The sequence below is a fragment of the Diadema antillarum genome, unplaced genomic scaffold (assembly GCF_040938485.1).
Source record: "Diadema antillarum isolate AM-2024a unplaced genomic scaffold, OU_Dant_1.0 seq00001384_RagTag, whole genome shotgun sequence".
Classification (NCBI taxonomy): Eukaryota; Metazoa; Echinodermata; class Echinoidea; order Diadematoida; family Diadematidae; genus Diadema; species Diadema antillarum.
Window position 1 is genome coordinate 730,082 of NW_027272140.1, and position 72,089 is coordinate 802,170.

At 39.0% G+C, this 72,089-nt stretch overlaps 2 protein-coding genes across 3 annotated transcripts; one reads left to right on the forward strand and one right to left on the reverse strand.

Annotated features, from left to right (window-relative positions):
* Window positions 1–1,235: 1,235 nt before the first annotated feature.
* Window positions 1,236–40,269, forward strand: LOC139708890 (protein O-GlcNAcase-like). Of its 2 annotated transcripts, XM_071620852.1 has the most exons (16): window positions 1,236–1,654; window positions 6,980–7,129; window positions 7,799–7,929; window positions 11,474–11,642; window positions 13,942–14,040; window positions 14,801–14,929; window positions 16,195–16,353; window positions 16,872–17,827; window positions 24,211–24,385; window positions 26,446–26,499; window positions 35,487–35,572; window positions 36,088–36,192; window positions 37,111–37,202; window positions 37,524–37,719; window positions 38,750–38,909; window positions 39,428–40,269. In XM_071620852.1, the coding sequence occupies exons 1-16, from the start codon at window positions 1,618–1,620 to the stop codon at window positions 39,562–39,564; spliced, it is 2,835 nt and encodes a 944-aa protein (XP_071476953.1). In that variant the 5' UTR covers window positions 1,236–1,617; the 3' UTR covers window positions 39,565–40,269. The 2 variants fall into 2 exon arrangements, with proteins under 2 accessions (XP_071476953.1, XP_071476954.1); XM_071620853.1 differs by lacking the exon at window positions 26,446–26,499.
* Window positions 40,270–56,409: 16,140 nt separating this feature from the next.
* Window positions 56,410–65,216, reverse strand: LOC139708895 (uncharacterized). Its single transcript, XM_071620859.1, has 4 exons — window positions 65,163–65,216; window positions 63,678–63,894; window positions 59,073–59,545; window positions 56,410–57,120 (listed from the first exon to the last, which is right to left on the reverse strand). The coding sequence occupies exons 1-4, from the start codon at window positions 65,214–65,216 to the stop codon at window positions 57,028–57,030; spliced, it is 837 nt and encodes a 278-aa protein (XP_071476960.1). The 3' UTR covers window positions 56,410–57,027.
* Between the last annotated feature and the right edge of the window lie 6,873 nt (window positions 65,217–72,089).

Below are 72,089 nucleotides of genomic sequence, written 5' to 3' on the forward strand. Positions count from 1 at the left end.
ATTAGAATACATAATTATATTACAAATCATGTGTTCAAATCACCATCGCTGCCTGATGATCCGTCTCAATACTGTCAGCGTCAGTATCTGGGCTACTCAAGTCGACGTTTCATATTCGCAACAAAGAATATGTTCACTGCTGAGCTTTTCTGTAAATTTTTAATGCTTCCTACGAGATATGACTTTGGGTTCCTTTTTTTCCCTCCTTTATAAGGTGGATGATTAACCATCCCCGGACTCGCACACAGGAATGTATAGGCGTTATACACCACATGGGGTCCGTTTCATGAAGGAGTCATCACAAAAACAAAACAAAAAATAAATAAATAAATAAAATAAATCTCAGAAGATCGCCATCCAACTTTTGAGACATTTCTGGTTTTTGTAAAAATCAAACAAAATAATGAAAAGAGAAAAACAGAAAAGAAAGACAAGTTACCGAACCATTTGAATAAATGGACAATCCAACTCCATATATGCTCCGTTTGTTAGATGATATACTGTAACATTTGATAAGTTTATAAATAACACCCAATTCCTACAAGATATTGACAGTTGAACCTTCTGTATAATTAATGCTTTGTTTATTTACCATGTGATATGTTGACCTTGCTGATACTGACATTATGTGTGCACCTTCTGTATTATTGTAAATAATTGTTTGTTTACCTGTTGGCTTATATCCAATAAAAAGTTTTAAAAAATAAATCTCAGAATGACCAAAGTCGCTCGTAACTAGCTACAATGTATATATATATGAGACCTTCAACTTTCAAATCCATTTCTCATAAGTGTGTCTTATGAGAGAAAAGTATCTCCAAAAACGGACCCAACTACAATGTACCCTGCTCCTGGGAGGTGTTACCACGACCTCCCCTATGGTTCATCCATTCTAGCGGAGTACAGGTACTGTACATCGCATTGTAATCTTCAGTATGCTAGTTCCATCCAGTTCTGTGATGTTCGGCAGTGCGCAAAATTTGCCGAGCCTTCCTGCACACAACACAAATGCCTAACGAAGATTGCACACAACGCACGATCGAGCCGTTCTTCGAATGCAACGCTAATGGTGTCTCTCTACGTGGCTGCGTATCACTGAACTTACACACAAAACGGGTTGTGATCTGCATGCGCAGTAAAATTCGTACTACGTATCTATACGTACAACCTGTGTGTACGGCATGTATTGTAGCGACATATCATAGCCAGTGTAGTGTAAACAGCGAATTTGACTGCATGCTCATGGAATCTCGGACGGTGATGATACTGCCAGTGAAATCGGAAAACATGTCCTGAACGATTTCAAGCTACACAAATTCTAGCTGGTCAGATGTTAACATCAAATTTTCTGAGCTTACCAAAGTAACCCATGATTTGTAGGTGTACCTAAATGCTTCAGAGTAACTAGCACAAGAATACAACACCATACAGATTCTAGTGAATTTCGCAAGCCAATAAGAATGGACTCCTTGATTTGACAGCGATACTAGTAGGCTGTTGTGGAGGTGTAGAAACGAGACTGAACGTTTGAGTGCTGTTTTGCAAAACATTTCGTTCAACATCCAGACGAGCACGAGACAAGAGTGACGAGGTCAGATTTGTCCACGTCCTCGGACAATGTTCTCAGCAGACTTTTTATGCGGCGTAGTGGAGGGTAAGTGGAATGAGTGTGAGAGGATCAAAGGAGCAGCGGCATGCTAACAATGAAACAATTCATTGTCAATTGAATTTATACCACCATGTTTAGATTAGGACTATCCGGGTGGAGTGTTAGGACATGGACAGTGACTAATATGTCAGTGGCCACCTGTCCTGTCGTAATGTCTAATGACAGTGGTAATGATAATGTGACCAGACCAAATATGCCTTTGTGGAATAAAGTGGGGTTTTATACTGTAAAAGGTTTATTGGATCTAACAACAGTTAGCTCTAGAAATATGGCTATTTATTAAACGTTAGCTAGTTTAGAGGGCTCATATTTACACACACAGGTCAGTCCGGGAAATCCGCTCATGAGGGGGGCTCCTTATTCTGCTCATCTTTTTTTCATGACATACAGTAGGCCCTATTGGCAGTGTCTTCAACTCTATGAGGTAAAGAGGAATTTGCCTCAAGACTTGACAACATAAGGATGTAGCCCAACCAAACTCACTTGGGAACTTGTAAACTGTACAGTCTGTAATTCGAGGTTGGTTTTATCGCAAAAATCACTGCAATGAACAACAAAAGTTGAACTATCATTGTGTCTTCAGCACTAGCCTACTACATGTAGAAATTCTACATTATTTAGACTTGTGCCCCCCCCCCCCCATATGTAAACCTTAGTTGTAGCTCATTCTACTCGCAAAACAAAAATGTATCAACAAAATACCCTGTATTCGTTGTATCTAAATACAAACATTTTGAGTCTTGTAAATGCTAAGAATCTTGATTCAGATGCTTCAGTTTTTGTGTTGAGTGGTCCGTCATGATGTAAGTATCCGATTCTATTATGCTTGTATTTATGCATTAGTATCACATTGTGCAAAATGTGTGAAAACACTCACACCACAAAAATTGTCCACTTGTTTAATAAAGAAATAGCTCTGAAGATTGACGGGCAAACAGAAGGACATGTACATGTAGAACAGAATCATTTGAATGATGGCAATGTCTTCATGGTGTGAATATCTCACAACAGCTGCAAAGGTCACATGTTTGTGAGGTTCTTTATGTAGTAATACATAATAGATACTAGGTGTTTTATAAGGTTGTGATGCATGTTGGCTAAACTCACCAGTACTGCCAGGAATGTTGTTTCTGTACACTCAAAATATGTACATGTTCAAACAGTTGTAATGTTAAACAATTTTCAGCAGTCTTATTTTGGCTCATATACAAAAATCAATGAGAAGCGCAGTACTAGAGATACAATTAGTCACAATTTTCAAGGAGCTTCTTCGAATGCTGTCATGCATGTGTCTTCATAATGTACCACATTGTGTGCATATGAATTACTGCATAGTAACGGACAAAAAACATCAACTACTGATACTGTACCTGTCAGGATTATGTGCAGGTGGCTGGAGTTATTTTTGTACAAAAACTACAAGATTCGAAGTACATGTACCTTTTGAGAATGTAGTCTCTGTTATTAAAGGGGTTAAGAAAATCCTATTTGCACCCCAAACAAACACATTCCAGTCATGCTATGCAAGGTGTGCATGCAATAAACACCCTGGCACAAAACAGAAAATAAGAGGACTTCCTGGTATTACAGCTCAATCATGTAAGGAAATAAACCATTGATGCAATCAAACATAGCTGTAAGTCAGAAAATCACAAGTCAGGTATCAGCCAAGAGAATTGAGTATTCAGATACTTATGTTTGATTTTCTCTTTTGTAATATGTTTGATCTCAACTTTTATTTAACAGGGCCCAAATTGCAGAGCAATTTGTGCCGCTTCAGTTATTTCAAACAGATGTTGTGCTGTATGAAGAGTTGATTTCGTTGTGATGACAGCAAGTACACAAATGTAGAAATGTTGTTTGTTCACAAACGAAGTGCTTGTTCGTGCAAAAAGACAAGCTATGAGAAGTTAATGAATTGTGCAATGCACAGTCTCAGGGTTCGAGAAAAATAGCAGAGGAATCCACAGAAAATTGAGGCTGTATGATATCAGCAAACAGAGGAATCTGAACCTCTGCAGTATTACACGCAAGCTGTATCATCATGCAAGGCAATAGGGAAGTGAATATGGCAACTCTGAATAGTAGCCAATGCTTTTGCTATCATGATTAAATTTTCCTCCTAATTATTTCATAGACCTGCCTCAGAAATAGCCTTTGCATCCAGTTACGGGGAAAACATACATGTACTTGCACTATCTATGCAATAGCAAGGGAGGTGTACACACTGTGCTTAATGTTTACTGATGTTGTGTGTGGGAATATTGAATGATCAAAGGGCATTCCAAGACCACACTTGACAAGTTAAAAAATAACATTATGTTTTGGCACAGGTGAACAGTCCCATATCATATGAAAACACTGCATACTATAAAGGCATTTTCATCTCTTGAAAGTAGCTGTTATGGTGCTTGCAAAATACCTGGGGTATGCAGAAATTATGCTTATGAATGCTTGTACTTCCCTGTCTATGTACATATACTTTACTAGAAAAACTTTAAAAAGAAAAAAAAATAATGTTGATGCACTGAAAGGAGACTACATGTACATGTATCTGGCTTGGATGCATACGCTCATGACTAGTCAGATGTAGTACACACATACTGTGACAATAATCTGTGCACAGTATGCAAAGTGTAACGAGTGTGCTAACAGTGCATTTCAAGTTGTGGTGTAGACTGCCTGGTACTTGGTAAGGAGGGTCAGTAGTGTCACACTTTGATTCTCCAATTTCCCCCTAGCTGCTGTTACCCCAGACACTAGGCTGCGTGTAGTGGAATCTGCAAATGATCAGCAGTCAACTCTGCTCTGAGTCATGCCTAAGACAAGAATATCACGTGTCGAGTGATAGCATATCGACAAGCTTCCGATTTCAGAATGAACCTGAATATGTTTGTGAATTTTGCAAGTACATCTGTGTGTATGTGTGTGTACCAGTGTGTATTTGTGTCTGTGATGTGTGTGTGCTATACATGTATCAATGTACATTGTATGTGTATATGTATACATACGTGTATGTACATACTTGTAGTATGTACATACCTACATAAACCTTGTAAACTATATGTGTTCACTGTGCCCATATGGCAGTTTTCAAAGAAACCAGTATGCAGATTGTCTTTCATATAGATGTGTTAGGTTTGATAGACATTTGAGTGGAATGTGCAATTTTGTAAGTGTATCTGCAAAATTTGTATAATATTTTTGCCTGGGGTTAAGCTCACACAGTAACAATCTATTTTGTGTGAGTGTATTATATCCTGATTGTGCTTCAGGTTCCCTAAATTAATATTGAACATTATGGTCATAAACAACAACAGAATTAGTTTGTAGAAATTGTAGGCATACTGTAGTCAGTAATGTAGTAATTTAGGTGGTGACATCAATGATAATGACGATGATAGTGATATGAGATGATGATAGGTGATTGCTATAATATGTTTGTTTTTATTATAGCTAACTATATCATGATCAATATCATAATAGTAATTATCATCATTACTATTATTACTCTTATCATCATTTGAATAATAATGATAATGATAATGATGATGATGATAATAATACTGATACTACTACTACTAATAATAATCATCATCATCATCATCATTATTATTATTATCAACACCATCATTTCAAGCTCACCTTGCTCATCCAGTGTTTCCCTTTTTCCCTGGACACATACACTCAGTGTCATTGTCTACTGTAGGCTTCTCTTACCTTGGTACAATGTACATTTCCCGTGGTGCAGTTGGCCACTTCAACTTGATTGCATTCAGGGCACTTTCTGCAGAATATTGTAATACATTGTGTAGGTGTGATCTCTGTACTAGTGCAGTTGCATGAGAATAACAACAAATTGCTCAATATTTCCATGAAATCTCACTTTAATTATCCTCTTGATCCCTTTAGCAAGATACCTTGCCCAAGGATAATGATTTGGTCTTCTTTTTCCAGGGTAGCCTCTTCAGTGTTGACACTGTTCTATCAAGAGGGCCCTGCCATTTTCATTACCCTAGCATTGCCAGGTACCCATTTTTATACCTGGGTTGAGAGGGACATATAATGTGGGTAAAAACCTCTTGTCCAAGGATGGAAGCTCTGGACTGAATTCGAACCCGGGTTGTCTGATTGAAAGTCAGGAGTTTTATCCATTGTGCCACAGTGCTCCCAGGATGATCAGCACTCTAGGCACAAATGCTGTGACAGTACTGATAGTGGGAATTTATAGTGCCATTCTTGAAAACCAGTTGGAGAGAAAACACTGGCTAAAAATATTTTTTCTGATAAAGCCTCTCATGATGTACAAACCAAATTATCTGTCTCAGTTTTAAAGAAATCTTCAGATAGAAAATAGTGAAGAAGATACATGTATGACCATCATGATGTGCTTCAGTGCATTGTACATGTTCATTGTACTGTAAAATGCCATACTGGTTGTGCGCTTCAATAGGAATATGATTATCAAAGGAAAATTATATCTAGTATTTTGCTTTGTAAGTGTGTTTTGTTTTGTTTTGGAGGATACATAATGAATGTATTGATGGTGATGGCATTGTATAAAGTTATTTGTATGAGCAGATTCATGCATGGATTTATAAACATGTAAGATATTCTTGCAATATTAGTACTGTGTTATAATGGGTACTATGCAAGTGTTATCACAATCATGTGACCAAAATCAGCTACCTTGTAGATTGTTCTGTAGGGGCTACATTAAATTAACTCTATACAAAATGTAGATGACGTATTGACATTCAAATGCCATGTTGTGTGATGTGTGATGGACTTTTCTTCACTCACTTTTTATTGATCTTTTAGTTAATACTAGATATTGCTAATATTTAGTTCATCTCTTTGGGTGAGTGGTACAGTTGTAAGTTTTATTAAAAGGTACTGTAATCAGAAATACTTGACATACCAAAGTTGATATGTGTTGCATACAAGTAGATATCTTTTTTGAGAATTTTTGTATTTATGACTTACAAATGTATTTGAAGAACATTTTGAAGAACAGTTCTATAATGATGCATCGTAAAATCCAGGGCTTTCTTGAACAATTGTGATGCAGATTCACTTGTAACATAAGGATTATATATTGTACATTTGCTCAGAAGAATGGAAAAACCACATTGTATTCAAACTGTGGGTGCCACATACATGTACATTGAAGGTACAACTGTAGAAGGTGTACAGTGCCTTGACCTCTGTATAAAGGCTGTGGATGCACATGTAAATATTGCCACTTCCATTGACTTAATTTATTTTTATTTTTTTTTATTCGGTGTGTGTCTGTGTTTGGTCACACAGGCTTCTATGGGAGACCATGGACTCCAGAGCAGAGGAAGGACCTTTTTTGCCTTATGAACCGTCTAGGTCTCAACATGTACATGTACGCCCCCAAGGATGACTGCAAGCACAGGGCCTACTGGAGGGACCTCTATTCCGTTGAAGAAGCAGGTGATTGAAAATGCGATCTGTTCACAATTTCGTTGTTCTTTTGGTGTTATGTAGTAGCCTACTTTATGTATGCAGAACAGCCACTGTTTTTTTTTTTTTTTTAATAGGCCAGGTCAAAGTTATATTTTGTGACATAATGACACACCGAGTTGTAACAAACAGTGTCATGGACAGTGCCTGAATGTGTTCTCTATGTTGCAGTGAAAGAATATTCTAAACTTTTAAGGGAGCCTATAACAAAAATGCATGTTGGATTATGTAAGTAGGTGGTATCAAGATTTACAACTGTTTTCTTTTTTGGATTGTTTAAAATTTGAGGTCATTTGAAACATTGCTGACCGCAAACTGGTCTATTGATGAGAAGGCCTTTGTGCATCTAGGGATCTGCTTAAACCCCAAACATGCAAGAGATAAATATACGCCATGGAGAATTTGTGCCTCGATGGATTCCCTGTAATGAAATAAGACCACTATATAATGGAATGTAAGGGGGAATTATAAATTAATAGATGATTTGACAATTATGGTCACTTTGAATATATTCCCTGGCATGGCATGTAGACATTTTGATGTGTTAGAATAGAAGCTCAACATTGCAATACTGTATCTCCCTCCCCTTCACTCAATGATTAGTCTCCATTTCAGCATTGTGTTTTTGACTCTCCACAGAACAACTCACCAGCCTAATCACAGCAGCTAAGGAGCAGGGTGTTCTCTTCGTCTACGCCCTTTCACCGGGCCTCGACATCACTTTCTCCAATCCCAAAGAGGTCACAAGTCTCAAGAGGAAGTTGGAGCAGGTACAAAGTGCATGCATGAAAGTTTAGATACCATACTTCTGAAACTCTGTTGGGTAAATGTCTAGACAGTCATTACACCTTTTCTTATTGTTTCTGATCAGTCTTGAAAGTGATTTTGTTCTTTTTTTAAAGTGAAGTGCAATTAGGCATGACTCACTCTGTCATGCCAACAGGATATGCACTTTCTTCTCTTTTTTTTAATGGTTGTGGATTGTGATGATACAATTATATGTCAAGAGGCTACTAGCCATTTAGAGTTTCTGTGAAAGGACAAACATGATTGTAGAAAGCTTGTAGATTTTTTCTGGAAGCAAGAGAGTTCAGATCATATTACCTATAGCAAATTAGCTATTGAAAGTAAAAGACTGAGCATGAGTTGCATATGAATTTCTGATGTGAAGTTTTAATCAATTCTGACATGAATTCAATGGTAACACTCAAGCATTTGATGTGTGTCAAACAGGACATGTATTGATTTCTCTCTTTTTTTTTAATTAACAGAAAGAAAATTTACTTTTTTTTAAACCTTATATGAAAAACTTTTATTCTTAAGCTTGTTTATTCCTCCTGTTGGACAAATGATTAAAAAAGAATAATTATTTTTCCAGAAACATTAAGTATTGAATGAAAAATTGGATATTAATTTGCAAATCAAACATCTGTGCTATGCAGATGGACATGTCATTGCAGAATGTCCTTACACCTTACAGTATCTTGTGTGTGAGGTACAATATATGCACTGCCAAATACAGTATGCTTGATTGATCCAAGTTTGTTTATTTGACCTGGATAGATAGAATTGCCAAGGAGCTGTCTAGTGTTGAATTGTTCAAATTGTTCATGTAGCTACTTCAAATATTTGCAAGATGCTCTATCCAGCTGCAGCAAACAAAAGGGGAAAAAAACAGAGAGAGAGAGAGAGAGAGACAGACAGACAGACAGACAGATAAACAGACAGACAGAAAGAGAGGAAAAACTCCCTTCCAAAACTGCACAGACAGCCACATATGTGTGATAGCTGTGTGTGCTGTATCAGTCTAATTATTACTGATATTCCGTCCACATATTTTCTTATCTGTTGTCCAGAAATACATACTTATATGTATTTAATTAACCATATTGTTAACGTAACTCACCTTGAAATCATCACTTTAAGTGTGCAATTACTCTGTACTGGTAATTGCTGTAAAATTGTGACCTCAGGGAGATTGTATGGCTTCTTAACCAAAGCATGATTGTCTGCCCAAGTCCTTTCTTTCTTTCTTTCTTTCTTTTTTTGTATGGCTTTGTGATATCTTTACTATCCTTTATTTCCCCCCCCCCCCTCTCTTTCTGTATGATGAGCATTTAGAGGTTAAAATCATTCAATCTTTTGGTTCTGTCTGGTACTGTGTGGGAAGCATAATTGCTCTAATTGCATGTTTTTGTTTCTCCATGTAAGCCTGTACATTTCTATCTGAATTAAATATTCCATAAAGGGTCAGAGATAATACATATTTCACACAATTTATGTGTATGGCCGTGAAAACAGTCATGATTAGTAACATAACTATGTCATATGATTCTTGAATGATACCTGTCTACCATATTGTTAAACAAATAGTGTTTTACAACATACAACACTTGCAGTTTGTCACATGGCATATCTTTTGAATTCTATAGGATTTTGCCTGTCACACGCATGTTAAAGGCAAATCATAGTTCTCATACCTGCAGAAACTGTCAAATTTTACTCTGGAATGGAGACGTGATGTGTAAAAAATGTGTTAAATAACACTGATATCACAGTTCCAGTTAGGTATCGACTGAAATGCAAATTACCATCTAAATTGGTTCGCCAAAAGTACTGCAATCTCAGAGTGTACTCAATCTTGATAGCTACATGAAGTTTTATATTCAGTTTCATCAATTACAATTTGTCGGGCCAGCTAGCTGTATCCATCACTCGAGAGTGAATTGTATGCGGCAGCCTATAATAGCTGCATGCGATTCAATACTACTGCTAGGGCATGATTCGATCATCGCATACAAGTCGTGTTCTACATACCCACTACTGAATCTGGAGGATGTGTCAGGAATAAAAATGTGGTACACCGACTTCATTTCACGCGTTTAATCTCATAATACAAAAACAACTCATTACTTAGCAGAGTATGTCAGCCAGACAAGTTTCATGGTAGAGCCTTTCAATATATTGCAAGCAAATTTGAAATGTTGGAAGATGAATTTTGAGCCCTTCTGAGAACGATGTTTTAGCTTGAAGGTCACAAGATAAATGATAGGATGCTAGAGGGAATGGTATGGCACCATCTCGGAGGAGGTGTTCTGTTCATGCCACACCAAATAGATTCCATGCTGTAGGCCATGATGCATTTGTTTGAGAAGTTATACTTCAAGTATACATGAACGAAAAGTGAGATTTTAGTTATGCAACCCCTACATGTTTGATATCATCAGGTTCAGATATATGCAGTATACTTGTCAGGGACCATATTGATAAGAAATTCCATCTGATATTTGTCAGATTGAAAGAAAAGTTGTCATCAATTACCAGGAAAATGCCAGTAACCGTACACCGTTTGTACAAGAGATATTTCTGTGTTAACATTGGGCACAGTCAGACTTGCAAAAGATCGAGAAGTTGCAGTTCGCAAAGTCTTTGCGATCTTTTGTCATCCTGTCACACTGGCAGCCAAACTTCTCAATCTTTTGACTGAGAAGTTTTGGTCATTAGTGTGCATGCGCAAGGATGAAGAAAGAGTGTACCATCTGTTTATGATCTAATGGCTGGTGATTGTGATGTAACTATGAACACCTGTACAACACAATAGCCGTGTGCTTCGGAGGTACTGTCCGCAAACAGGTGATGGATTGGTCACATGGCAAAGATCACGAAGTTTCGCTTTATAGCGGTCACACTAATTTGGCGGGAGAGAGGAAATATCCCTAGGTTTAGTGGGAAGTTTTGCAAGAAAGTTCGCAGGAGGTTTCGCGGGAAGTTTGCGGTCACACTGCAAAATTTCAAGAATGTAAACACACCATCTTAAACTTCTCAATCTTTTGCCAGTCTGACCGCGCCTATTGCGACTTAGTCTTTTAGCAGTCAACAAGAAATAGGAAAGGGCACAACAAGTCAAAAACTGTTTATAGCTGATAATGGACACATTAACACAAGTAACCAGTTCATCATTCATTCAGTTTCAGTTTATCATTTATAAATTCATTTGACAGCTTTCTATGAAATAGTGCACTGAGCCGCCAGAGCCATTTCCTGATATACTCCATTCATACCCAGGTTATGTGGAAATGCTTTGTAACAAGCTTATTAATTTCCCGCTTCTGTTTGACCATAACAAATATTATCTTATTGAATCTTTATTGCATGATTTAGATGTTGCTTGGTTGGACAGACCATGGGCAAAGCTCACTGTGCAACGTGTGTGCAACATTTCTCTTGAATTGTTCTCCTTTTTTTTGAACACATAATTAAGATATCTGCAATCTTCTTTTTCCCCTCATTCTCAACTGCCTTCCGTCTCTGCAGGTCAGCCAGTTTGGCTGCGAGGCCTTTGCTCTCCTCTTCGATGACATTGACACGGAGATGAGCGTTGCCGACACAGAAGTCTTTCAATCCTTTGCCCACGCTCAGGTTTCTGTCACAAACGAGGCATTCCAGTACCTAGGCCAGCCAAGATTCCTCTTCTGTCCAACAGGTGAATGTCTATGATCCAGGTGGGCCGGAAGCCTGCTGGCCCTGAAGTCTGCTGGCCCTTCGGCCCAGTGGTTTTTTATAGCGTGCTGACATGGTTTGAGCATTGCTAACATTTGTATTAGCCTTTATAGTACTGATGCCATTTAGGCCAGCATTCTAATTTTTATTTTGTTCATGATGTATGAGTGAGTGCCTGAGTGTTTGTGCTTGTGCGAGTCATTTCAGCAAGAATACCAGAAGTAGTACTTCCAGCTAATAATGTGTATTCATCTCTTCTAGGGTGTGTTCAAGTGCTCTCCTAAAGCAAACTGAACCGTAGCGTACCCATGCCAGAGGAGCGCTTGAGCTCTCCTAATGTGTACCGTACCCAAATGTACCGAGCCAAAAATGGACCACTTCCCGATGTGCTCTAAAAGGGTACCAAAAGCGTACTGAAAGTTCGCATGTGAAGGATGCACGTATCATGCGCATACGTCACAATGCAAAGAATTCATTCTCTTTGTGTGGGACATCTGTAAGTGGTTTAAGCGCGCAAGGTGAATGACCCTCTTGCTACAAAATGGGTGACCCCCTCTAAAAATAACTTGTGAGGTACACTTTCTCAACAGAGTGCTGGAATGCTCCAAATCTGGCACACTTCAGTAAGGTGCGCTTTGGTTCAGTTTGCTTTGGTTTGCTTAAGAGCACTTGAACGCACCCATAGGCAGCTATACATGATGGATTCAAGGTATTGAGAACAACCTGACCCCAACAATTGGTTTGCATGTCTTTGTTTCATTTCGGGGACAGTTCAGTTTTCATTAAAGTGATATGTTTTATCAATAGAGTAAGAAGTGGGTGTTGTATAAAAATCTTCTTTATCATTGTTCTGCTTTTGGAGCATTTTTGTGTTTCCTCTGTCTCATCTTTCTCTTTCTCTACCAAGGCTTTGGAATGTGCATTGTCCACATTGACATACACACAGAATTGTTCAAATTGACTCCAAAGAAACCTTACTGTCACCCTTTAAGTAATATTGACTAAACTTTCAGATTTACTTCTACAGACCCAGAAGCATCGGGGAACATAGATGTTCAGCTAGAATCAGTCTTCATTTACTGCCCACTGGTGTACATTTGATATCACAAATAGCATCCGCAAGGCATGTGTCAGCGAATATGAACATCAAAGCGTACGCTCATTGATAATGGTCGACTCTAGGGGTGCGTTAGAGTGCTCTAAAGCGAACCAAAGCGAACTGAACCAAAGCGCACCGTACCGAACTGTGCCAGATTTGAAGCGTTCAAGCGCTCTGTCAAGAAAGCGTACCTCACGAGTTATTTTAGGAAAGGTCATGCATTTTTGTAGCAAGAATGTCATTCACCTGGCGCTTGAACTACTTACAGCTGTCCCGAACAATGAGAATGATGTCTTTGCATTGTGACGTATGCGCATAATACGTGCATGCTTTACAGCAAACTTTTGGTACGCTTTTGGTACGCTTTGGAGCACATCGGGAAGTGGTCCACTTTTAGTTTAGTACAGTACGGTACAGTACACTTTAGGAGCGTTCGAGCGCTCCTCTGGCGCGGGTACGGTACGGTACAGTTCGCTTTAGGAGAGCGCTCGAAAGCACCCTTAGTGAGATTCTTGGCTGTGTGTGTACTTACATAGAGATCAGCAATACAGCTGCACACAATGTGTTAAGGGGATTCTCTAATATATCAGAGCTAGGCCTGCCTTCCCACTCTATGAATCCTCATGCTACTGGGTCTACAAGATCTGTTTGTTTGTGGTGTGAACAAATGAATAAGGTTCTGGACTTACACATACATTTCTTTCTCATACCTACCTCAATTCCTTTTTATTCGTTTTTTCCCCCCAGGGTGCCTCATGTGTGTTAGTTCTCATACATTTCTTTTAATAAACATGAGTGCCAAGCACTGTCAGTGAAGCCCACAAGATGTCTCCATACCTATCTGGTCACAAACCCAATCTAGGTCTACTTGACGAACGCTACTTGTGCAGCTGACACCTTTGATACACTTGACAAGATGGAAGGGAAGAGTGTTGGTGTGTGGCAACAGCACAAGAAGTATTGTTCTACCAAATTTGACTCTGAAAATGAGATATTCTCCAAAAGATATCAAACTTCTTGTATACTTCATATGATATGTCATGCAGGATATAATTGGTGGTTTCATGTTTAATGCTGGTGCTGGTGTTAGTGCTCTTTCAACACTTTTACGAGCAACAATCTCAAACTGGTCATATGTCACATGGTGCTGAACTATTACTGTGTACACCTTTTCCGTTTACAGAATACTGTGCTACCCGGGCGCACCCCTCCGTCAAAAACTCAGAGTACCTGCAGACTCTGGGTGCAAAGCTCCTTCCAGATATCCACATTATGTGGACAGGTGAGACTGACCATTTTTGACCTCTATCCGTGACCTTTCAGTGGGCAGTGTCCTCCTTTATCCTGCTAGATTGTGATCTTTCTACACTGACTGAGGATCACGTAATTAGTCACTGGTCGTTTGTTCCCTTTTCATAGACTTGTATTGGCACAAAGATTTTGCATACAGTATACACTCTTTTGAAATTGTTCACCTCGTTTCACTTAGAACCCACTGCGCTGATTAAATTCACTTACAATGTACATGAGCTCAAAAGCCACCGATATGTTACCTTACAGTGTAATTCCACCAGCCTATTTGTGCCATGGATACTGTTGTAATTCTACATATCTTAGTTTTGCATGATTTGTGATCTGATGTTCATATTAGCAATGCTGTCTTTGCTTTTATGTGCATGTGAAGGTTTTTATGCAGACACATGTGGAAGTCATTCGAAGTAATGCAGGAAGAGAGTACTGTAAAACGAATGGTCACATGCATATTAATTTCATGAATTTCGCAAGAGCCAAGATTCAAGAACTTAAAATGCATGTGAAAGTTCTTGTCTACACTGTATGCATTGATTGTTAGACGCAACTCGCAAAAATTTCATGGCACAAAAATGGTTGTCTGCTCCTACTTTGCGAAAATTTCATGCCGGGAAAGTATCATGTTTACAGTATTAATGGAACAAGAAAAGGTGTAGGAAGTCACCAAGAAGATTAATGAGGAGAGAAAAGTGTGTGACTTTGGTTTGATCTTTTCTTGACCGCGAAAACAGGTGGCAAAGTCGTGTCAAAGTTCATCACCATCGAGTCCGTCAAAGAACTGACCTCTGTGATCAAACGCAAGCCACTCATCTGGGACAACATTCATGCAAACGACTACGACCAGCAGCGCATGTATCTGGGTGAGTTTACGTCAGTCATGTCGGAAGACAAGGCTGTTATGAGTCCCGTTGCAAGACGATTTCAATCAGCAGTTCAGCGATCAGTTGGGCAGTATTTTATTGTCAGTCACAACAGTTTGGATATCATGAAATCCCTTGTGACATATGATAGTGAGTGTTCTCAGTGGGTAGCATGTATGCCTAATGAGCACGAGAATGCTGGGAACACCAGTTGTAACAGGTGAGCCAGAGTTGTGCGTCAACGAACTATCTCCTCAGGTAAAGCTATAAAAAACTTTCCCTTTTTAAATGCCATCAAGTGGAGGTCCTGTATATTCGAGAATCCACTACCTTTGTACATCTAAGAGATCCCACTCCACTCCATGCGACGATCAGAGAATCTCACACACTCTTTGAAATCGGGGAACAATACCCATCCTATGATGTTCATCAAAGGCGACTGAAAATAGTGAATGATATCAAGCATACACATAGGGTTGTAGATTAGAAGTAGAATTATGTGGGTTTTTTTTAAAGCATGGTGAGAGAATTATGTCAACACTTTTGATTGAGCCATTTTAGTCTCATGAAAACTGTCACTTTCTAAGAAGTTTTCTTCTTTGTATTAGTGAATAACCACAAATGATGTGGAAATGTATTCTATATGTGTGTTTGCATGTCTGTGTGTAAACATGTATTTCAGTTTAGTGATATGGAAGAGCGGAATATGGATATATCCTACTTTGAAACAGGAAGGATCCTTTAGATGAATGAAACACTTGATGATATTGGGAGGGGGCTGTTTCTTTCTAAATGACAGCAATTCAGTATTATTGAGTATTTGGTGAATTCCCTTTCATTCTTACCACGTTGGTCATGTGTTATTACAATCTGAATTGTGTGATCCCAATATTCTCTGAAGTTCATCAGTATTGCCGTCTGGTCAGATGAAATTATGATTCATGATCGTGGGAGTGGTTAAAGCTGGTGTAAGAACAGAATGAGGAAACTAGACCATAACCCACTTGAAAGAGTTTGTGAGCTTGAAATAATGATAATAATAGCTGTTTTTTATATAGCGCATTTCAGAGTTGGAAAGAATTTCAATGCACTTTCCAGACTTCAAAGATAGAATATGATTATGATGGCGGAAATGATTGCATTTGTGTGTAATGTTTCTCTCTTTTCTGTTCTTTTTTTAGCAATGGTGATTTAAAAAAAAAATGTGTTGTGAAAATTCTAAAGATGTCTCCTCCTAACCATCCCCCCCCCCCTTGTTCACACAGGCCCATACAAAGGCCGATCAACGGATCTGAAATCTTATATCAGTGGTGTCTTAACGAATCCCAACTGCGAGTACTTCCTGAACCACATAGCTCTCCACACGCTGGCAACGTGGAACAAAGCTGGTGGAAGTGCTGATACCAAGAAAGACGAACCACCAGGTCTGTAATGCTTGATTTCCTGGAGTGACCTGTTTTCCAGATGAAAATTCACATTTGGTTATTAGTTGCGTGTATATAAGTAATGGAAGTCCTACTAATATAGGAGAGGCGACATGATATTACAGGAAACCTCTGACAAAAACAGGAAAAAAAATATTGATAAATAATATATAGTAGCATAGGTTTTAGGTCTTACAACCATGCTACAGAAGACATGATACAACATGTGCAGATAGTATGGAGGGAAAACAAGCATGTAGGTGCCAAGTCATTGATATTAATTACTTTGTTTTGGATATCTCACCCAATTTCTAACAGATTTTCATCAAATAAACTTTGATTTCCTCATAGAATTGTATGCTCTTTAACATTTCATAAAGAGGTTTCTAAGTATCTCGCAAAACCTTATAAGCTGAATCCTCTCCTCGACCAGTACTATACCATCCCTTTAATGTAGGTAAGGCAATACTAGAATTGTGTGTGAAATGAGTATATTATGGTTCTTTTGTGTGCTGTAGGAGACATGACAGAAGAAGCAGCAATAAGTGCAGATGAGCAACTCGAGACTGAAGGCAATAATGAACCAGGCCAGAGAAAACTCAGAATAAACCATGGCGACTACGACCCGGACCACGCCCTCAAACTTGCCATCGCCGACTGGCTCAACGTGTTCAGTCAGACTAAGCTGAGCAGCAAGAAGAAGGTGGTGGTGATTCCGCCCGTGGTGACACCCCCACTGCCCCTCACAGCCCCACCCGTCCAGAGCGTCAACACCTGTATGAGTGTCACGCCCACCACCAACACCTCCTTTGCTGCCACCCTGGAGGAGACCACTGGAGTCGTCGCCTCGGAGATCCTGAAGAAGACAGAGGTGTTCAGCCCGCTGGGCGTTGAGAACTTTACGCCGTCTTCCATTCCCGTCAACTCCCTGGTCAGCCAGCCGCCCAGCATGGAGGACACACTAGAGCCCATGGAGTGTAATGGCGATAATGCCCCAGCTGATTCGAATGCCTTATTTAGGACTAGTGATGCGGACTCCACTGTGGTGCCGACCAAGGGCAGTACTAGTATATCTACGAGTACGGCAACGAGTAGTAAGGTGACGGACATCGACATGCACGAGGCGGATGTCGCCGAAAAGTCGCCGGCGAAAGAGCCGCAGGAGGTCGAGGGTGAGGAAGACATCACCCCGCTGACAGACTCTAACACGGAGAGTGCAACGGACTGTGAGATGCAGGTGGACGGCTCAGCTGAGCAGCCCGTTGGTGATAGCGAAAGCAGCAACGGACAGGAGAGGAAATCGGTGGTGCGAGAGCGGGTCACGGAGGACGACCTCGCCCTCATGTGCGAACTGTTCTACCTGCCCTACGAGCATGGGCAGAGGGCAACCCAGAAACTGGAGGACATTTATTGGCTCAGGACTAATGCGTTTGTGTTGTGTTCTGCCAAGAAGACAGGCAAGACCTCAGAAAAGGTAAGTAGAGATGAAGTGTAGCCATTGATATGCTACCACAGAGCCTGTGTTGGAGCAAGTTGTTACATTGCCTGGTGGCAACATGTTATCTGTGGGATCATTAACCAAGCATTAAGAAAAAGTATTGCATGTAGCCATGATTTAAGGTTTGTCAAAGTTATGTTTTTTTTTAAGCATTTTGACTTATCCCTTACAAAGTTATACCTACTGTAGAATATATTCTGCATGAATGCAATGAAACAAATGTAAGATCAGTCCAGATTTAAGTGAATATGATTGTAGATAGTAATTACCATTTGTATGTTGGTGTGGTTTTTTGTAAAGTCTTTATTTGGCACCCAATAACAGTATATAGATCATTTATGTGTACTTCAACATTGTATTTGTTGTGTATGTGGTATATCAGTAATTACACATTTCAATAAATAATGTACAATAATTTTCAATGTATAAGCCTCACCCCTTTTTTAGGTCCCCAGTGGAAGAAAAAAAGTTGAAGTCAGAGGTTGTAACCTTTATGAAAGTCCATGCGAGTGTCTGAATCCTTCAGCTTTTTTTTTTTTCATGAAAGACTTTACACTTTTTGTAGCTGAGTCATTGATAGTATGACTTGTGGTATTCACTTTCTTTCTTGCTTCTTTTCTACCAGCACATGTCCCTAATTGAAAAGGACTTCAGTGATCACTAGTGCACATTTGCTTGAAATGCTTAGTGTTAATAGAGCGAGTGATACTGAAATGAGAATTTTCTAATAGTTTATTTTCATCAGTTTTAATGGAAAGAATTCTACATGAAGGCACTTGAATATTGGAAAATTACATGGAATGCTGAGGTGATAAGACTATTTTTTTTTCTGTATACCCTTGTATAAGCAGCACCCCCCCCCCCCCTTTTCTGTTTGTAGTCCATTGAAAAAGGTGCAGCTTATACTCCAACAAATACAGTATTTCTTACATAAAGTTAATTCACCTAGGGTTCATGTTGTGGATCTTTCAAGATGCTGAAACTACAAACTGTCTTGCACAAATAATGGTCATGTCAATATCTTAATGGTGACGTCTGTAATAATATTGCTGAATCTGCTGCTTACTTGTTGCATTGGTTTCATTCAAAAGAATCTTTTCCTGCAGTATGAAGTTGTATCATCTTATGTAAAAAAGCCAAGCAGCAACTATTATCCTGAGCACTGATGATAGAAAAGGAGGTAGCAAGGCTTACTGTACAACACTCGCGGTTTTGTAGGAAAAAACAAAATGTGCAGTGTGGATAAGAATATCCTATGCACTGATTTTGTACTTAATAAGATTACTTTTGATCATTGCATTCTAGAGGTTACTTGTTATCCAGTCTTTCATGTTGCCCATATCAAATTTTCCACATTTACTAAAAGATATGAGGCACCTGAAATGTTTGGAGGGTGCACTCCCATTGTAGTTGTGCATCACCAGCATAATCTCATGCTATGTTCATGCAATGCTCCCCCCTCCCCCCATGGTAGTTCTTTTTTTTTTTTTTTTTTTTTTGACAACGGTGTCTTTACAGAAAGGGACAATACACAAATCAAGAAGGGAACAGAAAATGTGATTAACTCACAAGGAATATGATGTAACGTAATGGGGTTATGAAACAGCAGATTCCTACAACACCTCAGTTGTGATAAGATTCAGAATAGTCTTTATGTTGTGTATTTGCTGATTCTCATGAAAAGAGAAGAGGTTTGGTTGAAATTTCAGTTGTGAAAATATGTTTCTCCTTTTTATCATTACCATGTAGTTGCAGAATCTAGCATATAATACAGAGAGAAAGAGCTAATTTCCACAAAATATGGTGATCATGCTTTTTCTACAATTGCCCCTTCTCTCTGGAATTCTCTACCTGCCTATATTACATCTAGCCACTTCTGTTAATCACTTTAAGACTCGGCTGAAAACTTATCTTTTTGGTAGAAAGTCTTTTGGAATGGTCCAGTTGCGGGTCGGTCGATGGAGATGCACACTGACTTTGATTTTCAGTACTTATTTATCACATTTATACACTGTATCTTGGTTTTTATTTTGTATTTGTATTTTTGTATTATTTTGGACTAAATATTAATTTTCCAGTAAACCGTGCGCTTAGAAACATCCGTTTCAAGCGCCTTATAAATGTATTGTATTATTATTATTATCATTATAAAATCTTTTATTTCATCTACCTTTACTGAGGATTTTCAATATATTGAAAGTTTTGCACACATGGACGAGGGGAATTTCTTGTGGTTGATAGAGTAGAAATTGCTATGCTTTATTACCTTTTAATTTCAAAATAATGTAGAAGTGTGAGGTACAAAATGTATTCTTATGAAGTGAGTGTTTATTATCTTATGGGACCATGAAGCAGAATAATTGTAATCTGATACAAGATAAACGAGACATGAAAACTCGTCACATTGAGGACGAGTTAGGTGATACGCTTGTGGTCATCAGATGACAGTCATCTGTGATCGACAAAGAAAAATATGTGATATAGGCACCTTGAAGTTATATTGAGCGTGCATGCGAAACCGTTTCTGTAACCACTCGGCCACGGGTCATCCACGGAAATGGTAAGACAAAAAAAAACAAAACAATGTATAGATATAACAGGGGGAAAGTCAATGCCCACTCAACCAACGTGGCCGTGTGAACATCTATTGCATTGCTAGACGGAAAAGCGGCCTTGTAACGACTGAGGTCGCTATGCCATTTCTGGCAACTTGGGAAAAATATGTCCCGCAGACATAAAACCTATAATCGGCTGGTTTTCATACCTTGCCTTTAATCACAATTTTCAGTGTAATGACGTCATCAAATTAGAAAACAATGACATGGTCTTGAAAGACAATTGTTCAAAGTACAACACCTCAGTCGTCGTCATTACATACTATGATCGATTGACAAAGTCAACCTGCAAAATTTTGCTGCAGTCGAAGCAATGTGGTCTCCAACACACAAAAAAGAGGGATATGGCGTGTGTGTGTGTCTGTGTGTGTGTATAGGTGCGTTTATATACGAACGTGATTTCTACATGGACGAATATGTAATACAAAATTGAAGAAAAAAAGTAAAATAGCTAAGTATTTTGTTTCGTGATCTTGTGGGGTTCGAACCCGCAACCTTACGTCTCTGAGACGTTGCCTTTAACCACTCGGCCATACGTCTCGACGAGAAAATATGGGGAACGTAAACTTATGTATGTGAAAGATACATGAGGAATCGTTTTGTGCACATTCCATTTTCATTTTCAGTTTTAAACTGCAAAATTGTCAATCTGATGAGAAGATTTCAAAGAATAAAATGCATGATTACTGCAGCTTATTGTCTCAGCTACAACATACTAAAGTTTCAGAGGAAATGAAGCAAAATCAGCTGAGATAAAGGTGCTTAAACGTTGTTAAGTCAATGCATGGTTTAAAAAAAAATCACCTCCCATAGACAATACACGTAAACTTGTCCGATTTTGCGTCTTTACCTTTAATCACAATTTAAGGTATGATGACGTCATCAAATATCAAAAGCATGACATGGACTTAAAAGGCAAATGTTCAAAGTACAACATATCTGAATTTGGGATAATATTGAGCTTAAACAACAGAGATACGAGTAAATGAATGTCAGAAACAGTACCTCAAAAAAATTAATTCCACTTTTTTGATTTCAGATGATGATATAATGACGTCATGAGTTTTCCTGGCAATATTGGTACTTGAAACGTTATTTCCAATTCATATGCTTTTGTAATATGCAATAGAAATATATTGTCACCAGACGTTTTAAAGAGCTATGGCGACATAAACAAAAACATGTTTTTTCACTATATTTGCAGAAAGACGCGCGCGCAGAATTTCAACTTTGACGCCAGTGCATTCCTTTGTTATAGGTCAAAATCGATCGGAAATCAATGGATATTGTTACTCAAAGTATCAGAAATCCAAATCAGTCAAAAAAATTGCATTTTCATGTTGGTTACGCCCTCTGCGCGTGAAATTGCGTGGACGGACGCGCACGCGAGAAAATGTTTGAAACGCTTAAAATTGTCTGAAACTTCGAGATTTCCCATTGGGAAGTCGTTTTGAGCCTTTTAAAATTTTGACGCGCGCAAACGCGCGCGTAATGATGACCTTGGTAACTAGCGTCAAAAAGTAAGATAGAGCCTGACCTGAACTTTATGTCCACCGAAAATGATGCAAAAATGATATCTAGTTATGAAGTTATGATCGATCATGTGACAAGGTCCGAAAATCACAAAATGGCGCCTAGATGACGTCATAGATATGTTACTGTCATGAAAACCTTATTGTGCCCAGATATTGTTATGAGACATGTTGACTGAAAATGTCATGTCATTCCGTAATGTCATTGTTGAGATATTGACGACACAAAATGTGGCAGAAAGAAAGAAGAATAAAAAAAGGAGAAATTTTGACAATCACAATAGGTGATACGCTGATAGCGTATCACCTAAAAAAGAGAAATTTTGACAATCACAATAGGTGATACGCTGATAGCGTATCACCTAATTACCATCCTTCCGTCCGTCCTGTTCATTGGTAATCAATATTGTACAGTGTAGATAACGTAATTCAGAAACTGTTTGAGGTGCAATGTGTATCATACTGAAACTTGGCATACATGTACATGTATGGGTGAACACAGTTGTGCGGATCAACTTTCAGGTGCACACCCCTGAGGTCAAAGGTCAAGGTCAAATTCTCAAAATTTCACTGTTTCCCCCATATCTACAAATCATGCAAATGCCTGAAGGTATTTTCTTGAAACTTAGTAGACATGTATACATGTATCATCAGATATAATAGATTCTTTAGGGAAAGTTTTGGACGACCATGGGGTCAAAGGTCAAGTAAATATGCTAAAATTTATTAATTTTTTTGGGGGGGGATATATATCTTGGAAATGGCTCACGGTATCTTTATGAAACTTAGTACACATGCATAAATTGCCTGACAATGATTCTCTTGGGAATTTTGGTGTGAAAGGTCAGGGTCAAGAGTCAGGGGTCAAAGGCAGGTTAAAATGCACAAATTCTGCTATGTAATGCTGAAATTACACTTTTTGTCCATACCTTGGAGATTACACAGTGCATAAACTTAATACATGCATTTCTGCACAATGATTCTGCCGGGTAATGATTGTCCCCGCCGAACGAGTTCGAGCAGGGGACTATGAAACGGGCTCCGTACGTGTGTGTGTCCGTGTGTCCGTCCGTCCGTCCGTCCGTCCGTCCGTGTGTCCATGTGTCCGTGTGTGCGTCCGTGTGTGATCAAAATCTTCAATTTGCTACTTCTCTGTCATTTATGAGCCAATTTTGATTCTGTTTGCTTTATATGATAGCACTACATGGGAGCTTTGAAACTTCTACACAGAATTTCAGTCGTGACCTTTGACCTTGACCTTTGACCTATATTGTACATTTTGCTACAAAATGCTACTCCTTCGCCATTTCTAACCCGATTTTCGATTCCGTTTGCTTTATGTGATGGCATTACATGCTGTAGGTGAGGGCTTCAAAACTTCTACACAGAATTTTGACCTTTGACTTCTTTGACCTTTGACCTTGATTTTTTACCTATATTGTACATTTTGCTACAAAATGCTACTCCTTCGCCATTTCTTACCCAATTTCGATTCCTTGATTTTTGACCTGTATTGTACATTTTGCTACGAAATGCTACTCCTTCGCCATTTCTAACCCGATTTCGATTCCGTTTGCTTTATGTGATGGCACTAGGTTGAGGGCTTCAAAACTTCTACACAGAATTTTGACCTTTGACTTCTTTGACTTTTGACCTTGATTTTTGACCTGTATTGTTCATTTTGCTACAAAATGCTACTCCTTCGCCATTTCTAACCCGATTTCACTTCCGTTTGCTTTATGTGATGGCACTAGGTGAGGGCTTCATAACTTCTACACAGAATTTTGACCTTTGACTTCTTTGACCTTTGACCTTGATTTTTGACCTATATTGTACATTTGGCTACAAAATGCTACTTCCGGCGGGGACATATAGTATGCACCGCATAATTTCTACTTTTCCTTGTTATCTGAAGAATTAATGGCCATGAGGTCAAAGGGCAAGGGTCGTAAGTCAAGTTAAAATTTTCATCTTCCTAAATACATGTTCTCTAAACAATTTAGCCATCCATTCAAATGAATGTGCTGTTAATGCAGTACTGTTATGGTGTCATGTTACAGAATGCCACACTTTGTGCTGTGAAAAGTTATTTTCCTATGCTGATACGCAGAAATACAGTATTTTGAATTTATGAAATGTTTGAAGTTGTTTAAGGTGCTACAGCAAAACTTAATCCCACCACATGTAGTCTTTTTTTTCTGTCTTTTTTTAGGCGGCTGAATGGACTGACCGTGCTGCCGAATTCTTCAAATTCTGCAAGGATGTTAAGCAGCTGATGTCCCGGCTCCTGAACACGCCCAATCGCAGTCTCCTGTACGACATCTACCCGTACATGTGGGATATGGAGATCGCTGTTTCTATGATCGGCTCTTTCGTCAAGTGGCTAGGTATGAATTGATATTTGAGAGTAGAAGATGCCACAAATTGTCTTCTTTTTTTTTCATTTCTGTGTTTGTATGCTGCATTTTGACACATCTAGATAGTGTTTGAAGTGTCTTTGTGTGGCTGTCTTTGTCATTTTTTTTTTTATATTGTTATGTAGAAGCTATAAATTGCCTCTTTAGATTTTTTTTTTCTTTCACATGTTGATTTCGTCCTTGTTCTACCTCTGTGTATGCCGTCATATATATATATTGTCTTGGTGTCAACCCTCCGTAGTTAAAGTAGGTACATTTTGCTATGATTCCATCATGCACTTGCCATCTTAGCAGTTTTGTTATAGTTTACTGTCTCTTCTCTGGGATTTTTTTCAGGGATATTTTTTTAATCTTTAAAAAAAAAAATAGAAATGATACTTGTTTCAGAAGTAAACAGTTAAGTTTGCTTATTGTACGCTAAAATAGTTAGGAAGTGCCCCCCCCCCCAGTTTGTTGCGTTTCAATTCGTGTGAAAGTGTTCTTAATGTCAGATTGTGACATGCTCACTTTGAATTGCAATTGCAACATCTTAAGACAAGCAAGAATTGATGGATAGACACACTGTTTTGCAATTGAATAATCAGACAAACTGTAAAAATGCACATTTGTAAGATTACAAGGGGCACATTAGTCACTTTCAAATCTCTTTTCATTTTGTTTATCATTTTTTTTTTTTTTTTTGATGGGATGCAGGTAAGGGAATGAGAACAGCAAATGAAGGATTATTTTATACTACATGTTGATATGTATTTCTGTACTGTTTAAGCTGGAACAGAGTAAGTTTATAGCTTATGTCTGTCCCACATGCCCTCTGTGGCATAAAGTGGTTTTAGAAATAGTCTCAGGCACATGCAGATGCTGTGCAATCCAAGACATGCAATAGAAAACCATGGTTTCACTTTTTCAGTTTTGTTTATCTTGTTCTTGAAGTATCGCAAGAAGTGAGCAGTAAACACATGTTCTTGTGCCAAATTCATTAAACAAATGGTGTCTATTGCTTTACTATATGCTTCTCATGAAATATTAATTTACTGGAATTTCCTTTTTCAGTTGAAAGGCAATATTCATCTTCATGAAAAAGAAACAAGTTAAAGTCTGTTCTCCAAATCTTTTTCCTGTAGATAAGTTTGACATGGGCCCAAATTTGACTCTTTAGAGTCTCTTTCTGTTGTGAACCCAAGTGTGTTTGTAAAATTGAAAAAGGAAAAGGAAATTGATATGAAAGGTCATTTGCATTGTAGGTGAATGTTCCAGACTGCTATGAAACTGCAGTTGATATAAACAAACAGAGGGTATGTTGAGGGATAGTTATTACCTCTAGTAACAAGTAAATTTTGTGGCATAAAGGCTGTACATTGAGGCTTTGAAAATGAGACAAAGCAGTTATAAGAAAAATAGTTATTCTGGTTTTACTTGTGGTGGAAAGAAGGGTTGTAATAATTGTGTACCATTTTAACTTTCTTCTAAAGTACATTGTATTTCTTATTTTGTCTGTGAGCCTTTTTGATCATGCAATAATTTTGCAGAGTTCAACACATTGATGTGAATTTCAAACAAGTTCCAAACCATGGCAGTATCATGCTTATTTTTACTTCTCCCAATGTATGTATTTGAATAAGTTGGGGTGTAGTATTTTGCTGCTTAAAAGTATTTCCTTTATTGATTTTTTTGTTGTTGAATGAATAGCATCAATGCAATAAGAAATGTTCACAGAAAAGGCTGTAACTTGATTATTGAAGAAGAATGCGATTCCTGAAATGGTACATGCTGTGTATAACTTGAGGTACATTGCACTGTAAATGTTGTTTTATGAATGTATCCCTTAACCATCAACTATAAAGGGTTGTTCTTGCACCATTTTTCTCCTAACTTGCGCTTTATTGCGATAACATTTAATTCTCTTTTTTATGTTTCCCCTCGCAGCGTGTGGTTACTGTACTTTGCAGGCAGCACTAATGCTCTCCTTTTTTTCTCTCATTTTCTCCCATTTTGTTTGTGTTCTCTTATAAACCTATGTCTGAAAATTACAGCATTGGGACTGTTGGTGGAGATGGGCTGCGACTACTTGGACACCTTCTACACATGTACGAACAACAGAGGGCAGCCTTCACTCTATTACCTTTATGTTATCATTTGTTCACATTATATGCCAAGTGCTGCGCAGCTGTAGTGCGAACGCGAGAGGAGGTTTGAGATGCATCCCTCATTGAAAATGCCTGTTCGCTTTTGTACTTCAGTGCTGCTATCACTTACATGCCAATCTCTTGAAAATGACAATGTGTGAACCTTTGTCTGCTACAGCCCATCAAATGAACTTGCTCAGCAGAAAAAAAAAAAAAAATGAGTTGGCAGAAGTTGCTGAGTACTCTGTGGGTAAAATCTGAATGTTGCATGTCTACTGAACAAATTTATTGAGACAAACAAAATGGAAGATCGATTTTTGGTTTTTTTCACTGACCATTTTAAGAAGTGTTTTAGAACACCAAAGAAAAGTTGATATATGCTGTGTGTGCAGTGAATTCACAGGGCTTTGATATGAGGGATGCATTTCTGGCCACCAAGAATGAATGCTGCATTAAAGCTGTGCGTAGATGCTCTGTATTTTTGAAGCGATGCGACCCACCTTAATATGACTGCATCATCATTAAAACTTCTGGGTTGTGCAGAGTTTGGTGAGTAGATTGCTGGGTCTGGGGCTGCGCTGAAGCCTCTCTGACTTTACGCTGCTGCAAGCTTGCTGCAAGCAGCAAGGCTATGTTGGAACCAGAGTGAACAGTGCTTCCGGTTTTAGATCCTAGCAAGCTGTGGAGGAGACTCGGCAAGGCAAAAAAGGTGAATTTAAAAATTCCCCCCCCCCAAAAAAAAAGGAATAAATAAATATGAATAAATAGATAAATGAAAAATGATAATGATAATAATAAAAATGAATAAATAAAGAAAATTCTAAAAAATGAAAGAAAGCAAAAAAGAAGAGGTCCGCACAAAAAAATGAAAGACATACTTGCAAGAAATCAAAGGGCCATGTTTTTGATTTTTGGTTTTGTTTTTTCTCAAAGGAAACTACACAACACATGGCATCTTGGAAATGAGGTCCATATTATTTGCATATCAATCCGATGTCATTCTTCAATTTGCTGATATCACCTTCCTTGCAAAATACTTCTCATGCAGTTGATTGCATAGCCTATGCACATCTGTTTGCAGGCCTCAGTCTGGGTGATGATTAATGGGTTTGACAGACAAGAACAAAATGAAAGTTGCTGAAGGCTGTTGATCATCAGCAGCAGCACCAGCGTTGCTGGTTTTTCATCTCATTGCGCGGTCTCTCGTCTGCATCACTCCAGACAGCTCTCAGCGATTGTGCTGTGCATCTGCGTTGAGTCTTGCAAATTTAATTCTGATGCTGCTGATATTGTTCACAACAGGCGTGGCAAGATTCTTGGGATGAACCAGTCGTATTCACAGTGATTCGTCACAAGAGTGTTAATTGTTTACATTCCATAATGTAAAAGCTGTTATTTTCATGTACAGATATTTTCGATGAATGAGGAGGTCACAGACATTTTTGGGAGATTTTTTTTTTTTCCTTTTGGAATTTGACACTGACATTACCATTCACTCTGCCAACTTTACTGTACTGTACATGGCAATATTTTTGTGTGCTGTTAGATTTGTGGCCAGCCTGTGATTTACGAAAGTCACAAAAATTACACCCTCATGAAAATATCAGCTTTTACACTAAATGGCACATCTGCTGCAGAAAAGGTGGCAGTTTGTATTTCTCCAGCAGCAAATGCAAGACAAATGAGCACTTTATACTGTCATTCCTATATCCCTGAAGCACATGTTACTGACTTCATCATTGGCATATTATTATTTTTTTCATTCAAGTATAGTCAATATCTTTGTTAGCTTTGTTTTCTTCTTTAATTTGTCTAACCAATTCAAATCTTTATCTGCAACCTAGCCATCAAACCCATGATGTCCCGGGAATAGCTTACCTGGACCATTAACAGGAAAAAAGAAATGAAATAATCTATACAGTAATTAATCTGATTCGCAAACCAAATCTGCAGAGAGTTCCCACGGTTTTGCTCCATTTTCCTGCAATGTCTGTGGACAGGTGATATAGCTCTAAGCCATTTTTGATGTGCACATTTCATATCAGACGTGTGGGTGATTTTTTTTTCATGTCAGTGCTGTCTCATAGGGTACGCTGCCAAGTCTGTGCATCGGGCAACATTCCATTCCCCCCTCCTCCTTGCCAAAAGGGTTAACTTGATATGGTTGCTGCGGAGTAGCGGGCTTTGTTGATCTTTAATCCACATGCTGCCGAAATGTGGCCGCCAAACATTGATGCAGTGCAGAGTTCGGGCATGCATCGAAACCATTCATACGAGTCCAGGCTGCAGCTCTGTCAAGTCACGCATAGGCTCCTATATATATATCTAAAGAAGAGTAACAGAAGACTTGTGATGGCTTGATTGGTTGCAGGAGCTTCACCATAGCAACGAGTTGTTTCTGCTCTGCTTGTTTTAAATAGTAAGGAAACTACTCTGCCCGAGTAGCACAGGAGTAGTAGAGATGAATTGATCCATTCCTTATGCCAGCACTGACTGAACGGATCGCCCTAGCGTCCGACTATTTCAAAGAGTGTTCATTAATTCTGCCTCTCTCTAGGGGAAAGAGAACACCCCCCTCACAGGTTCGGAGCAAGACGAACGTTTTCCGCAAGCCGGAGTCTCGGACGAAAATTCCTCTCCACTCCTTATTTTTGTAAGGCTTCAAAACCACTGACCAGGTTCAGGGCACAAGGAGAATTGTCACCGGTTTTGCCTCTATCAAAGGGAAGGCTGACACTGTCTTTTTCTCGCTCAACCTGAAAATGATTCTATGACTGACCTAGATAACCATTTTGGTGATAGATTTGCAAATAGCACACCCGTAATTTGGCAATACCGTTATAGTGTCTAACCTGCTAATCTACTATAATTTCGTGCATTAGCTGTGGGTAGAGGCCAAGCCACATTAATTCTCCCATGTCGCAATGATACTGGTCTGGTTTTGAAGTTTTCCAAAAACATTCTCATTTTCCATTATTCCTTTTTGTCTGCAAAATCTTGGGAATTGTCATGCAGATATGCAAATCAGATTGATGGACGTGCATCTCATTTTTGCAAACACGGACATTGATATGTTGAGGTTGCCATAAAAAGATTCTATAGACGAAATTTGTTTACCTATGCCACGTAGATTAAAAAGTGTTAATGATGAACCCAAGTGACATGAGCTTCGTCGTGCCCACCAGGCTTTTATTAGTTCATGTCCATGCTTTGTGTATCCTCCGTCTAACCAGTCTTCTTCACTGGACTCAATGACCGCAGTAATGCATTCCCGTCGTGCTCATGAGCCCCCTCTGACATGGAGAAAGTCACAAGTCATGTGCCTAAATATGCCTGCATCACCTAGTAAGAGGATATCATTTCTCTCACCACATTTCACTGTCCTCAGATATGTTAGGTTTATCTGACTTTAGAACGACAGAGGCACTTTTTATGTTTGACATTCTGGTCGACATTTTTTTTTCTGAGATTACCAAAACTACATTATCGCCTCAAAATCTCCCGTAGATTTTTAGCCTGTGCCAGTGAAAGCAAAAATCAGAAATGTCTAAATAAAAATCATTGAAATCCTAAGAATGTTTCATCGATGTATGCATATTGACATCTTGTGGCTTTCTTCAACCAGAAGAAGAAGAAGAAGAAAAATAAAAAGGAATTTTCCTTTGTCCTCCCTGTTTACTGCCTGTATGTAGCGTGTTGCTGAATTTCAGATGATTTTGTTCAGTCAGCAGCTATCAGCTTTCGTCTGTTGACTTGACAGGTTTGGTGTGACACAGACAGACGTACACACAAACAATAATCAACTTTAGAGAAGATGTATCTATTCTCCTTACACCTGTTGCTGTTAATTGGATAGAAAAAATGTGATTGTGTGTGATTGTAAATCAGTGGTAATCTGATGCTATGATGAGGCAGTGAACATGGCAGGATTTTATTGATTTATCCACTTTTACAAACCAGTCAAAGTGCTCATTGGTCGATGCATCATATGCTCCAAAGGGTTGGCTTAGAAAAAATCAATCAAACACAGTTGAGTTTTTTTTTGACACAAACAAATTTGGAATTTGATGTTTTCTTTTTAAGTTAATTTGTTTATTGTATGTTAGTGTCACTTGATTTTGACCCCAATACATAAGGTACTTATAATGGAGTGACAAGCAGAAAGAACTTTCTGATAAGTGGTAACTATTTGAACTGGTGTAAAGATTTAGAAAGACTAACAAAACCTTGCCAGAAATGACATTATTTCCATTTATATTCCCTGAGTGTTGTGATTATCAGATCATTTAGGAAATCTGGCATATTTTCTGTTCAATCAATCATATTCTGTGGTTAGATATTTTAGAAAGAAAACAAAAATGTATGCTTATCCCCCTTTCCCTCACCCCCAGAAAAAAAAAAAAAAAAAAAATGTGATCAGATTGATTGATTTTGCAAGCCAACATTTTGAAGCATCTTGCAAATGTTGCTCTGATTGTGACTTGTGTTCATCCCAGCGGAATCTGTCAGCCAGAACACCCTCTAGGATTGGCAGGATTGAACCGGTTCAGGGCGGTTCACTCTGGTTGTAACAGCTTAAATCAGGTTGCTGATTTAATACTGCGGATGATGTGGGATATAATGCCTTGCAGTGCTCCAATTACATATTATTATTATTATTATTATATTTTTTGTTCATGTATTGATCCCTGTATATGAAACTGTAACAATATAACCATCTCTTTACTATAGTTAGACATGTTGAATTGAAGATGCCTATTATGAAACTGAAATCTGACTACGCACAATGTAGTCAATCCCTTTTGTTTGTTTAAATATTTATAATTTTGAGAGTTTGATTCTTTCTTTGCTGTTTAAACATGTAATACTCTCAAACAATTGTGTATATTACAAGAAACAGCTATTACGCTCACAGATTTTTATTTTATTTTTATTTTACAAGTGGTTCAATAATTTTGAACATTATATGACATGTACTCCAGACCTTCCTTCATGTGTCCATCCTGTACACTTAGATCTCCCTACCTTGCGTTCATGCACTCTGTAGCTGTTCTCATTTTTACCTCGTCGTCACAATATTCTTGCTGTAGCTCTGTCTTAGTGAACTGTAGTGATCATTAGCACCTGTTACATCATAGGCACCATTCTTTCCTCATTTTCACCTCTCCCTCTCTCTCTCCCCCTCTCCAGACCCCTGTTCCCTATTCCCTGCATTGCCTTTCCTTCCTTTTTTTCACCCCTCAGCACATCTTGTTATTTCAGAATATCCGCCATGTGCCATTATTTTATCTAATTTCTTTGCCAAACTAGGTCTGCTTCCTGTGTTTGTTTCAGTATGGGAATGGATGTTCTAGAATCCATGCTTTTGTGTGTGCAGACCTTCAACTTGGCCTCTTTGAGTATTTCACCCCATGTACTGTATTGTTGACGGTGGTTCCACAACCAGCTGTGCTCCTTGTATCTTCTTATCGAAGTGTCTGTCTGTGACAGTTTGTGTGTCTACTTTGTTTTGGCTCCCCCTCTCTTTGTCTGTCTTCCTCTCTGTCTGTCTGTTTGTCTGTCTGTATCTCCCAGTATCTCTCCATCTTTCTCTTTCAGAGTATATCTTGTTTCGAGTTTAGTGAGACATTTGTGTGATACTCTTTACAGTCTACCTACTGTCTGAATGACCACAAGTACTCCGGTGATGCTTGATGCGATTGATTGATTCTCATCAGTCAGATAGTAAGCTGCCAGTGTGGGATAGTGTCTGATATATAGTAGATTACTTGGATGCCACTTTCTCTGTGAAAGGTAACTCATCCTCAGAAATGCTGCCAATGCTATAGAGTTTTGTTTGTTTGTTTGTTTGTTTTTATCAGCATGTCAGTCCCAACTGCAATTTTCCGAGCCCCTTCTCCTTGCTTCTCAGATGAAACTGAAATATCAACTTTTGCTCATACCCTGTTCAGAAGTGAAGAATAGGTACTTGCATCTTCACTATCAACAATCTGGGAAGACCATCTATTCATTTGTGTGCCACACTGAGACTATTTGCAGACTAGTGATGGTCACTGGGGGCAAACCACAAGGGGTCAGCATTGTCCAGTCATCCTCCAGAGCATGTGTTTATGATGGACCACTTCACCGTTCCAGCACTTTTTTCATTGCACTGTATGCTCTTTGTGCTATTCTTGAGGAAAAGTAAAGTGTGGTTTGTGTGTGCATGACTTGTGACTCGGTCACAAGGTAAGACCTCGACCTCCAATCTATGTCTTGTCTTGGTAGTCTGGGTGCCAAAGTCAGATTTTGGGCCTGACTGTGCTTTACTGTCCGCCAAATGCTTTATGATGGTTTTACCCTATTTCGAAGACCCGTGCTGAATGCAAATCTGAATGATGCCACTCTGGCAAAACACTACAGCCTGAGCCACTCCATAGCACTTCCTGAAAGTCATTCCCATATTAAGAATTGTGTAGTAACATTGACAGTTGGTTTCAGCATTTCATGTGACTTATTGAGATGTAGATCCAGAGGACTTGCAGCATTTGCAGTAGTTGGGTTTAACAAGGCAAGTTTATGGCCACATGGGTCTTCAGCATGGATGTGCAAATGGTGTAAGAGAGGCAGTACTGTGCTCCTACATTCTGTACAAATGGGCCCAGGGAAAAGCCCAGGGAGGTGGTTTCTGAGGGTGGCCATAGTCACTTTGTGAAAGAGCACCTTGGGTGATACCATCCTAAATGCACAAGTGTGTAAGGGTTTGTGTCTTGCAGACATACTTCAAGGGTTTGTGTCTTGCAGTCACAACTCATGGCAACACACCGTGGAAAAATGTTACCAACGTGACGTGAAGTGCATACCCCTTCAGCAATGAAAATGCAACCAAACGTGCACTGACGGCTCAGTGACAGAGATATCACAAACTTCATGTTTTTAAGATAATATGACAGCAGTTGTCAGCTGTTTTGAGGTATTGATCCTTGTAAATGGGCAATTCAAGCCCCCCCCCCCCCCCTTATCAGAAATCATTGCCTGAGTAGGGTTAATGTCCTGTCTCAGGCATGCTGCAGAGGGTTGAGGTTCTACGAGTTGGAGAGAGGTTCGTAGAAGACCCTCTGTCTGCGGCTTCTGGCAAAACACCACAAGACCACAATTATAGCTGCATGAAAGCGAAGCCAACACAGCAATGACATGATGTGCTTCTTTGGAGATGTGCATGAATAATTCATAAAAGTGTTTTGCCCATGTATTGACAGATTTGGTCTTTGGTTGGTTTTGGGGGGCTTTCGGCGGTGTTGTGAAAGTTGAGCAGCATACAAATTGCTGCGTAGAAGGCACTGCTAATGTAAAAAGGGTCCTCAGAAATTATTTGTGGTTGTGTGTGCTGGAATCTGCTTTCATTGTTTGTGTGTGTCTCCCTGACGCTTACCTTAATCTATGATCTGTTTCGCTTGACTTTATTCGCAATTCTTCCCATGATATCTCTCACTATTCCCATTGCTCTGTCTTTCTTTCTTTTTGTCCATCTATCTGTCTGTCTCTCATCTGATATCTACTTACCTTTGTGTGTGTGTGAATCTATGTAGATCCATTTAACTATTTATCTCTCAATATTGGTCCATCTGTCTATCTGCTTCATTGATACATACATCCATCCTTCTATATCTGTCTGTATGCATTATGCTGTTTGCATGTGTCTCGTCTCTGTCGTCATTTATCCACTCTCTGTTCATTCGCCCCACTATATCCATCCCTTGTCTATTCATTCATTACTCCATCTATCCATCCCTTGTCTATTCATCCTCCATTCCATCTATCCATCCCTTGTCTATTCATCCTCCATTCCATCTATCCATCCCTTGTCTATTCATCCTCCATTCCATCTATCCATCCCTTGTCTATTCATCCTCCATTCCATTTGTCCATCCCTTGTCTATTCATCCTCCATTCCATCTGTCCATCCCTTGTCTTTTCATTCACTACTCCCATCCATCCATCCATCTCTTGTTGATTCATCCACTATTCCATCTATCTATCCCTTGTCTATTCATCCACTATGCCATCTATCCATCCCTTGTCTGTTCATCCACTATGCCATCTATCTATCCCTTGTCCATTCATCCACTATTCCATCTATCTATCCCTTGTCAATTCATCTACTATTCCGTCTGTAGCCTTAATATATCCATCTTGCATTCCCCTCATCATTTTCAGAAGATGTTTTCTATCTTGACTTTCCTTTTATGTTACTTTAGATCAGATGATAGCATATTATCTCCTGTTCTTATAAAATGAATAAAGTTAGCTTATATTTTTGAAGGCAATTTCATTAGGATACTATCTCCATTTTTGGGACTTGTTGATGAATGTGTCAAAACTTAATAGCTTCTGTAGGGAGACTTATGCTCAAGCTAGTATTTTTCCCCCCGTCCTCCATCACATGTGAGGAAACCGATAAATCAAATTAACACAAACAAGAGAGTATCTGTCTCAAAGGGGATATCATCGTGCATGTGAGAATAAGTGCTGTACTTTCTAGTTTGATGTAGGGTAAAAACAAGAATACTTAGCAGTCTTTACAGTCTGCTTTCCATTTCCAGGCTCTTGTCTTGAATGCAGTGTAGGATTAGATTAGAAGCAAAAGACAAGAATATCTCAGTAAATGGGCTTGCTACACTTAGACTATCAGTTGAAACTGTGCCACAATTCCCTGAGCCATACGTACACTCTCAACTCCTTGGGTTTCTGTGAAACACTAACTAAACAGTGCCTTGTGGGTCTTTCTCGTCCTTATCTTCACGCTTTATCTGTCTCTCCAAGTCTTTGTGTTTTCAATTGATCACACGAACCCCACTATTCCACCACCACCTCAATTCTGATCCGCTAGGTGCACTTTCGAACACATATCATGCCAGATGTGTCATGTGTGCTAAAGAATGAAATGGTCAATCTCTCGTATTGTACAGGGTGTTCCAAAAATCACAAAGAAGCCTTCTTGAGTGGTGACAAAGAGCCGTGGCTGTTCAGAGGGGGCCTGACTGGTGAATTTCACGTAAGTTTGCTTTCCAGTACTTCACTTCTTCAAAGCCAAAATATAGTTCTCAGAAGGGTTCCAAATTTATCTTCCACCGTTTGGAATCCATCTGCTCAATCATCCAGTTGTCTGTGAATTGTGTTTGAGGTTTCCACTTTTGTGATGTAAAAGTCATCCACTTGAATCCTTTGTACCAAAGGAGGGTTTACGCTTGATTGAAAACAAGAAATGAAATCTTCTTGGACACTGGTGATGATACTTCAATTTAGCATGTCTTACCCCATTCGAATGTGGACAAAATATGAACAAAAATGCTCTTCAAGCTTCACTAAAGTTCTAAGAGCCCTATGTAACCAGTCTAACAAAATATGTGCCTCTCATTCCGGATGCCATGGAGGAGATGTTTTCACAGGAAGTTTAGACAGAAAGCCTCTCTTAGAAGTAAAATCTTGTCAAAAACAGAACCATGCACAATGTACGTAATCATGCATAATGTGTTCCATCCCTTCCTTCCCCCACCTCTCTGTCTGCAGCGCATGTTACCTCTGGACAGTGCAGGGGACCTCTTCATTCGCCAGATGCCCCGACAAGTCAGTAGCAAAGTCTACACCATCAGGCCTTACCTTGCCAAAGATGAGGTATGAACATGCAGTTTTCCGTCTCAGCATACAATGCCCGCTCTACAAAAGTGCAGTAGACTGTATACACATTTAGCCTGTACTGGCAAAGCATAAAGGGAGGGGGGCTGAATTGCTGCATTCATTCATGTTCATTGTAATTTGTGAAGGTTTTCCATCAGTGCACTACTGAGGAGTGGTTATTGGTTCAGCTGTGACATTTAGTTTGAGAAACATTCTCACAAGGAAATGAGGCAACAAAGGTAGAAGCATCCAGAGGAAAGAGAATTTTTCTGCAATTCTTAATCAGCAGTTTAAATTTTGAGACCATTTATGAGATGTTTATGGAATCCTTTGTGTAATTATACCTCCACCCACACATAGTGTGTAGGGGGTATATAGAAGTCACTCTGAGGTCGGGTGGCCGGGCGGTCGATCGGGCGGTCGGTCGGGCGGGTGGTCGGGCGGTCGGTCCGTCGGGCGGTCGGTCCGTTGCAAAATCTTGTGGGTGGAACTCCTCTCTCATTTTTTGAGCAATTGACCCCAAATTTGGCATGTGTGACCACTATCAAAGGTAGATGTGCAAGACACCTTTTTCGTTAGTATCGCATAATGGGTTGCCATGGCAACGGCATATTTTCGTAAAAACTTGTTGATCGAAATACTCTGCACATTGTTTTGTCATATATGTTGCTCCAATATACTTTTGCATAAATATAGTCTTGACAAGAGAGAGTCCATACAAAATGAATACATCTTACCAAATTTTTGTCAGTGATTAGAACATATGTCAAGTCTTGAATGTTGATCACTTGATGGAAAGAAACAACCTGTACTGAGAGGTACGGTTTGGAAAGTTGGCATTTTGCAGACAGAAATTATTTGTCTAATGTCAGTTGTAATAATGATTTTTCTGTGTTCATTGTTTTCCCATGGTAGGAGGCTCTTTACAACGTGTGCTCTATGCGGTATTCAGAAGACAACAATAACGATAAGAGCTTTGATGAATACCCACAACTAATAGGAGACAAGTAAGTCCATGATATCACTTTTCAAGTCCATCTCCTTTGTATTCAATAGATAAGTTTATACAACACTTACAGTGTCTCGTGCTATGCTATTGATCAACTGCTCATCATATGACATTTGCCAAAATTGCCAGTGGACGCTTTTGCTGTCAAGTAAAAGTACCCAGGTGGAATTATACAGTTCAAAATGAATTTAAATCAAACACCTCACACTGAATTACAACACTTTAAAACAAATTATTATTCAAAATGGACCTTGAAGTTGTGCATGATACTCTTTAACGAGGGCTGTAAGATGTTTTTCCACTCATGCTCCTGTTGCAGACACGTGGGTCACTTCCTCACGCTCAGCCCAGAGTACTGCTTCGTGGTGGAGGAGTCGGAGAACATCATCGGCTACGTCTTGGCCGCCCTGGACGTCAAAGTCTTCCGCAATAAGATCCAGGCAGCCTGGATGCCCGAGCTGCATTCCAAGTACCCACTCCAGGTGGAGGAGACAAAGGATCTCTCTCCGGCACAGGTGAATAGATACACGTATTGCTTGTGAGGTTAACATTGGGGGGTTGCTGCCCCTTTGAGCAGAGTTGCTGGACAGATATTTGTTTTTAACCCTTTGAGGACGAGTCCCGAGTATACTCGGGCAGGTGTCTGGGGAATGCGTGTTGTAGCAAAATCAAACTGCCCTCAATGGGATAACCCGCTGAGGATGTACCGATTTTGCCGCAACACGCATTTCCCATAAACACCTGCCCGAGTATGCTCGGGACTTGTCCTCAACGGGTTAACAGAGTGCTGCAGTCTCACAGATGTGTGGAAAGCTGAGAGGCAACAATTATTTGTCTGTGGGAAGTTGTCGGTGTTATTCCTCCAAATCCCATACTCTCTGATTTGCTATAAGATAGATACATCAATAGATTGAGGAAGAGATAGATAGGTGGATAGATAGATTAGTGAATAAATAGAATGACATGAGATTATTTAGAGAAAAATGAAGATGAGTGCATATGAAGGTATACTACATCATTTGTATATCAGTATGATATCTTTACTGCATCTCCTGGGCACTTCAAGGAAGCTGGCTTGGCAATGTGGGTACAACACCTCTTCAAGAACAGGCATGATATTGTGTAGATTTAAATCTGATTTCAGATTTTTTTCCCTCAAGTCTATACACATTTTGCTTTTTCCATGTATCGAAATCACCTGAAAATTTTGATTTCCGATTTTTTTGACAAACTTCAATATCCCTGCAAGAAATACCATTTAGCTTTGTGCAGCGACAACAACAACAATTAAAATTTGTTCTTGAATGTGCTCGAAGGGTGGACATTGTCCCATCCAAAAAGATGTATGACAATGTAGAAATCTCTCATGGGCTCTCGTCTAGAGTTTTGAAGACAATTTTGCTTACCATGTTGTGTGAAATTACTGCCTTTTGACAAATGGACACCCCCCCCCCCCCCCAATTGCAAATCTTGGTTAAAGTGTAACATGAAAAGATGATGATCATAAAACATGCTATTTGTGACTTTTTCCTGATGCTCTTACAGGAGATGATCAAGAGTCTACATGAGGAAGAGGTGGACATGCCGGTCACTCTCTACGCACGCCTCCCTTCCCCCATTTTCGTGGACATCCTGCCCACGGTGGAGGACCAGGGGCTGATCAAGAACCTCCTGGCCTGCGTGCTGGCTGCCCTCAAGTCCAACGGTAGGTGTCAGTCAGCCAGACATCATGTGGGGGGAGGGATTGTCAAACACACAGGTTGAATGTAGCAAGCAAGGAGACTGCAGAAAGTGTAACAAAACCTCATCTACCTCACATGCAAACCTAAACCGTAAACGTAAAACACAAACTGACAAAAATTAAAAAAGAAAATATGTTGGCAAATAAGTCCTGTTGAACTAGGAAATACTATACTTTCTTCTCGTTGGCGAATTGAAGTCACACATACATGAAATGGCATACACGTTGCAAATTCAAAAAATGAATAGGAATTTGAGCATAGCCCATCCTTTACTCTATTCAGAAGTGTTTGTATCTAATGTAAATGAGATATATCATTATGTTTTTGCTTTCTGATTTTCTGTGTGAGAGCCAGTATCCAAATTTGTGTGTTACTCCGTGTGTGTGTGTCGGGGGTGGGGGAAGGCCTCGGATGCCCTACACACTGCCATGAATAAATATGACGATGATAATCATTTTGATTCAATTGGGTTTCATTTCAGGTTCAACGGGTGTGCACACTGCCATCCCAGAGGGCGATGAAGCACATCTGGAGTTCTACGCCAAGCTGGGCTTCTTCCGTGTTCCCGAGCAGGACCAGTTCAGTGAAGGATTCATCTTACTAGGGCGGGGCATATGAATGCCCCTCTTTCCCACCCCGTGCAGCGTTCCCACCCCATCCCGTGCTCCATGGGTGCATAGCACGTACATGGTCCTTCTGTGTCACAGAAAGCTATTGTGTGTCAAACCCAGACAAGGGTGTCTCAAGACATCTCCTAGTCCCACTCATAGAGAATGATGGGATTCTGTTACTTCTCTGGACAGGTGTACCAGCCATGAAACACTGGATATCAGATGATGTTTGAACTTGTATTATGGTGATTATTATCACCAATTACCGTTCTTTTTTATGTGTGTCCTCTTTGACATTCACAGAATGAGCAGCTTTTGTCGTCCAAGGTGGTATAGATAGCACACTAATAAAAGAGTATTTAAGAGGTTTATATGATAAACTTGTCCTATTTTTCACTCGATGCTAAAAGTACCTGAAGGCAAACTGTGTATGTGGTCACAACATGTTCAGGTATATACTTGAGATATATGTGTGATAACACTGTGTTCCTGTCCACACAGGTTGTTGATATAGTTAATTGCTTAAAGCACATACAAGTTCGCACTATGATAAAATCATTTACTTTGGTTTAATAGAGTAGATGACCAGAGATGGTGTAGAAACTATCCCCTACAAGATTCACATTATTGATATTTATAAAGTGGTGATATGTATCCTTATCAAATGATTGACTGAAAGCAACCACTTGACCAGTTTTTCATTTTGCCTAACACGTCCAGTTTTTTCATTTTGCCTAACACGTCCAGCGGGCATAAGTTTTGCTAATGACAGGTACTAATGACCATTACTAAAGATGGCTCAGAGATATCAATACTTGAATAATACCTTTCTTCATTCAGTTGTGGCTTTCTCTAATCATGCTCACTAACATCACAATTGCATATTTTAGCAGAGTGCACTCAATCTGTCACAGGCGCATGCTCAATCACTTATTTATTGTAAACAATTCCCAAGTTCGTGTTCAGTGTGTTTGGAACATTTCTTCAAATCATCCTGGCTTTTGAGCAAGTTCTACGTGTAGCTGACGGATATTTACCTGTACTTGGAAATGGAAAATAGTTCATAGAACCATTTTATAAAACAAATAATGCACAGGTTTAAGTTCAGGATGTTATTGGAGATGGAGAGCGCTCTCGGGTATTCGCAATGTCGTGCAATAGTGAATGTTACACCATTGTAAATACCCTCGAGTGTGCTGCATCTCCACTAATGCACTCTAGCCTTTGCATGATTTGTATGCTAAAAGTAATGATGTGGTTTTTAAGAGACAGTCCTACTCTCTTGTGTCAAAAATCAGAGAAAGATATTAAGTGAAACAAAAATGCATAGATTCTATAATAGCAGCTGGCGTATGGTATGAATGCAAGGCAGTGAGTTGTAGGAACCTGTAGTATGCAGGATTTATTTCTATAACGTAATCCAGGCGAAGATCAGACGGCAATTAACTCAAAAGGCTCTAAGCATTATTAATCCGTCTGGTTCACAACAAAGGATACTCCCTGCCACCTTTGAGCCATTACTCCTTCCCTACCAAGCAGTGAGCTACAAGTCTCTGTCCAAGCAGAGGCATCAATCAAAATGTTAATTCTGCCATTTTCTAAGTTTGTCTCATGTGAACGCCTTCCTTGTCCATCCAATTTGCTAGAATTTGGGTTGCCTTTGTCTCATACAATTGCGTCACTCTGTGTAGATGAGCGAGCTAATGTATGAGCTGTTATATTTGTGAGGGTTTAATTTTCGCGAATTTTGCGAATTGCAATTGGATCGCGAATTAATCAACACGTGAAAATGTCGCCATGCGCTAGGGTAATAGTGCATTTTCGATAGTGTCAGTGTCAATTCACGAAAACAACATCTTGAGAAAATGTCTCTGACCTCATTTGCGAAAATATCTGTACATGAAAATAATAGCCTATACAGTAGTGATTACTGCACAAATATTTCTTTCATGGGAACTTATCTTTTCACCTTCTCTCCAATGCCAGGTAAAGGGATTCTTTTTTTCCTTTCTTTGTTTACCTAATTGTATGCTAGCAATCAAAGCTGTCTAAGAGTATCAAGCAAAGGATCAAAATCACATCAAATTTCACATGTCATTGTAATCACACCAAGTCCTCAAATATCCCTCCTTTCTCTCTCTCTCTCTCATTTCATGACATACACCATGTTTTACAGACACATTATCCATGTGTAAAATCTGCCAGTGGAGACAGATCTGTTATAAGGATATGAATGTAAACGCTGGAAGTGACTAGTTTGACATGTATAGAGATATTTGATGTGACAAAAAAAAAAGAAGCAACCTTACACTAAGAAATGAATGACACAAATTATAAATTTTATGTAATAATTAATAGTAACTTCCGTGCTTTTAAGACCAAAAAAAAAAAAAGAAAAGAAAAAGAAAAGCACTGACGTAATCATTGAACCTTTCCATCAGGTAATTGTGAATGAAAAATAAATAAGTGTGAAAAAAAAAAATTATGGTCATGATAATTCAGGGACTACTGGTTCTTACAAAATATTCTGTAGTTTGAGTAAATCAAGGATAAAAGAGAAATTGACATTGCCATCAAAATGAGTTACCCGTTTGATTTGCTCATTGCACTTGATCAAGATCAATCGCTCTGAGATGAATGTTAGACTTGCTCCAGTTCACTAGCATGAGTGTGTCCATGTAAGGAATCTGTATCCCCCTCCCCCCCCCTTTACCAGGTCCCCATAGCCATATGCTGTTGTACCATTTCACTGCTAAAATGTCCAATTGACTGTTTCGTTATACTTCATCCCCCCATGCTTTGCTGGCAATTATTATCTTCAACTAGCTACAAATCATTATGTCAAGTAATGTCCTATCATATTCTTTATCAATACTGTAATCATCTTTCTTTTTTTTCCCCCCTCGGTGCACACTTGACACCTATGCATTGTAAACATTGATTTTATCTTTTCAGTGTTCCTTTGAAATGCTGTATGGCAATTGAGTGCTCAACAGAGTAAACCCTTTACAGTGTAATCAGGCCTTGTTTATTAATTCTTATCATTTTGGTTTCCTGTTCCGCCTGTTTAAAGGGCTTACCGTGTGGTTTCATGATGTCATCTGTTGCATTTGACCGAAAGATCGGTCTGTATCTGTCCGTCGGGGAATGTTCCGCGGAGACTGCGTCTGGCTTCACGGATCCCCTCCGTATACAGACCGAAGTCAATGATTGCGGCTCCTGTGTGGAGCAGTCGCGCACAGATCAAACGTTACGATAAACCAAATTTCAGACAGCTTTTTTACATTCAAACAAGTTTTGACATGACATGACACATTATGCAGCAATATTTGGGATAAATTTCTCAATTGTGCAATCGAAATACTCACATAAACTCGGTTATAACGCAGAAATTTTATCGATACCGCAACATCGCCGTTCGCAAGCTGTAAGTCGCCATTTTGAATCTGTAAGCCAATCACATGCGAGGTACGTGTTTTAGTAAAACAAACACGTAGAAACTACCTCGCATGTGATTGGCTAATAGATTCATAGTGTATGTTTCTGCAGTTTGAACGTGACGACGCGACAGGCTGTGTTTTACGTTGAAAATTCTACTAAAATATTGGATTATTCATTAATCTGGTGAGTGTAGTCTATTCTTGAATAGTTGATTTAACTATTCAAGCTTAAATTTGCCGACCTAGGGCCGTGAATTAGACGCAATCGAGAAGGGTGAGGTACCTCACCCAATTTTCCATAGAGACAGTGGTTAAGAACATCCACACAGCAATGGGTACTGCAACCTTCCGTCTGTCTACGGAGGACAGCGTTAATGGCAAAATATAAAAAGAGTCCTTCGGACAGACGGATCTTTCTGTCTACTGTTGCATATGCTTCTTGAATATTTTTTTCCCTAAATTGATTCATTTCCAACATTACTTGTTGATTTAATAGGCAAAAAATGTCATTAATATGAGCTTCATTTTCCATCATAGAAGAGACTTATTTTAATGAGCTTGCTTTAACATATCTTTATCTTGTAAAAAAAACAACAGTGAAATGAAGTATTTAAATGGCTTTGTGTCACACATCACACTGCTGTTCAGTGACTGTAATTCTGCAACAAAACCGTACATTCTTTCAGCAATGCCGTCTGAAATTAAAATATCCAAAAGTGGAAAGGAAAAAGAGGAGAAAGAGATGGAACACCTGCTGCTTTTGTTGTTCAAAGAAAAGAGAGCAAATAAAGTGTGTGAACCAATACATGTAAGAGCGTAGCGTGTCTGCTGTAACAAGAAGATTGGTCATTCACTACTGTTAGTTTAAAAAGGGGTCGTATAGTTTTGGTTGAGACCTAATATCAGGTTTCTAATATTTTTTGGTGAGCTAATGAGAAACCTCTTATGAAATATCAAAGAGCGTGTAATTCTATGAGGAATTTGATGTTTATTTGATGAAAATTGGTTTTGAAATGGCTGAGATATTAAAAAAAGAGTGATTCTAATAGAAGTGTGGGACCCACACTTTATTATGATCGCTTTGTTTTACCTTGTTTTTGGATGTTTCAGTCACTCGAAACCCGATTTTCATCAAATAAACTTCGAATGCCTCTTAAAATGGTATACTCTGTACTATATCATAAGTGTTTTCTTGGTATCTCGCAAAAAATTAAAAGCCCAATTCTCATCTCCACCAATACTGTACCATCCCTTTAATAGCTTGTGTACCTGTTATATGTATATTCCACTGCTTGTCTCAAGCCAACCAAAGCCATACAATCTTAATGTATAATTTTCCTGGAATGTTTTCTTTCGTATCAAGCTTTGCTGGTTTTTCTCAGAGTTTGGAGACTTGCATACATTCTCTCTCACATGCCATGGATATGTGCCCAGGAAAGACGAGAGTGTTCGTTGTCCCGTTTATTTAATTCTCCCAGATATGTTATCCCCTGTGGACAAAACCTGTTACAATGTATTTGCCATGTCATTCTGTAATCAAATAAATCCATCAACACTGGATCCGGTTTTTGTGTCTGCATTTGCCAGTTGTGAATAATTAATTTGCTTCTGTGTGAAACCCTAGTGCTCCACATATATTCAGAGAAAATGTGGACTACTTTGCAAGTCTATTAAGTAATACTATCAGAAATGATGAACCAGCTTTCAGAGTGTATTGATGTTTGAGCTAAGCCAGTGATCTGATGGAATGTTGAAAGATGTGTGTAAAGACAACATGTCCAGATAATGTTATACTTTTGGTAAAAGAATTAGAAAGAAATGCACATATTCCAAGTTACCCTTGCACAACTAAATTTCTATCCATTTTTTTTTTTCATGAAATTGTCGGACAATGTTTTTCCATAACTATTTTTTTTTTCAATAAATGAGATTTCGCTGTTAAAGCCGTGAGAAGCTAACCAAATAGCAGCCATGTAACCAGACAGTATTGTCACTGACCTTTTTTTTAAGCCCCACTCAAGATATTTAATGTAAGTTCCTCTGAAATCACCTTATAACCGATAGCATAGCAAGTAAGTCGCATATTGCATCTCATCAAGTTTCAGAGTGCACCTACCAAACAAACTGCTTTGCAGATCAGTGCAGAGTGAGGCAAGCATGTCGGAATAGATCCAGCATTGTGTCGTAAGTTTGAGAAGAATTTATTCCTTAACATTATCATTCTTCCCAAATTAGGCCGTGTGATCCATTACAAGCGTAATTGCCTTGACTATCAGAAATTTTCTCATCATTGTTTACATGTAAGTAGTCTAATACAATGTCAAAAATTCATGAGTACTGTGATGGATCATAAAGTATATGGACAGTATGTTCAGAATCTGCATAACTTCTTCCTCAACATATCGCAAAAACTTAAGTTTCACTTAGGCTTCTCTAGTCTACAGCCCCTCACAATTCCAGACCCTAACTAGCCATCTCCAAATTCACCAATATTGTCTGAGTAGATAGTCTCTACAGTCTTGTAGTCTCTCTGACATGTGTTTATCGTTTCCAATTTTGTGTGTGAAATGCAACAGAATGGCTCTTTTCACTACCCACCTAGCATGTTCCACTCGTGTGTTAGACTGCTGCTGAATGGATGAATTTGATTGAATTATTGAATAAATCTGTCTGGAAATACGTTGATCAAGTCTGGAGGATTTCTGCATACAGAACTCATTTTCTACCAATGAGAGTACTCTGTCCACACATTTTCTCTTTGTCATGTTTTGGTACAGAACTGCCATGCTTGAATTTTGTAGGCAGCAATTTGTAGGTGTGGGTACTCACTCTTTAGTCAGACATAAATATATACAGCATATTATGTCACCTTTGTTTTCTTGTATGTGAAGATGTCCCATGTACCCTCTCGGGAGAAATCTGAGATTATCTAATTTTCTCCTTCGAACATCGGTAAATGTGACGTTTGAAAGGAAGAAAAATTGTGGCATGTGTCTGATGACAGTAGTACTTATCATTCAAATTCAATTCAATTCAAAGTTTATTTCATTTTTCGACAAAACATATAAGTTACACTTCTTTTGACAACAGAGAATAAGGTAAACAGAACCTTATGTATCGACAAGAATGTAAAACAATTGAGGAGGATCTTATAACAATTATACATCATAGTAAAAAAAAAACAGAAGTGATCGAAATAAAGTACATGTATAGCTATGCTTTAAGTGCGAAAAATGGAGAGACCCACTAAAAAGACAGAGCTTGTAGAATGTGGGCCCCTCTGGAATAATAACATCAATGGAAAGATTAATTAATTAATCATCTAGCCATTAGGATTAATTAATTAATTAAGATTGATTAATTAAGATTGATTAATTAATCATCTAGCCATTGAAAAACAGGGTGATTGACTCTCCATACTTGCACAGAATTTGAAGTACAAGTCAGTACAGCAAACTACAAGTACATTAAATTGCAAAGCTTGACAAAAGTTTGGTTACCCCGCAGTAGCACCCTAACATCTATTCTGTGAATCCATATGCAGATTGCTTCAATGGCGACCATTGTGTTGGCGTCAAGAGCATGTATGAGACAATCTCACCAATTGAGAACTGTATTTGCATGTGAAGGTATAGCTATAGAGAGTACGTGTCCACTAAACTGTGACCGAGTGTTGCGTGTGTGTCTGTTAAAATTTGGAGATATCAATGGCTCCATAACATTTGCTCGTGCAACAATTGCTCCCATGAAATATCTGCACGCTAAGCCAAAAACAAATTCTACCCACAAACATAACCCTAACCGTAATCCTAATATTAATAATCACATCAAACTACACCTACAACCCTATCACAACCCTAACCCGAAGTCCTTGGAGAAAGTAAGACTGGATCAGCTGTTGCAGGAGCAAAATGTTGCGTCACCGCTACCAATATCTGTTCTGGGATAAGAGATGTAATCGGCAAAGAAGTTTTAATTTCTGGATGCTCAAGTGTGGACTAGAGAGAGCATCAGGCAAAGGGGAAGTCTTGGTCTCTATGTGATCATCCATTGTCTGGCCCTGTATATGTTGTTTTTTTTTTCTTTGGTCATTGAAATAAAAATGTAATATGACTTTTAAAACTTCTAAAGCTAATTTGTCTACTCTGTGATATGCGGAGCGGTTTAGCCGTCATGTGTATGTGGTCGTTGGTAAGTTTCAAAGTAGAGGTGTGGTCAGCTGTAGAGGACATCAAAGTGTGCCTAGGTCCAGCCTAAATCTTGGGGGGAAAAAAAAGTATATATATTTTTTTTAAAATCTATATATCCATTCATTCATTTATTCATATATACATACATACACACACACACCCAGTGTTGTGAATGCATAGAAACATATTTCCTTGTGAATGGTTCTGTATGAGATTATGAAAATGCAGTTACACGAAACGCATTTGTTAGTTGCCAGTCAACCTGCTCATGACGAGGTCAACCATTCAGATCTCAAAATATGGCCGGCCAGTTTATCTTTGCATAACCGTTTACCAACAGAATGTAAGAAATTAAAAGGACACGTAGTCCATTTTGAATCTCAGTTGCCCAATCAGGCCACCACAAGATAACTTTTTGCTATCGAGCCCTGGATTTAGATATGAATTTTAATCTAGCGAAGCTATGGTGATGATTTCCTTTTCATGCAATATTCCCAGCTAATCATTGTCAAGTTGCCCCAGAATTAGCAAGTGGATAACACTGAGCAAGTTTTGTGGTACACTGTCACATATCTTCTATAATTCCACAAACTGACACAGACAAAAGGAGACGACTTGACATATTTTAACATAAAGTGGCATATATCTTTTTTTTTTCAGTTTTTATTTTTATTTGTCAAGCCTTGACCTTCACACATAAAACACAATAACATCCACAAAAGGCACATACTCTACAAAAAGAAAAAAACTCAAACAAATACATTGTACACGTATAAATAATTGTACACTTCTGCTCTGTTTCGATGCTACAAGTACATTGACATTTCAGACATAATTTTAGCAAGAGAGAGTCGACACATTATTCCAACATCAAATTCCTCTCTGTATAAAGCAATGCCCCCAAACAAACGATATCAAAATAAAGTCTGGCTACACGGAATATATCAAATCAAGCCGATGGAAGCCCTCATAAATAAATGAAATATAAAGTAGATCTACACGACATCACAAAAGGAGGAGAATTTAAGTACAATTTGATGAAAATCATAGAACTAATCGTCGGTTACCACTGTATGGGGAGATACAGAAGTTAACATTTTACTTGCCTTGACTGCAGGAATTGCTGTGATGATGAATATAATAGGATGCCTGACACATCCACTGATATAATATCTCAACTTTCACACACACACACATTTTTGTTGCATTCACAAAATAAGTACAATGTGAGTGCAAACCCTAACAGCCCCTCAAATTTATATGGTATTTTAAACAAGTCACATGGCACCCCCTTGTGTAAAAAAGAAAGAAAGAACAGAATAAATAAAGTAATTAATTAATCTTCAAAACATTTGAACTCATCAGAGCTTTGCATGTTATGTGTGTGGTGGAGATGGTAGGTAGACATAATGTAGCATTACAAACAAAGGAATAAAAGAACAGAAGAGAAAAATCTAACATTCATGTTTCTTGAAAAACGTATGTATGCAAGCCACCTTCTTTGCCACTTTCATCCTTACATTACATTCACAAGACTTTTAATCTTTTAATTCCAACCGGTTAGAAAGTTTGACTCGTAGCATATTTTATGAACAGAACCTTTACAGTGTGGTCTTTTGTGTTTGGTTGCTGCTTTTGTTGTTTTGCCTTCTTTCTAGCCTGAATAGATGCCGATCCGAACCCCCCCCCCCCAAAAAAAAAAAAAAAAAAAAAAAACCTGCTGACTAAACCCGACCATTGTACCTGTCCCTACCGATCCCTCCAACTCTTGAAGCACTTACTGGCCACTTGAGGTTTCCAAATACAAACCATACTGTGTCTATTGTCTGTTGTATCTGCTGAGATTGATTACAAAAGATACCACAAAACAACAATAAGAAGACCCAGGTACTAGTTGCGGAGATGACACGATGTGAACAAAAACTGAACTGAACTTTTCAGCTCACACTTTCGACAAGACCAAATTAGTTGACACAGCTACGCCCGTTAGTCCGATGCCTATGTACACTGCATTTGATACTGTACAACAATCCAGTGACCATCACTATACATAATATATTACATCTGCAACCACGATACATTTACATTTTCTGTGGATACACGATACTTTCACAGACAACACATTGCTCAAAATACTCTTTGCTGAGGAGATGTGGCCTTTATGGTATTAAAATATTGTTTCACAGTACACATCTACCTCTGACCCCCTAATTTCTGCAGAAATGGAAATTTCAGCACAACTGGCACGTCAGCTCAGCATGTAACAACAACACCTCCACAAGACAAATCTTCCCATTTCATTTTCACTGTAAGCTTCCAAAACCACATGACCGTTCTCATTTTTTTTGTCTGGTTGTCCATCAGCACCGAAATTTCTGACTAATTTACATGCAGTGAAGTTTTCCCTGTTTGCAGTGAATAAATAGCAAGACAATTGTCAGATACATTCACGGACAGCAGAGAAAAAAGTCAATGTAACAAAAAAAAATGAACAAACAAATACGCAATTTGTCATGGAAATCCAACAATGAAAGGCAAGTCATTTTATTTGGGGAATTGCTCACACCAACAAAAAAAAGAAACCAAAAGTGTTGCCAATGATGTCGGTGGAAATTGGATACGTGATACAATTGTAGATTGCAGCAGTGCAAAATCAGTCACATACAGGTCGTCATCATTGTTTTTTTATTATTATCATTATTATTATGCCACACAATTCTGGTCAATGGATGTCTACTCAGTCCATCTTACATGTAATGTAAAATATGAAAAAAAAAATCACATCAGATAATGTAGAAGGTTAACTCATCAAAAACTACAGGTAGCAGGGTTTTCCCAGATTTCTGAATGTAATGAGGAAAAAAAAAAACATCAGCAACATGTGCATATACTATGCCCATATCACTTATCACTTTAGGGTGGTGGTGGCCAGGGTGTATCCAGGATTTTTTCTGGGGGGGTCGTAATAAATTTTTTTTTACCTTTACCTTTGCGAGGGAGCGGAGCGACCGAGCGGGGGGAGGGTGTGGGACGGGGGTGTGCCCCCTCCCACGGTAGGGAGTTTTTGAATTTAACATCTTAAAATGGGGCCATTTGGAGCATACAAAAGTGACTTTTTTGGCATGGCAGTGCGGCTTAGAAATAAGGTATGGCATATCAAAACCAAGTTATGAAATTTACGAGGTTTTTGACAATTTGCTGGAACACCACCTGGTCACTTTTTTTCCTGTTGTGTATAGGGTAAAAAGTCCTCCCAAAACAAAAATGTCTTTTACAAAAAGTGGACCTTCTGAATTTTTTTTCCTTTTTTTTTTTTTTTTTTTTTTTGGGGGGGGGGGGGGGGGGGGGGGGGGGGGGGGGGGGGTCGTATGACCCTCCCGATCCCCCCTTGCATACACCCATGGTGGCTGAGGGGGTTGATGTGCACAAGGAGCTTTGGCAGCAATGTCAGCAACTTCTTTATCATTCCATTCTCATCATCAGTATCATTATAACCATCACTGTCATTATTATTATTATAGGATCATCATCATCATCATCCTCATTTCTGTCATCATCATCATCGTCATCATCACCACCATCATTTGCACCGTCCTCATTGTCACGATCGTCATCATCATCATCATCGTTATCATCACCGTCATCATTACCATCACCATCATCATAATTTCATGTTCGCAGAGCTACCAAGTCTCACGCATTCTGCGTGAGACTCAAGCATTTAGGGGCCGTCTCATGATCTCACGCAGGGCATCCATTTTTCTCACGCATCGTGCAAAGTCTGCAACTTGGGCCTATAATAATGAGCATCGATATAGTTGCAATAGTAGGTATATTTTCCTTTTGTCTTTCAAAATAAGTAAAAAATAGTCACTTAAGTATGCACCTGATCGCACCATTAAAGGGATAGTACAGTATTAGTGGAGATGAGAATTGGGCTTTTAACTTTTTGCGAGATACCAAGAAAACACTCATGATATAGTACAGAGCATACCATTTTAAGAGGAATTCAAAGTTTATTTGATGAAAATCAGGTTTGGAATGACTGAAACATCCAAAACAAAGTAAAACAAAACAATTGTAATAAAGTGTGGGTCCCACACTTTATTAGAATCGCTCTTTTCTGGGTATCTCAGCCATTTCAAAACCAATTTTCATCAAATAAACATTGAATTCCTCATAGAATTACGTGCTCTTTCATATTTCATAAGAGGTTTCTCATTAGCTCACCAAAAATGCTAGAAACCTGAAATTAGGTCTCAACCAAAACTGTACGATCCCTTTAAGAGCTGAAAATTGAAAAAGCTCCCTACCGTGGGAGGCCATGGGGGGGGGGGGGGACCCCTCCCACACCCTCGCTCGCGCGCACATTCGCTCACCGAGATGCCGAGTCATGAAAATCTCACTCATAAATTTTTTTTGAACTTCGTCATCATCATCATCACCATCATCTGCAGGAGCACCAGCAGCATCAGTGACATCAACATGATCATCATCATCATCTTCATCATTATCATAATTATCATCATCATCATCACTCTCATCAACACAAGCAGTAGCTTTATGATAAGCCCTGTTTAGAATCTGAGGTGGGATGTTCCTGTTTTTGTAAAGCTAATCGCCAGGCAGTCTACTCTTAGCTTGTGATGATAGGATAAGAAAATTTTTCAGTGAAAACTCACACTCTGTTGAATACACATCAACAGCCAGAGGCCAATTCTCTTTCTCCTACCCAATGCCACTGAAATCACACAGCCTTGCAATAAATGAATATAATGATTCAAAGTTCTATCTTCTCTCTGAACATTAGAGTTTCCAGACTCTGCATGAATGTGTCCACAGACGTAAGTTTACCACAAGCATTCTGCTGTCAAAGCAATGAAACACACACATAAAAGAAATATATATTACGCTGAACGCACACACACAGAAGCTGTCGAGACGGAGTTGTGATATTGTGACAAAAATCTTGAGTTTACCACCAAGTATCAAAACAAGGTGTTCAATTTTGCACATCTGACATTCAAATGCTGAACTTCATGGACCGAGTTACAATATCGTCTATCTTTATCTTCTTGAAGTTACAACTTTCAATGTCAAAAAAGAAAACAACAATATGATGCAGTAGCCAATCAGGATTAAAATCAAAAACTGAAAAATAATCAATGATAAAATATACATAGAAATTTACAATAACCCATCAACTATGTCTTGCATATTTGGAGAGATGTGCCGGGTAAGAATTTACAAAAACCAACCTGCTTATCATAATGTCTTATTTACATTCTGGTGTGTTTGATATCTGATTCTAACACACAAAAACATTATCTTTGTGCTCATACGGTATTGCAAAAACCAAGATGAAAAGGAAAGCAATGAAAAAAAAAAATACTACAATGAAGAGCTTAAAAAGTCTATACAGGAGGAAACATCCAATGTACATGGTTACAAACATAATCTTCTTGATAATTCACATCATAGTTTATGTATCTTCAAAATATACAAATAATACAGAAACAATGCAAGGCAGCAAGTGAATTCTTGTAAATTGGATTTCACAGAGTAAAAAAAGAAAAGAAAAGAAAAAAGACAAAAGAAAAGACCCTGAACAATAATAATTCTTATATGCCACAACAGTAAAAGTTAAGTGTTATATTACAATGAAAGTGAACCCAAATTAGTTTGCTTTTTTCATCTTGTCACACAGGTTTGAAATTTGCTGACAGCTCCCTGGTACAAAAAAAAAGGGGGGGGGAGGGGGAAAAGATTGATACAAAATACAGTACAATGATCTCATTTACCCCTGAAGAGTAGAATATACACACACACTATAAACCTATGTGTGGGACTATTGAGTTGTGTGCAGAAGCAAGTGTGTTGCGGGTTCAGGCCATATGATACCACAATGGGAAACACCATCTCCACCTTTAAACAAGTCTATCTAGCTGATGTTATAAATGATGTGATAGCTACTTCCAATCTTACTTATTATCAGACATAAGGGCCCAGTCCTATTGTTAGCCAATGCTTTGAACATTTTTGTCAATTTTATGTTTTTTTTTTTCCCCTCAGGGCTTTACAACCATACAACTAACAAATCATTGAGGGTTCAAAGGTCAAATATTATCAAACTTTTGTACAGTTGAATGTCTATGAATCACATACCATTTTGTCCAATGGACACCTCTAAATGTCTACCCTTGTCATCACAAGGCTTTCACGTATCTTGCGTAGTAGTTTTAATTTGCTCGGGTACGAAGACTTTAGTTTCTTTCAAATTTCCGTCCATTAAGTTGTATCCTCTCTCAAAAAACAAGTCTGAGGTCTACACCATACATTGGCTGAGCAGAATCCTGGATAAAACATTCTGGCCTGCATTTACAAAGGTACTAGTAGTTCAAATCAAATCCAAGTGTCTTTGGGACTACTGAAACAAGCATGAAAAAAAGGTGTACCGGTAACTCTTACATTAGACAGAAAGATCTGTCTGTCCGGAGGAGTCTTTTATTTTTTTTGACGTTATTGCTCTCCATCATTCAGTAAAGCCAGACGTAGTCTCCGCTGAACATATCCCCAAAGACCAGATACAGATCTATCTTTCAGTCAACTATTACATGTGCTTGTCAGCATGCATTCATTATTGGATGTCTCTGCTGGCACACGCGATTTGATTCCCACATTTACTTTTAGGTATGAAGACAAAATTTGCATAATCCATGGACTAGATGTAAACTACCATCATAGTGAATTCTGGCCTTTGAGAATATGTGGAATTTGGTGACAGTGGGGGAAAGTCCACAGAAAACTGCTTCCCTGGCATGATTATTTTTTTGTTTTTTCTATTTTTTTTTCAATGTCAAAAACCACATGGCGTAGTGACAGCAGGCAAGTAGTACATGCATTTAACATTGATCACATTAAAACAATGACTGTTCATGCTAAAAGGGCGAGTTGACACAAAACACACACAAATTCCTACTGCACATGGGCATACAAGAACCTGACTGCACCGAGTTGGTGCTTATCTTGAATGAGCTGTAAAAGGATGCCACCAAGAGGATCAATGGTCCCATGCATACATAATGATATATGGTTTTTACTCTCATTTGTCTGATTGTTTTGGGGGGTATTTTGTCTCTCTCTCTCTCTGTCCCTCGTTCATTTTGCTGCCTACAGCGACGTTTCGAAATATGGCGGAATATCAGTCCTTTCCTCCTCCGACCCTGTCATATCAGCATCATCCTGCGCTTTGCAAATCACAAGAAAAAAAAAAAATAAACAGGCAGAGTGACAGACAGACAGACGGACAGACAGACAGAGGAAGAGAAGAAGGAACAGGGATGAGGGGAAAAACAAAACCAACAAAGATTTTATTTTGATGTGAATCGGACAAGTCCTCTACAATGAGCACTACATGCATGCATGTCGGCAGGTGCTGCTATGATGTCATAATAAATAAGCAGCGTTTTATCGCAGTATAAATGTGGAGGAAATGAAAGCCTGGACAGGAGATAGCAGAACACAGTAATACATACAGTGCAATCCCGTTATAACAAACACAGCTATAACGAAATTCTCGTTACAACAAAGTAAAAGTTCAGGTCCAAAAATTATCATCTGTATATCTTTATATACGTTACTGTTCGACGGTAACGAAATTTCGATATAACAAAAGAAATCTGCTGGTCCCGAGGACTTCGTTGTAGCGGGAGTGCACTGTATTTGGGTGGATAGATTGTTAGTAAGGTCTGTGAAACTTTACGGACAAGATGACGCAAAAAGAATGCAAGCATACAAGGGAACAAAACTTGGCTCACTTGCTCAGCAGGTAGGCATGATAAAAATGACAATACTTAAATAGATTCAAATAATGTTAACTAGTCTGGATACACATACGAATAGATGTCACAGGAACACGTAAACATTTTTGTCGGCAATGCGACCAGCGTACCCTGGGAGAAGTATCCGGCGACAGCAGAGATGCATCAAGGGTTTCAAAACAGCGATCGTAAATTCACAATCATATTAACACCCAGTGAATTTATTCCGATATCTGTTTGTTTGCTGCAGTACTGGCCTTCCTGGCACCTTAATCTGTCTCAGACACTTCTCATATCTTTCTCAAGTTATATCTACTGCTACATCGACAATTTTTTGTTGTTGCAATTTCACCTGTGCTTTGTTGATAGCGAGTACCAGACTCCTCGTTGCATCGTTACTTACTGTAGATGTTTCACCACTCTCAAGTAATAAATATATCTACATAATTAAGTGTTTGCAAGTGTTTTGGACACAAACATCTTGAAGATTGCAAATACCAAGAACAATTTCCTCCTCTGCCGGTACTGGAGGAGATGTACATATGTTCTTAGAGAACACATCATTGTGTGAATCTTGATGTGTGATTACATCAGTGCACCATTCCATATCTATGCTTTCTGAAAAACTGTCAGCTTTGTAAATGACACAGAATTCTGCTGGAATCATCTTATCGCATATATATATGCACTACTTGACTCATTCTTGGTATCATATCAGAGAGAAAATGCATTTACAGTCTCTCATCCCAGGAGATATAATACACATCATGTTACAGTAATGCACTAAAAATGAGCACCGTTCCATAGCTATGATCACTGATTACCATTAACTTCTTGAATTGTAAGACTTTTTCTGAATGACCTTTTTTTTTTAATGTATTTCCTCCTTAATTTGCACCAAGCTTAGATATAATCAATGCCTCCTTCACACTATAATGTATGATATGTGTGTCTTGTTTAATGGTGCACAGAATTAGCAACACCCGAAAAATATCTACAACCTCACACACCCTCGGCCATTCTGTTACTGTAGCAAGCATAAACTTTTGACTCTTGCAGAATATGACATGGCACAAGTCTCGGCTCTCCAACTATGTAACAAATTATGTTTTGCCCTCATCCTTCTTTGTTGCAAATTGGAAGCATACATTCGGAGCGCAGAATTCAGGGCAAGCAGACTGACTGGAAACTTGCGTAATCGAGTCAAATCATGTTTGTGACACTGAAAACCTACAATGGATTTGTGGGCGACTGACTCAAAAAGTGTTACTGAATACAGTTGATCATGTGATAAAACAGAGGTTATCAATTACATGATATCAATCATATTAATAGCCTCCATTTAGACACACTGCAAATTTGTCTCCGCACTCTCTGTAGTCACCCATGACCCATGGCTATATAAACTGCACGTAAACACTTAACCTAATATGATTCCTTTCATAATTTCTAACAATGGGTCAGATATTTCCATTATCACTCAATCTTGCTTTCTCGAACTTAGTGCACACATTCAAGGTGAAATACAAATGTCGATCTAAAACTACGTGACCTCATAGGTCAAAAGTTACATTAGGTCAATGACCCCTTACATACATTAGACCACAAGGGGAAATGTGCATAATCCACATCACAGAATTATTTCTAGTACTTTTTTTTCACTGTGACCCAATGATGACACGATGCGAGACGCAAGGCTCCCCAACTACACAGCTTTCCCCTTTCCACGCTGTCTCCATGGCAACCGCTGCAACATTGCCTGGCATGCCCTACGCACCGGGGAGCAAGGCTTTGTTTCTTCTTTCTTTTTTTAGTACGTTCTCCCCCCTCCCCCAACCCCAGAGATCAGCTTGAGTGTACGATGGCAATTGGGGCTTCCATCGGGAGTATTCTTGGGATTGCTTGGGGACGGGGGTGCCTTGAGTAGAAGGTAGACAGGGAGCAAGGAGGCATAAAAATGTCTATCGTCATTTGGGCAAACACTGGCCTGAGTTGAATTTTTGTCTCCACTCGGGGGGGATTATTTGGGGTGTTTTTTGGATGGCGAATGTCTGTCGCTGGGATCACGGTTTGTCATCTGGCGTGTGGAATGGCGAAGTGACCGCGTCATCATCTGAGCATGCAGAAAATAAAAGACCAAAACAAAGAAAAATAGGGGGAGAGAAAGATAGAAGGGGGAAAAAAAAAGCAAATGAAAAACAAAAAGAAAGTGAGACACATGCAAAATAATGCAAATTTGAACGCATATGAAAGAAATCGAAGGAATCGTGTGTTACTGAATGAAATGGAAGTATAGTGTAGAGTGACAAGCAAAGCACAAGCAAGGCGCTGTGAGCTTGCATGGCGTGTCAACTGAACATAAAACAGTTATACTCTTACTTGTGTGTTTACAGTCAGTGATTGGCATGAAGTAGATATAAATGCATTTTTTTTTTTAATACAAAGTTGGCCTTTAAAGTTTTACAGGAATACTCTGTGAGCCATTATGAAAGTCTCGTCTGTGACAGTGTGAAATCATAAAGCATTGATATATAGAGAGCTCATACAACTAAATCACTGTATCCAGACTCTAATGGGGTACTGAAGGAATGGTTTCACACAGCCATGTACTTTCTCAAGGTTTCCTATTCATATTTTTGACTCATCATTAATGCAGTTCACTACAGCTCACTGCAATCAACTGATGCTACACTTGTGCTAAGTTGTCCGATTAGCACAGTCGTAATTTGAGAACACAAAAATAAAGTCAAAAAGATTTGCATGAGTTCAGGATTGGAGGCCTCATCTTTTGTATTCATTTCCAGAAAAATTCTCCTCTAAATTTTGGCAATTATCAGCCATTAGGTTCCGCAAAGTTCATGAGCACCATCTGCAATGTCCACGTTTTTATTTGCAGTGATAAAGTGGCATCCTGTTGGCCACAATACCAAATGAAACTACTGCTGTGAAAACAGAAACTTGATTGTGCTCTGTTGCTTTTAATATATATTAAAGCACATCTGCCTCATGCCAGACGTAACTATAACTAAAAAACAAGACTTTCCCTTTAAATAACTCATATAAAACACCTTCCTCAGCTGTGTACATATGCATTTTTGTTTGTTTTTCTTTTTAAAGCAAGCAAGAAAACAATATTTTTAGAAGGAAGTTTATCACTCAATATCTTCCTTGGAAGGATATCCTGATGAGAAAAAGGAAATTCCACAACTGTAATTAGAGCCTGATACTGCATCATTCTTCTCCTTCATATTTTCCCCACCTTATATTAAATAATAATCATAATGATATGGTCTTTTTAAGCAAAGTAGCCACTTCAGTGATATCACCGCTCTTCCGCTGGATGATGCCATTATTATTACCTAAACATCATCAGTTGTCCATTTGCACACTCGGAACAGAGGGGAGCCATCATGGGCAAAACATCTTGTCCCAATGATGAATGCACTGGGTAGGAATTGAATCCAGAATCTCTTGATAAAAGAGTGCTTGGCTTTATTCACTACACCACAAGGCTCCCAACATTATTTCTGCACGTAACACCCCTCCTTTTATAGCTCATCACATGTAAGACTTTGCAAGGACTTTTATGCATGTTTGAGATTGCAGAATTGGAATTTCTGTCAAATCACTGACTTTTCAGAAGGGCATTACCCAGATTATTGTAATTTTATGGCGTATTTTATGTACATGCAACAATATTCCACTCATTTGGACCTACATTTGTGACATGGGAGTATCTTCTACTCAATACACACTAACACGAGCAGTGATATTTCCACCTGTACAGATGACATTTCCACACATTTTAGACAAAAGATCCACTGCAGAAACCTCAGAATTTGAAAATGGTGGTATCTCTTCCACAGATTAACCATATGCAACTGAGTAGACCAACTGGTAAGTTGTTGCTTTCACTCTGTTGTGTGCAGTGCTTGTGAAACTGAAACTTGGCAGTATGTACATTGCAGTGTTCTGTGTCTGCTGCACTTATTAGAACTCTTCACATCCTAACCCTACCACATTCAAAACTTAGGTGCTACAGTCATCGCTATCCATGTTCATTACCTCCTGCCGACGATTCGACTGTCTCCGAGTGAGGTTCTCCGACGATGCGTAGCGCGCCCTGGACCCGGTGAGGTTCTCGTTGGAGGAGTACCGGCTGGAGCGCGTCGACGACCGCAGCGAGGTGGACCTCCTCAGCGTGGCCGGCCGCTCGATGTCGCTGCTCTCGCTATCAAACTCAAGGGGCTGCTGGGGCGGGGTGGGCTTGCGGCGGGGTGGGGAGCGAGGTTTGGCCCGGGGCTTGGCTTGGGGCGGCGGACCCATGTAGTGCTCATGGATGAGGTACTCCTTGTCGGGGCGTTCGTCCATGGGGCCCCAGTCGTTGTCAGGCTGCTGATGGATGTCCTCGTGGCCCCAGTCAGCATCGATGTACTGCTGACCGTCGGGCTCCTTTTCCTCCCGTAACCGGTTGTCCAGATTGTCTAGGCTCTGCAGGAGGGCCCCGTGGGCAGACCCGCCATAGTCCAGGTCATGCACTGCAAAGAAGGCCAAACAATCAGATTACTTCTTGAAAAGTCTCACAGACAGAAATTAAAAAAAATAATCCATCTCAAGTAAAGTATGGATGTCATATTACGCAAAGCTCAAGGAGTAGGTAATAAACTTTATCATATCATAATCAAACATGTTTCGTGAAAAATCACAGAATCTAGATTCCTTGAACTGGCTGTAAAGCTATACACATCTATTTCTATCGTTTGTTTCTATTTTGCCTTCAAGATCGCATTGGCGGATGTGGACATATAGTAGGTGCAGCCGATGAGAACCCTGATAGACATGGACAAAAGAAAAAAATGAATAAAGATGCCAGGTAAACATAAGACTGTAGGGAAGGAGTTAAGATTGTACATCTTTAAAAAGAAACAGAGAATGGCATGTGGAGACAGCAAATATATGACTTATATATCTTATTACGATTTATCTTTGTGTCTGAATGTTGGTTTCACACATACCTATTAATATCATAGCACAGGAAAGGAAACTGGCATGCTGCCTGACCGAATAATATCCGAGGGAATTTGAAAGCTACGCGCCAGACACAAAATTTTATGAATATTTCAGATGCATCTCGACACACCCTCACCAGTACGTTTTGCACCTGTTGATGAACTGTAATTATACTTCCTGACACAGCACACATGAGTGGATGACATATCTAGATATTTTGTTATTCAACAATGTCCCTGGAGCAAATATATCCTCCACAAGGCAAAAGTCCTACATCAGTGAGGCCTTATCAATGCTATAAATATCAAGGGTCTGGTACCAGTCCTGAACATCTGTATCAAGTTAAGGGGCCTTGGAAGTTTTGGTGTCATTTTATCAAACCACAGTGTATGTGATACAGTTCACCACATAGCATGTTTACATCATGCGAATCTCACTTTGGGGTGGGGGGGGGGGGGTAATCATAAAGGAGAAAGGTTATGATGATAGGTTGCTATGGAGACACTGCATATACAGTAGGAGATAAGAGGATGACTGATGATGAGACAAGAAAGCACATGACCACCATGACGGATGGTAGCATGGAACAGCAAATTAAAGGAAATAGAACAGAGTAAGGAAGAGGAGAAGGTAGAGGAAAAGAGAAATGAAAGAAGAAAATGACAAAGAAAAGAATAGATGATGATGATGATGATGACAAAAAGTATGTGAGGAGTATATGGAAGAGATGATGATGATGGTGAAGATGAAGAAGAGGGAAGAAGAAGAAGAAGAAGAAGAAGAAGAAGAAGAAGAAGAAGAAGAAGAAGAAGAATAGGAAGAAAAAAGGAAGAAGAGGGGGAGAGGAAAAGGAAAAGAGGAAGATCAGAATAAAGAAGATGACAAAAGTGATGAAGAGGAAGAGCAGAAAACACAAAAAGACAGCAGAAGATGATAAGGAGGAGGAGGACAACAGTAAACAAGATGAGGAAGAAGTACAAGAAGATAAAGAGAGAGAAGAAAATGAAGAAATCAGTGCGTCATGGCAGGGGGCCTGCCTAATGAGACCTCCGTTCCCTACAAGAGATCGAGCTGCCTTGAATTTTCTTTGCCATGTGCATGGTCATGGCAGTGATTGGGGCCATATGAAATACCCAGGGATAATGAAAGATTTCCCTCTCCCTCTCTCTTTTTTCCCTCACTTTGCCAGCTGTCCCCACTCCCCTTTCTTTTCCTTCCTCCTCCAAGGGGGGGGGGGGGGGGGGTAGCAAACTCATCTTGTCAAAGACAGGCAATGACAACATATGTTGCATTTCCCCATTTCTCCTCAAAATTTTGTATTTCAAATCCCCCCACCCCCCCAAAAAAAAGAAAGAGAGAGAGAGAAAAAAAAAAGTAGAGGTGACGAGTGTTCTGACAGGGTACTTCAGGGTTAGTCTGGATTTGGTTATGATTCCAAGTTCTACTTTAACATTTGTTATACGTTTAAAAAAAATCATTGTCAATATAATATCATGGCTTTAAAGGAATAAACAAACAAACAAACAAACAAAAATCTACATAAGTATGAAAATGAGGACCCTAGGCCTAAACTTAAACTTTTGCATTTAAGTATCTACTGGTCTGGAAGCAAGACTACGATGTGCCAGTAAACTCATAACTAGAATCCATGCTACAATTAAAGAGAACTTACCATTATTGATAAAAGAAACCATACAAATCAATAGAATCAATCAAGAAAAGTAAAAGGAAACACTAGCTGGTGGGGATAGCTATTACTTTGGGCCTGTTTCTACTAACAGAGTAAAACCATGAAATAGGGAGGTTGTGACACTCATGTCGTATGAACACTGCCAAGACAGCGTGAGCATACGAAGGGAGGCAGAGAATGAAGCGAGAAACAGAAAATACACGAGATGAAACAATCAGGAATCTCTTGAGGAGGACAAAAAGACAGAGGTAATAAGACAGATACATCAAGGCTGAACCAAGGAGAAGAGATGTAGATATGCACCAAGAACACGAGGAACGAACAGAGGACACACAGTCTAGAGGCAAAAGAGTATAATTGATGCAGAGATGAAAAAAAAAGAGAGAAATAAATGAATAAAAGACACAGAGCCAATAGGTGAAGCACACATTCGCACCTAACAAGAAAAAGTGGAATAGCCAAAGAGTGTAGGGAAAAAAAACATTAGAAAGTGGGACAAAGGTAAGGAAAACCCAGAGGGAATGAGATGGACAGGGAGAGAGACGAGAATCCCGATCCAAATGCCCTTTTCTGACGTGCATGGTTACGGCTGAACAATTCCCTACCCGCACAGCTGCCAGTCCTGTCCTACGTCAATGCCCTAAAAGACACAGCTGGTCTCTCCTTAAAGAATCCATCTAACTTTTTGTCATTGCCTACAAACTTAACTTCAAATTCAATAGGTTAATTGGAGGATTTGGTGCCACCGGGGAGATAAAGAGAGGATTTGATCTGCTGGTGATCTGTGACTGGAGGGCAGTATCGTCTTCATACCTGGATTATCACCCATTTCAATCTCTGTCAGTCAACTGAAGAAAAAAAAAAGCATGCTTACAGCATCTCAAATATATATATTTCCCTCCTGAATATTGATAAGGAATGAGAATGGGGGAGGAATTGTCAGGTTCATTACAACATTTCCGAGAGGCAATTCCTTCATTCTGAGCTTAGTGCAAAACTACAACAAGCAATTACAAATGTTGTACTCTGAATTTCATGGGAAGGATAGAGCAAAGGTTGAGGGAATAAGCTTAATCCACACCAAAGTAAGTTTGTATCAAATGATGTGCGAGTGATCGATGATATCAGTATGTCTGGTTCTGTCACTTGCATTCTATGTGGGCTTACGCTGGGATTCTGTCAAACCTTATATTGAAACATCATACTTGTAGTATGTCAAAAATACACTTGGGGAAAGATTCACTAAGCCCTTACACACCCACCCAAATATGACACTTTTTAAAAATTCATTTTTGCAGCACATTGCAAAAATTAGTCATTAACGCAATGCAAATCATGATACAACAATCAGTCCATCTTGTAATTTGGGGGAACTCTCATGACAGTTTGCCATGCACGTAGTGTATTTATGGCACACACTTAAAAAAAATCATAATTTCATTTTTTTTTCCCCAGCCCATGATGCAACTGGCTGCACTAAGCCAGAGGTAAGCATGCCAGGGTTATGCTCTGGCCATATAGTTCAAGCCTGCTCCATTTAGAGATTCAAAAGGCATCGCATGCAGCCAAGTGATATTTTCTGTTTGGGCAATGCATAAACGGTGGCAAATAAAATTCATTTCTGCATCACCACCTCTTGTGTGTTGATGGGTGTACAGTCTTGGCAATGTGGAAGGATACTCAAGAGAGTGAAGGTGACAGAATGACAATTTGAAATTCATCAGGATGACATCGTCTGAAATGAACATGGCGTGATAGCTGGTGAGGTCAAAGGTCAGTGTCGAGAGTGAGAAGAAAAGGAATTGTGACGACAAGAAACTTGCTCTGGAATGGATTTCAAGCTATATTCAGGATGTACTCCTATCCTGCGAAACGGGAGAGCTGGGGAAAATAACATTGGATAATCATAGAAACTTTAAGCAAATACACACGACACCATTCCATGTCGGCGTGTCGATTTCCTCACTCACATTCTGGTGTGAGCAGTACGCCCATGTCCTCGTTGTCGGCCTCATCCTGCGACCTCGCCAGCCCTCGCGCGCTCCTCTGCATGACCCCAGCGTCATCGTCGGCCTGGTCGCTGCCGGAGCGGTTCTTGGTCTGCGGTTCCTCCCTCAATCCAGCTGAGCCGGCAGCTATGGCAATCCCAGAGTACGTCTTCAGCTGATCCAGCAGTGAGGTCTGTCCCTAAAGTTGTGATATCAAATGGTTTGGGGGGGGGGGGGGCAAAAAGTAGAGCTGGAAATTAGCCATTTCTTTCATATTTTAACTGTTTTAATTCAACACACGACTATTTTCCTGTCATCACAAAAGCTGTCTAAAGTTTCTTTGAAATAGAATGATCTGCCACAACAGGAAGTATCACACAATGGGGAATATGAAACAGCAAGAAGTACTCAAGAAGTACATGAGTACCAGTACTTGAAAATCACAAGAACACTATCAACTAACATGGATATAAGTATGTGGGACAGGGCAGTGTAAATGAGCCTTCTAATTCTTCTACATTTAACACCTCAGTTTGATTACATTGCATAACATATCACTTGTAAAGCTAAACAAAATATAAAAAGCAATTTTTTTTGCATGCATCAACTCAACTGTAGTATTGTATTTGGATATTACATTAGAAACACATATTATATAATGAGACAGACAATGAAAAACATGGGTATTCAAAGTAGGAAAGACTCCATGCAGCGAATGCACAAAGATGATTAAAGGGAAAGATTATATTGACAACATACGATCACTTAGCATGCAGTACAGAAACACTGATACATTCACATTCACTGCAATACACAAGTGGTTTTACTCAACACCATGTGTCTCTCAGACTCTGCCCAGAGGATAAATTGTGCATAATTTGCTTCATAAAAATATCTGAAAATAAAATATTCATTGATACTCACATGTACTCTAAAAAATTTATATAGAATATTAAAATTCTGTCATGAACCAAAGTCCCAGGTAAACATACGTGTATGCAATAATGTTTTCATGATACTACGACAAACCTAGACTTTTTTTGCTAATTTCATGAGGAGCCAAGATTCGTGACATTGAAATGCAAGCAAAATTTCTTGTCTACACTTTTTGCATTGACCGCCAGCGGCAATTAGAGAAAATTTCATGATGCGAAAAAGGTTGTAGGGTCCAATTTGCTACAACTTCATGCTGCGATTATTTCAGGTTTTGCAGTATATGATTAATTCTTCAAGGGAATCGTCAAGTCAGTTTCAGATGAACTTTGGCACAGTCCACACACTGAAACACTTTTTCCCCAGGTTAGTGCTATGATGGGTGAATCCAAGATCCTAACTCATGACACAAAACAATTGGGTCTGAATCTCACAGACTACCCAAAAGTGTAGAATTCTTCCTCCTGTCTCTCTTGGCCCTTCATTATCGATTCCTGTCCAAAATGGATTGCAATTGTGATCCGTAGGTATCACTTTACTGATGGGGGCTTCGTTTGGGGGTTGGTGACCGTTGCCGGACACCAGCATTGTGTTCTCTCTGTGCCCTTCCTAATAAACCAGTGACAAACTCAGAGAAAACGACCAAAAAAACAACAACAAACAAACAAACAAATGAACAAACAAAATAAAAGGAAAGTAAGAGTGGTGATCAGATCACACTCTATGATGCTCATTGCACATCTTGCTGTATGCTGATCTATACAAAGTGCCTGCCACTCTCATTTCTCTCTCCAGCTTTGCAAAATTGTGAGTTGTCACTGATTATAAAGCACTGCACACTTACTTTGTCGAACAAGGAACTTCTCATCCAATGAATAAAATTAATCACGCAAGTTTCTGTATGCATGAAATACAGGCCCCGCAAAAAAAAAAAAGAAAAAGGAGAAACTATTCAAGCAATACCACGCTTTCTTTTAACAGATAAAATGTGTTTTTGTCTCTTTGTATCTATACCTGATTGAACGATGCCCTTAACATAGCTTAATCCAACCACTCACATATTGTCCATAAGTCCAGATCGCAAAATACTACACTCACAGTCACAAAATATACGTGTCTGTGTACAGGTGTGTATGTATGTGTGAAACTCTTGTATAAAAGAGCTCTGCAATGTCCAATGGATACAGCTGGACTGAAACCCGGACCTGTGCACCTGTGATTCTGAACCGTAAGAAATAATTCCTACGGATTTCCTACATCACTGCCCAGCATCCTGCTGACACAACTCTAAGAGGTTTTTAACGTCACACCATGCCAACAGCTCACTTCCTCCCGCAACAAATCGGAGGGAAATAGATCCGTAAAACTGGACACGCGAAATCTCAGTTATGTGATAGCTATTGAACACATCTCTTTGAAAGCCAGGTGTAAAGAAACTCAAATGAAAACAAATTTCTACAATCCTCTTTCATGTATTTGTTTTTTCAATCTGATATTGTTTTCATCAGATCAACTTTATCTTAGTAAGTATTTTCTTCTTGGGGGAGATTCTGTTTTTTAAAAAAGGTGCTAGGTGGTAGTGATAGTAGAAATCAGTCTTTCCAAAGTCTTTGAAACCGGGTAGTTTACAGCTAGAAATATCATTATGATACACTTCAGAAGCGTACATGGTCAACTACAATGAATCTTATATATGATAGAACTTTGGCTATCAAATACACACACAAAAATAGAACTACAAGTATATTATCGCTATTCATATTTTCACTGAGTTTTTCCACATGACTTTAAAAGGAAACTATCATCTCTGCAATTTGTGCATGGTAATTACTCTAAAGTGAATTCATCTCAGGAAATCTACAAATGATCTTTTTTCGAATACATTCCAATGAAGCTAGAGCAAATGCTCACCGACCGCAAAATTGTGACTTCCCAAAGATGCACTTTTCTCCCTACAGGATGAGGTTAATTTTGCAAAAAATGCTGATGGAATTCTACTTTGAGGGAAGCTCACAGAAAGGCATCAATATGCCAAGGAATCAATGTATTTCAAACAAACACTCTAATCTGTCTGTGTGTCTGTCTGTCTGTATGTATGTATGTCTGTCTGTCTGTCTGTGAATCTGTCCCTCTATCTATTTGTTATACCTACCTGGGTATCTATATTGTATCAATCTTTTTATTTCTAGCTCCCATTCTTAAATGTACCGCGTCAAGTAAATGTCTGTCATGATTGATGCATGTTGCATTTAACCAACGAGAGTAATACCTGTAGGTGGTTTTGTGTTCACTGATTACAATAAGCCCAATTGTTTCAAGAAAAGTAAAGTATATTTTACAAAATAATTTCATGTATATATGCACAAAAGTTGTTGTTGTTGTTGTTGTTTATTCATAAATACATCACTGTCATAAGGTTACCTCACAACAGAGAAGTTCAGGCTTTCAGTGCTTTGAAAGAAAATTATAGCTGCACAGGAACATTTTTGTTAGAGGTAACAAGTGTTCTGGTCCCCCGATCCATCCTTAAGCATGTTTATAAGGAAAAAAGTGCAGCATGCAAGCATGAGAGCGACGCTAAATATAGTTTGATTTATTTTCCTTGATAAAAGACGCAACAGCCTGACATTGCAATGAGGTTCAGTTAAAAGGTAGAATCAGCAAAAGTCGCCAAAAGAAAAAGGGAACATCTCCACTGTTTGTCTGTTTTCTTCTACGATGAGTCAAGACAAAAAGAAGCCAGTCATTAAAACCCCCCTCTTCAAGCATCAACGGCCACATCGAGGGGCTATATTTAGGCGGCGAAGGGTACAGGAGGAGGAAGCTGATTTCTCGGTTAATTTGGGACGAGCGATCCGAGGGCTGCTGCTCTCACGGCGATTCACGCGCTCCTCACAGACAGGCTTTTCAGACTTACGACAGTCTGCTCCACATTGGTAGCTTTGTGCAATATTCTACAGCTGTTGCTCAGCTCAGCTTATACATCATCTCTGTTGATAATCATTACTGCTAAGATGGACGCAGTGAGCCTGCGGACATTGATGACAATAATATTCGCAACAATAATAGCATTAATAATTTTTTTGTCCTATTCCTTTCTCATCATTGATTGTTTATTGTTCTGAGAGCAATATAGCGATAAAAGTAATGGTAGCTAACATAACCACTCAACTTGCTGTCATAATTATTTACTATTATTATCATTATCATTATCATCATTATCATCATCAGCATCACCAATATTATCATCATTGCAATTATGATTATGATTATAATCATAATTATGATGCTTATCATTGTTATCATTATTGTTATTTCATTATTATTATTATTATTATTATTATCATTATTATTATTATTATTATTATTATTATCATTATTATTATTATTATTATTATCATTATTATTATCATTATTATTATTACTATTATTATATCAATGAATCATTTTAGTATCTTTGGCATTTTGGGGATCTTGAGTAAAATGGTCCAACGAGCAAACAATTGGTAAACTTTTTCTAGATTGTCACTTGTTACTTTTTGCTGCATGAAAGGGACAACATACCTATCATCCCTTAGGTGCAATGTGATACAACACACATCATTTCCCTTCCACAACATGCAACAGACGCAACAAAAACTCTGCAAAAAGTTTTTAATTCGGTGCAGGGGAAATCTGAGAACAAAAGGGACATTTGAGAAACCTCCAGATTGACTGATAGTGGGATTAGCGCAGTGGAGCCTACCCAGGGAAAGGGTGGGGGACAATCACGTACGCCTAGACAGCTCTATCAGCAGCCTAATCCGGCGCATCGCACGCAACGACAAATGCTGTAACTAACAGCCATGCCATTTTACCCAGCATTTCAACGAGTCACTTAAAGAGCCTCCTTGTTCACAATCTAAAATGATAGCAATATATGTAGTCAAGAAAAAACTACACACAAATAATATATATCAATTTTTTTTTTTTTAAGTCAGATTTTACTTGATCGAACTCTTGTATCAAGATATCAAGAAGTGCATACAAAGACATATCATCACTGTCTATAATTTGAATATGAACACTTAAGCAGCAGTACAGAAATTTGTTGGGACTAATATTTGTATTGCAGGCAAGAAGAAAAAAAGAAAAACTTAAGCCCATATCTACACACGCTCCTGCTGTTGGATAATGGAGATACTGTGAGAGGATTTAATCTATGTGTAATAAAAAGTCACAAACATTCAAGTTCCTTCATCAGTCAAATAGTGGTCTTTGTTCAACATTTAGATGATGCTTCATATGCATAAAACTTAAAAGATAATAACACTGCATTTTACATATAAGTCAAATATTGATTTTTCACAATACTTGGTTAAAACCTTCTTATTTCATGTGCAGGAAGTACAAAGAAGATATAAAATAATACTGCAGTTATGTGCCTTAATAAAGAATATAGTGGGGGTTTTTTATAGGTCATATTGGAAGGTTAAAACCTGGTTTTTACATGAAGTGGCATATTAAATGTATTGCTTTGAGACCATTATAATATGAAAGGGTTAATTTGTAAGACATGTTTTATAAGGGTGGTTTCCTAACACCATACCTACCTTCTAAGTAAAGACCACCTTCTATAATATCTAGGGCCTTCACAATACTCTGCACACAAGATGCAAGCTGACTTAAGTTTTACAGAATATAGCCCCCCATCACACCCTACATGTCATCATCACTCACCACGTCATGCATGCCATGAATATTACATCCTGTACCACCTGCGTCGTCGCAGCCCCTGGTCATGGGTGCATCTTCTGCCCTCCCACCCCCCCCCCCTCCCCCCCAACCATCCATCCTCATATCCACTTCCTATCCTCAAGACTCCCAACTCCCCCCTCCCCCCTTCCATCATACCCTCTTCACAAATCCTTAGCCCCTGGCTCCCTACTGTTCTCATCCTTACCACATCCACTGGCACCCTCCCCCCCCCCCCCCCCATCCTCAACCAATGCTCCACTGCCAGTGGAAATTATCATAAAATGCGCCTCATGAGAGTTGTATGATCTATGTCAGACACGTTAACATCACTTTTACTGGGTTTTCAGGCCATCATATTGAAGGGAATATGCAAATGAGCGTTTTAGTGGGATTAACATGTTAGCAACTTAGAAAAGGTTAAGCAGACAATAATTAATGGCAGAGATTTTAGATATTAATTCTAAAAAAAATGCAAAAAAAAAGGAAGGTAAATATATTATGCTAAATCAAGCCAAGAATGTAGTACTAGGCCCAACATAGGACAGCCAAACATAGAAGCCTGGCAAACAACCAAGGCACAATTCTGATCATGCAATCAGGACACACCACTAATATCTTATACATACAGTGTAGGAAATAACTGCCTCAATGGGCAACTGGTTGTGAGGCATATTATGCTGAAAATCATGGCCCTATTTTGATGATTCTCAAATTTCCAAAGCCTTTCCTTAGCATTCTATTGCCAGGTAAGAAGCCTGTCCCAAATTATTAAGATGAAAAGTATTTGCTACTTAAAAATGTGTGTATTGTGTCTTTATTTCATTTCTTTTTTGAGGGGGGAGGGGAGGGATCAACCTATGGAATGAGGCAGCCCAAACTAGAAATATGATATGACATGATTATGAGAGTCCTTCTGAGATACATGAAGGATTGACATAGATTGTACCCATCTTAATAACTCCAAAACCAGAAACATTCACAACATGAAACTTTTGCGAATTAGAGCCGACATCCTTTTTCTCTGCGTGAAACTTTTGCAAATTGGCTGTGGGCAACTGGCATTTGATGCATTGAATACACAAAAGCTTTCTTGTGCATTTAACTTTCCCAAGTCTTGGCTCCTTGTGAAATTTGCAAGAGTTTCATGTATGTGAAAAAAAAAAATATCTGGTTCTACAGTACAGCCAGCCATTTGCATGTCAACTCTGAGAGGAATAAGGAAAAGTTTGTTGAACCCAGAGACAGTGTTGGGGGGGGGGGGGGGGGGGGGGGGGAGAGAGATCGGGAGAATGCTGTAGCCTGTTGTGTGGCACTGGGATCATATCCAGAGATGGGGTTTACAATCACATTATTTACAATCACATTAATGCAGACCTGACTGCAAAGTGCCAATTCACAAGCAAGATGTATGACAATGTCTAGACAGGCACAGCTGTATAGGGTGTCAGATCATGTAAAACAGTAGCCACAAATATACAATTTGTGAATATTAGTTCAGCAGCTCTAGAGAGAGAAAAAAAAATCATGAAAGATCACATCAGAATCTATAACCTCTATTACTTTTCCTTTACTGTTTTTCTTTTTTCTTCTTCGAACATTCGTAGCATTTAAAGCACATCGAAAAATCATCCACAATTCATACAATACTAACCGCTGGAAAATCAGATTAACCTCATAGCACTCAAAGCTTAAGATAAGCCCCAGTATATATCACTATGCAGAAAGTGATACACCCCGACGTTCACATCAAATTACATTGATGAGCTGCTATGCCTAACCAACTACATGTACACACTGCATAGAAAATTACAGAGCAAGGAGGGGGAGGGAGAGTCTTCCTAATTAGCAATTAAATGGGGTGGGGGGGGGGTAATAATCTGTTGACTCATTTTGAGTTTTCAGGATTTGCATTCTGGATAGTTAGTTGCATGAGAGGAAGTGCAGTATGAAACATAAATAATCAATTTTCCATTTGCTTCTTAATGAGAGGGCTTTGAATTATTTTTCAGGCTAATTATGCTAGGATACCATTCCCATACCAATCTCCCCCCCCCCCCACCCCCATGGGTTGGGGAGCTAAGTAGAATACTCCAAATATATGACATTTCTAGAAATATCACAGAAAGTAGCAAAAGCCTGCGGATTACATTTCCAACATTTCTTCACAACAAAACACTCGAAACAAACAGTACAGCTATTTTGACCATGCTAGTGCTGCACGTGGCAGCAAACATTAAGAGCCATTAATTTGATTGTTCTGGAGGTTCTAAATTATGATTGCCTTCAAGTCAACAATAAGAACTGCATGATAATTGAAACAGAGCATATATTATTATTCTTCACAAAGGCACACTGAGATGCTCCCCTCCCCCCCCCCCCATAAAAAAAAGAGAGAAAAAAAAGGAATGTCTGTAAAATTGTATGTTTGTGTGAGGGAATTCTGAATATAATGTAATTCAAAAGGAGAAAAATTATGTACTTGCATGTTCCCATAAAGGCATACAGAATGAATTCACCAATGTCAAGGGTATGGGAGAGGGGGAGAAGGTAATAACATTCACTCGCATTTGCCATAAATGGAGTGAAATAGATGTGTCTCGCCAGCAGAACGCAATAAAACTACTCTTTGCCACTCTTGTATATCTTCTTCCCTCCTTTTTCTCTCAATCTCCTTCTCCTTCTCTTTCTCTTACTCGTCTCTTCGACCCATTTCTTTCAATTTGT

What these genes read in the sequence shown, in the direction of transcription:
- LOC139708890 (XM_071620852.1), top strand. Translation starts at nt 1,618, where the DNA reads ATGTTCTCAGCAGACTTTTTATGCGGCGTAGTGGAGG. An exon ending in TCAAGAGGAAGTTGGAGCAG is followed by an intron (nt 7,930 to 11,473) that starts GTACAAAGTGCA and finishes CCGTCTCTGCAG; the next exon opens with GTCAGCCAGTTTGGCTGCGA. An exon ending in CTTGGACACCTTCTACACAT is followed by an intron (nt 26,500 to 35,486) that starts GTACGAACAACA and finishes CGTATTGTACAG; the next exon opens with GGTGTTCCAAAAATCACAAA.
- LOC139708895 (XM_071620859.1), bottom strand. Translation starts at nt 65,216, where the DNA reads ATGCTGGTGTCCGGCAACGGTCACCAACCCCCAAACGAAGCCCCCATC. An exon ending in CGTACTGCTCACACCAGAAT is followed by an intron (nt 59,546 to 63,677) that starts GTGAGTGAGGAA and finishes CCTTCTTTGCAG; the next exon opens with TGCATGACCTGGACTATGGC. An exon ending in AGTCGAATCGTCGGCAGGAG is followed by an intron (nt 57,121 to 59,072) that starts GTAATGAACATG and finishes CTGCATGCTCAG; the next exon opens with ATGATGACGCGGTCACTTCG.